Source organism: Triticum aestivum, chromosome 2B, assembly GCF_018294505.1.
Source record: "Triticum aestivum cultivar Chinese Spring chromosome 2B, IWGSC CS RefSeq v2.1, whole genome shotgun sequence".
Lineage (NCBI taxonomy): Eukaryota > Viridiplantae > Streptophyta > Magnoliopsida > Poales > Poaceae > Triticum > Triticum aestivum.
In genome coordinates this window covers 714,749,831-714,821,919 of record NC_057798.1, presented here as the reverse complement: position 1 = coordinate 714,821,919, position 72,089 = coordinate 714,749,831, and the positions used below count along the sequence as shown (strand labels likewise).

Genomic DNA, 72,089 nt, shown 5'->3' with positions numbered 1-72,089 from the left:
CGGATGTAGTATCATACAAAAGTATCATATGCATGATACTAGTATATGATACTCTCCATTACGACCAACCTAAGTACAATAGTGCGCTTTACATGGCATTTTTTGCATATGTGGAGGAAAGAGAGGCAAGGAAAAAGTGGAGAAGTGGGCTCTCATGCAAGAGCCAGCCTCTACTACATGGTGCAGCATTGGGAGAGGCACCTGTATGGAGGTCGTCAGGAATCAGGAGACTCATGCCGGTCATAGTGCCGCAGTTAAAATGATAATGGCAAGTCAAATCACGGGGCCCCACCTGTCCAGCAGTAACTCGATGTCAAATCACATAGCCCTATGTTTGTAGTAGCCTACTCCCTCGTCTTCTCGCGTCTCTGTCGAACCGACTAGGCGGAACTGCCCCGCCTCCTACCGCGCAGGAAAAGCCCGCGCAGTATATTCCCTCCGTCTACGTGACCAAGGTGGAGAGGAAAACAAGAGAACTTAATGTTTAGGGAGTATTTGCTAAGGCTGGTTGTAATGGTACTAGCCTTAGCAATTTTGATGAGGTGTCATAGAATTAAATGAAGAAAGAGAGAGAGTTGAGTACTATGTGTCATACATGGCAATAAATAAAGTACTACATGACACTAATATATGATACATGGCGCAGGAGTACTAAGTAGTATTATTAATACAGTTTTTCTAGAACTCATCTAGATGAGATATAATTTGGTCTCATTCATCTTTTATAGCCATTGGATGTGATGCTATAAGATGTGTGTGTGCTGACGTGGGTTGTATTTGTTCTTGTGCAACGAACTGACCATTGCATGTCATGTTTGATAGTCTCAAGTCATTAAAAGCATACAAGCCCCACATCTCTTATTGGTTGATTCCTCTATTTATGTCAAAAAATAAGAAACAACGCGAGAGTTAATGCACCATGCCTATGTGTTTACTATTTGGTTTTCTTAAGATGACTTAATACTCACCTAGATGGAGGGAGTATTCGATTTGACAGCGGGCGGCGTAGTTCCCGATATGGCTTTAATGCAGACGAGGGAGGGAGTAGCGGTTCCCGATATGTTGAACAACCAATGCATCCTCCTTTAATTAATGCATGAGGGAAGTAATGGGAGGAGGCCCGGGAAAAGAGGCTGCACGATGTGAATGCAACGCAGTTTACCCTCATTGCCCTCATATAAAGGCGCCCCTCCATTCCAATGCATCTACCACATCGTACGCACCTAAGCATTTGCCTAGGCACCTACACTAAGCGCAAAATAGCTCACTCCATACCCATGGCGGCAATGCGCGTGAGCGGCCAGCGGCTGCGCCAGATGGTCCACGATGTTGGCCTGCGGCATGGCGCCGAGGATCGTCTCCAGACGGTGTTGGAGACCGGCTGGTGGATGGCCGCCGTCGATGCCAACTACGACTCTCAGTTGGACCAGATGATCGTTGCCACCAGTAACAAGTTCACCGTCCTCAAGAAGCTCGTGGACGACATCGCCATACTCCTCCAGCCTGCGCGCTCAGGCTCCTCATTGCCTGCCACCCTAATCATCCTGCATGGCTGGAACCTCTTTCAAGCACTGGTGGCCCTGCGACTGCCCGCCAACGCCACGAAGAATTTCCGCCTGGAGGTCGCGCTCGCCGCGAGGCACCTCGCCCTGCAAGAATTTGTTGACCTACACATCCACATGTACGAGCAAATCGTGTACATAGGTATCTAAGGCCAGTGAGGAGGCTACGATGTTGGCCTTCCTCAACCTGGCTGGAAGCCTTGGATGCCTTTGCTGAGAAGCACCTCAACCTCGCCACAGAAGCCGCCGCTCCTTAGCCGCCGGTCGGTGGCCCGGCGCACTGAGTTGAGGAGGAGTAGGTCATGCATTCATGGATCCATCTTTCTTCTTGCCTTCTGTAGCCACCACTGCGATCGCATCATCATGGCCTTAATTCTTATTGTGCTGTTGCATTCTCGTTCTAGTCAATACCGACATGTGCGATCCCTTTGATTAATTATATGCATCACTGTAACTAGTACTCCATCCGTCAATTTATAAGTTGTGCTTAACTTTTCCATCAACTTCGTGCAACGCGCGGGTATCTTGCTAGAAACACTAGAATATGTCTATACAATCCGTATGTGATAGTCCATTTGAAATCTCAAAAAAGACAAATATTTAGGTACGGAGGGAGTAATATATTAGGAGTATATCAAAACAATAGTGGTTTCTTTCAAGTTTGTGAACAAATACTACTATTCTACTACTTTGGATCCGTCGCAACGCACAGGCACATTGCTAGTAAAAGGAAAAGGCCTGCCGCATTCGCGACGCACCCCCACACACCCGGCAATCGGAAGTACTCCACGGCCCGTCCGACATGACACATAGCTTAGGGAAGGCGTGTTTCCTAGCATTTTCACTTTCATGTGGGACCGCCATTGAGCAAACCGACACCCCGCCCGCCGCCGGGTTGGAAAACAGAAACGAGGGGAAGATCTAGCTGTAGCACGGAAGCTAAGAAATTTGGTGTTAGATGAGGCTCGTTCATAGAGTAGGAGCATTCCGTACTAGTACTACTCCTACTAGTACCAAGTTTGTACTCCTAACTATATTACTAGTACTACCACTATACAACTAGTAGGTACGTGCATGGCACAACATCGTTGGAAAAAAACAGGAAGATCTTGTTTTGGGTGATTTTTTTTCAATCAACGTAGTATGAATGATATGATGTGGGGGGCACCCATGAAGCTTATGTGGCTTGGTTTCATGGCTACAAAAGGTTAGATAAAAATAAATAGATAATGTGTTTAGAGTGCACTCCACTAAATAGATATACTTTGGATCCATTGCAACGGACCGGCACATCTATGTCTATACCCCCTATATAGTGTGTGAAAAAACTTTGAAAGTTGGTCGTTGGATGAAGCCAATCCGACGGTACAAAGATGGCAAATCCGAGCACTACTGGCCATTGGATATCATCCATCGTATTCTGCCACACGTATAATCTAGAAGACTCCATGGTTGAACTTAGGGGTTGTTTGGATTGTGACTATCTTTGCCATATATTGCCACATGATTTTTGCCACACTTGCCTTAGTGGAGTTGCTCAAATTGTTAGCCACACTTTGGCTTGCCTATTTGAATTTTGCCACACTTTTTATGTCTATGACATGTGGGGCTCACTGCTCATAAAAAAAATCCTTGCCTTAGGTGTGGCTAGAACCAAATACCTACCTAACTTGGTCAAACTTGCCTAAGGTTAGGTGTGGCAAAGTGTGGCAAGGTGTGGCTAGGAACCAAACAGCCCCTTAATTCATGACTAACTTTGCCACAACTAAGTTTAGGCAAAGTTATTAGTTCTTCAAAATGAGAGCAACAAGTTGGCAAGCCTAAGGGAATCTTGCCATGTTTTTTGTGTGTATGTCATGTGGGGCCTTAGTGTGGCTTGCCTAACGTGTGGCTTGAACCAAACACTCACCTAAGTTAAACAAACTTGCCTAACCTTACATTCCACCAGATTTTGCCACATGTTAGAATCCAGAAAACTCCACATGTAGAAGAATAATGCACAAACCACCAGAATCTCATGCGTGCAATGCACGTGTACCTTACTAGTACTAGTTGGTAGTAGTAAGAAACAAAATCCAGTTTTGGCACAAGCTCGTACCGTGGGAGCACCACAAGGCCTGCCGCAGGAGTTACATTTCCCTCTCGGGGCCCATAGGACCGAACGTCAGTGGCTTAGTGCCCGGCCTATGAGTCAATGACATGCGGACCTTAAATGCGGTTGGCCCAACTATCAGCGAAGGAAAGGCAGGGCAAGGCAGTGATAGCCACGTCAGAGGATCCATGTCCACGTCGGGGGACGTCGTGCCGTGGGTTGGAGCGGCATCGTGGGAATCGCGTGTGGGTGTGGAAGTGGTAGAAACAAGAAACGTGATGGTCGCTTTGGTTCAACTTCCATGGACAAGCTGTCATGTCTGCTGACACATGTGTATCAAAACTAGAGAGTTTATGTTTCAAGCACGTGATCAAGTATTATTCTACTACTTTGGATCCATTGCAACGCACGGGCCAGCACATTGGTAGTAGTAGTGTCCATCTCTATCTCTAGAGGCCTTCCCTCGTTCATCCTTTTCTCTCACAAGGTAAACTACTCATACAAATGCATCTTGATGTTCCGTGGAATGCATGAGGATGTTTCCTTGGGGGTAAGATGAGTTTGATCACGTAATAAATGCATTCTAAAGACTACTTCTGTGTCCATTTCCAAATTCTCCCCCTGCCCACTGTTTCACAGGTTAGGCTCGGTGCGAGTGGAGATTGGCTTGCATATGTATGGGAGGGTACCAACATCAATTTGCACAACATTTACAACGGGACACCGTTCCCGTAGAACCTTTGTCCAGCATTGGGATCAGCCATGCAATGAGCCATCGCATGAATTGGTACGATGGAACCACGGTGAGATTGAATAAGATAGCACGAACCTTGCAAATGGAGGTCAAAGACGGACCATGCTGTCTGCGACCGATTTGTTGCCGTACGAGTAGGAAGACGATGTGCTCCTTCCTAACCGCATCTTTGCGGTGACAAACTAGGGGACTTATTTTGTATGGGACACATCCTACGATATACTCCCTCTCTCCCAGTTTATTTGTTTTGAATCTTTTCATTTTATAAGTTTGAAAATCAAATTTAGAGCTCCCCATCACATGTTGAGATTACAATGTCCATTAAATTGTTGCGTGCATGTATAGTAAAGAAATAAATCTCGAGGTTGGCACGAGTTCGTGCTGCGAGAGCACCACAAGCCCTGGCGCAGGAGTTACATTTCCCTCTCAGGGCCGTCGGGACTGAGCTTCAACGCCTTTGAGTCAATAACATGTGGACCCGATAGGTGACTGGTCCACATGTAATGCTCCCGAAGGCAGAGGGGCAGTGGGGCCAAGAGGGGTGAGCCGCAGGTCGGGGGACGTGTGGTGTCATGGGTTCGAGTGGCATCGTGGGAATCGCGTGTGGCTATGGTAGAAACTTGATGCTTGCCGCATTTTAGGTGGCCCACATGTCATGCACACAAAGGTAGAGGGGCGGTGCGGCTGAGAGGGGTGAGGCGGACGTCGGGGGGCATGGTGCCATCGGTTGGAGAGGCTGTCATGAGAATGAAACGTGATGAAACGTGATGGTCGTCGTAGTTGAACTTCCATGGACAAGCTGTCATGTCTACGGACACATGCACTGCATACCGATCACTGGAAGGAGTAGCAGATAAAGCTATATGTGCGGATAAATAGTTCCTTATAGTCAAGCGGACCCACCCTACTACTCTGTTCCAAAGACATGCACACCATCGAAATAGTCCATCTATATCAATAAACACCGAGAGGTAATTCTTTTTTTACAAGAGAGGAAATAGTTCATCCATCCATAATGCCCTCCTTCTGGTCCAACCTTTTCTTCTTCTTCTTCTTCTTCTTCTTCTTCTTCTTCTTCTTCTTCTTCTTCTTCTTCTTCTTCTTCTTCTTCTTCTTCTTCTTCTTCTTCTTCTTCTTCTTCTTCTTCTTCTTCTTCTTCTTCTTCTTCTTCTTCTTCTTCTTCTTCTTCTTCTTCTTCTTCTTCTTCTTCTTCTTCTTCTTCTTCTCATTCTCCATGGGAGACGGCTTCGCAACAAGCTCTTTAGACCTTGCAGCTATCTCCAAACTCACACGGGCATCGAGGGTAGCATATTTTATCCGCTCGCACGTCAAGGGATAATTCTCCCATCCATACGACCTTAATGCCACCGTCTCGTCACCCTTCTGAAGATTTGTACCGAGCACAAATTTTGCTACATCAAATAGGGATGGTGTCTGTTTATCACGATCTTCTACATGAATTTTTATTCTGGTTCATAGGTCAGCGATGCTTTTCAAATCAAGGTTGTAGGACTCCAGCTTCTATTTGTCCCCTTCGATGGCTACCCCACAGAAGTATACGTCCTCCCGAGACAAGAAATCGTGAAGCTCACCTGGTATGGAGGGCGAGTGTATGATGTGGTACACCAAAACATCATCTTCGAGGCACAGCTGAAGGACGGTGGCGCGCTGGATCTTCCCAGGGGCACGCTCCATGTACTCTGCGTCGAGACCGATGACCCTCGTCTCTACCTTTTCGAGGGAGTTGGATACATTGTTAATCCACTTCCGAACAACCCTTGGGTGGACGGTGACGGTGGCAACTATGCGCATCGATCCTTCGACGAGGATATGTTGGACGCTAAAAACCTGCATCTCGATCTCTTTCACCATTTGGAACCGCTGGAACAGAGGGCTATGGTTTGGAGAATTAGGATTAGATGGCTAGTCTAACTAAAGTAGTAGATGATTATTTAAAAAGGTTAAAACAATGTGAACGCAGTGGGGTTTGGATGCAAATGAAGACGAAGGGGAGGTGAAGAAGCCGAGGAGAATCGGTTCCCGATGGAGAAGTAAATGGGAGAAGTGGCGTGCAGGCAGTTGATTAGACGGCTAGGTAGACTAAACGAAAAGGCTATGCGGGTAGACTGATGAGTCGTACCTGTTCGTGTACGTTCCCATCCTTCCTGATAGGTGGGACCTATGCAAACAGATAAAAAATGTGTCGTAGCTTCTTTTTTTTAGCGCGTGAGTGGGAGACACAACATTCTCTGGTTAAGAATACTCCCTCCGTTTAGGTGAGTATAAGTCACCTTATGAAAATCAGGTTTTCCCAAAACCTTTAGGTGTGGAGCATTAACTTCCTGCTCGATCCCCTCCCAGACTCGTTAGCCAGCGTTCTCTTCCTCTGCTACCGCGTTCTACCTTTCCATTTTTCCTCTTCTCAAATGTGGAATGATCTGCATGCCGTCCTTGATGCACCAGAACGACCACTGCATGCATCGCGGCAGGGCGTTGATTTGGCATGCACGAGAATTTGGTTTTGCTCGCAATATGGATGATACCTGAATGATAAAGTGAATAGGCATGCTAGCACGGGAGACCTATTTCCGCTATACAATACTGGAGTACTCATGTTCCTACTAGTAGTAGTAGTAGTACAACTGTGGTACACTTGATCGTCGAAATACTATTCATCCGGTCCTCACAGTGAAGTGACAACACCCTGCGCCTGACACTAGTCCAGGAGGCATATTCGGGTTACCAAAGTCAGCCTCACCCTGTGCACTGTGCAGTCTGTCACCGCTGTTGTACATCACATTGGCGCCTCACCTCATCTCCCTCTACGCTCCCATGGCACCACTCCATCTCCATGTCCTTCTCCATGTCCTTCTCCGTCTCCATCTCCATCTCATTGTGCCCCCGTGTACCATCGCCTCACTCGCCTCCCCCAGTACCACTATTCCCTCGCTAGCCGCTCCAGGACCTACAGCCTTCTCCCCGGTAAATCAAGCCCCCCAAAACCCCCACCTTTCAAACTCCACCATGGCCGAACGCGAACCACACAGCATCCATATGAGCCGCGATTGGAGCAATCTCCCTAGTGACATCCTCGACCTCTGTTGTTCATGTATTGATATGTTGAGCGCCCTGCGGCTGGCTGCATGCTCGAGGGACATGCACATGGCCATTATCGAAGCAAGGCCTAAGCTTTTCAAGCCACCCTGCTTGCTGCTATCTGGTCTTGCGAGATTGGCTCACCTCGTTACGGAGGCGTACATGATGCCCCTTGACTTCAATCCGATCTCCATTAGCCGAAACTTCTTTGCAGGTATGTAGTGGGTCGCGGTACATCATTTCCCTCAACATCGATCCGATCACCATCGCCCGAAACTTCTTGGCAGGTATGTATTGGGTCGACATGAACTCCCACTGGATGGCTGCCTTCAGAGAAGACGGTAAAAAGTTGGTGCTCATGAACTTCCAGACCTCCCATGAGATTATCCTTCCTCCGTTGGATTATATAGAGTATTACCGTCGCGGTCCAAGTCATCTAGATTACCACGTCAGTTGGACGGACCTTGTTTTGCAGAAGATTGTAATCTGCCAAGTGCCCACATGACATGCGAATTAGCAGACTTCAAGCTAATTGCCTTGTTCGACCGCGGACTCGCCTATCTTTGCGCCGGTGCCTTGTTTAGCTGAAGAGAGCCCAGCTCGCAGTGGATCATCGTCAAAGCTGATACACACTTCTGTGATGCTATTGAACACAATGGCATCATCTATGTGATCGACAAAGCAAATGGCACCACGTATTGCTGGGACGGCGGGTGTAAGTTGTTTCCATCTCATGTTAATGATGACACCATGGCACTGTTTGAACTTTTTGTGATGATTGGCATATCCCTGTTTGAGCAGAATTTGAGTAGAACTATGGCAATATATTAGAGACACCATAAATCAGCTATATTTGGAATGAGTTAATTCATGGGATTGTGACCATGTCATTACAGCCAATTTGTACCCTGAATAATCAAACAGTTAGGAATATATGGATATTAGCCTTATTTTACAGTAATCTATATGCTACTACTAAATATTAGTGTGTATCAATGGCCATGTTAGTTTTCCTCATTTTCATGATGTAGAAACATGCACCACACTGTTGGTTTCATCTAACCATACATTAGGGAAGTAAATGTGCATATGGAGAACTCTATATTTGGAAGTAGTGAAATCCTGCAATGCTTACCATGTGTACATACCTATATTCGCCCTTCAGCAATCAATGGCTAGAATAATATCCTCACAATTTTTTTGCCCTTATAACACGAGTATATAATAATGCATGGTCTGTTAGTTACCTTGAAGAATTTGTTTGTGAGGACAGAACATGATTACATAACATGCATGACATGGTACATGGTAGTTTCCTATGAAGAATCGATTGCGAGATAACATGAGTATAACCATGCATGGCACTTCTATATTTTCGAACCCAGTATAAATTTCCCTATATTTTCCTCCTAGTTCCAACAGGGACATATCAATGATGTTTCTTGCATTATCCTACTCATACTCTGAACAATGCTGATTTATATTAACAATGCCTGTCCTTTTTGATATGATGCAGTGTCCCTACAGTTACTGCCCTTTGTAATCACACCACCTTTGCCAAAAACAGGGAATCACAACTGGTTCCTCGCTTGACCAAACAACGGCAAAAGACTGATGATCATTCGGACACATGAGCCGGAAAATTTATATTGCAAAAACCCCACTGTATACAAGCACCGTGAAATATGTGAGTATCCGGACAGTGGTTGTTACGTCTATGAGTAGGATACCATCTTGTTGGGGCCATCAGGATTTTTTAGTTGGAGGCGGGTAAACAGCCTTGGTTCACACTCTCTGTTTCTCAGACTCAATTATCCGATTAACTAGGAGATCACCGTTGGCAAGGACCTTGATGGCAGAGAGGCTCTGTTTGCTATGGAAAACTGTGTCTACACGGCGAGCCCTAGGAGTTCGGGAGCAAACTCCCCTGATTGTCAACGATACAGCCTGCAGCCAGAAGAAGGTGAGAATGACAAAGGCATCCGGATTAACTTTGATCCTAGGATGTCTCAATTACGACAGGCAGTGATGTGGTTCAAGCATTCAGGTTGATAGGTAATTGGGATGTTGCATCGAAAGGGTGGAGTACTGGTGTCTTCGGATCACTGGTCGCTGAAGCAGGGCTGCAAATTATGATGGTGTTGGATCATCTCTTCGAATGACTTTGTTGTCTTTGCTGCTGGTTCTGGATGGGTAGTTCTTTCTTTTGTTATGCATATTCCTTGTCATTTGGTCATCCTCGTCTATATCACTCTTACTATGTAATAGTTGCTTCTATTTAGAATGTCATTCTTGTCTGGATCACGAGAGTCTGAGCGCTGCAGATGGGTGCGTTTTGGTGATGTAGCAAGACTTCTTATGAACTATCATGTCTTGCTGTTTATGTCAGCAGTAGTCACTAGTCAGTGTTTGAATGTTGTATATACCGTTGTTTCGAACTGTTTATTGTCTCGAACTACTGGTGGGCTAAATGAGGGCATCACCATTCTCCAGTGTTCAGAGTATGTCTCCTTTTTTCAAGTTATATAATTTGAGCTCAGTGTCTTTTCGATGATGTACACTTGTTTGGGCCAGTGAGGTGTCGTTGAATATGGGCCGAGTAGTAACGCAATGCCAAACAGGTCAATTATGACTCTCAGGTCGGGTTCTCAAAAAAAGGCCGGGCTCTCCAAAAAAGAAAGAATAAGGACTCTTAGGCCGACATGTGGGCGCCACCGGTGTTTTTGTGCTCTTGCGCGCCGAGAGCATATTGGCGCGTGCTCGAAATTCATACTACCTTTTCATCCCCAATCTCCCGCCCCTCCCCCACCTCTGGAATCTCGATTCCTACTCCAGTTCCCCCAAATCCCCCTCCTGTACTCCCTGTACTCAAGCGCACTATCATGTCGCCGGTCAACGCGGATCTCCGAGCCGGATATCTTACGGTCCGTCCTGCCTTCGGTCGCTGCGTGCTGTCGCTCAATAGTGGCATGGCGGCGCTTGACGACCAGTTTGCCGGCAAAGTGCTGATGGTAACCATCAACGACGACCGGCCTCCCGTATCGCCGGACGACCTTGTCAAAGCTCTTAGCATTGTGCATGGCATCCAAATAAGTTACTTGCTCGTCGAAGTCTGTCCGCCATCGGCTAATTTCTTCGTCAGGTTCCGGACAACTTTCGGCTGCAGTCGTGTGTTTGAATCTTCTCGGCGTTTGTTCTGCGATGGCGCGCTGGTGAGCTTTGATCGGTGGCACCCAGGATGTGGCTCGGTGCCCTCTGAGCTTGAGTTTTTAACAAAGCTTACCTTCCACGGCATGCCTCGACGTGCTTGGAACAGTGAGTCTATGAACAAGCTTATCAACGACCTTGGAGGTGAGCTCGTAAGTATGTTTGTTCCTCTAGACAGCCGGACTCTGACGGTTATGGCATGGATGAAGAAGTCGTCCACCATACCGAAGGTGATTGGTGTTGAGATACCAGTGGAGGAACCGGGGTTGTACTATTCTTTGCCACCAAGGCCGCCACATACCACGTTAGGGATGTACCTGTATCGAGTGTTCGTGCATGCCGAAGAAGTGGTCAATCCATCAATCGAAGTCCTGCTGCCACCGTCGCTGGTGCCAGGGTCCGTCGACGACGTCCATTATAGGCGTCAACGTCAGACTTTCCCCGTGTTGCTCGGAACGATGGATGGCACAGGGCCTACTCCATCGCGCGGTGGAGGCCACTGCTTCTTTGGGAGAAGAGGCAGGGCTAGCTGCTTGGATGTGCTCTAATTTGAGGTAACAACTGAATCTTGTCAGATACTAGTTAAATCCGAGCTATGGGTGTGAAGCACTGATATGCCAGTACATTTGATTGTGACCTGTTCTAATTTTGTACCTGAACTTTTTTAGAAAGGGTTGTACGTCAACTTAATGTGCTAGCAGAACTTATTGTGTTGTCTGTCTGTTTTCTTTGCACAACATTCAAGATATTTCCCCGTCATTGATAAAGATGATGAACCGTTATGTATGACTTCGTTGGTTTCAACATAGCCCTTCCCATAGCGTGTCGTTGGTTTCAACATAGCCCTTCCCGTAGCGATCCACTACTTCCATCCTGATTGTGCCGCCTGCATGAAATTTTTGTATGCAAGTTTAGTGTGCTATGATGTTCTATACGATTGTGTCAACTATATAAGTTTTTACTGAGCATCAGCAATGCATATGGCTGAAAGATGTATTTACGAGCATCGACCGATGGGTCTCTCTCTCTCTATCTCACACACACACACACACACACACACACACACACACACGCACGCACAAGTCGGACCCGTTGAATTATTTATTTGCTCGTGACAGCTTTTAATTAGGTATCACTGTAATCTAACTTTTTTCTTAAGTTATTAATTGAGCTCAGTGACTTCAAAAAGTTGTACAGAAGCCTTGTTTGGGCCTTTCCGGAGTCGCTGAATGTGGGCTGAGTAACCATGTTAGGTTGTACTGTACTACACAGGCCTTTTTTTCAACATCAGCAATGCAACTGGGCCGACAGTTGTACACAATATCCGGGTCAACTTGTTATTCTCCGCCCCGCTGGGCTGCAAACTTTCCTAGGAGGTATGCATTAGGCTTAACAAGAAAATGGACTTTAAGAAATAATAAATGGGATGTAATTTTAATAACTGGGCAGTAACTATGCACCAAACACGTAATTAGTTTAAAAAATATATTATTTTTGGAATTTGAAAATTTTAATTTCATTACTTATTGCGCGCGCAATATTTCGTTGGATTTTAATGTAATACAACTTTATTTTGAAATTATATTTAACCTGAGTAGAAATTTCGGATAAAAATATTTCGGATCCCATCAAAATGTGGGAATTTTTTTTGAATTCTGTTTTGAGTGGTTGTTTGAAATTATTAATCATTGTCCTAGCTAGAAGTTGGGCTATACTTTTAATAAACTATAAATGGGCTGTAGTAAATTCCATTAGAATTAAAAAATGGGTTGTACATTCTTACAAATCGCAAATGGGCTATATGTTCTCTGCCAAATCCGAGCTGTGGGCCTACTAAGTTGACGGTACCAAGGGCTTTGTCTTTGCTCAAAACAAACCAAGGGCTTTGTCAACTTAGTCAATATAAATGATTCTAGCTGAAGTGATCGTATGATGTCCATCCAACGGCCGTAGTGCTTCTTCAACCTCTGGTCTTCTTGCTCCAGCCGCCCAAACTAGCGTCGGTCGTGCCACATGCTCCTGCCTCCCGTGGCCGGCTGTGCTGCCGCGAAGGCCTCTCCGCCCCCTACTATTCCCACCGCTGGCCAGGCCCTGCGGCGACGCAGCCTCACACCGTAGCCGAACCAGTGAACCCTCATACTACTCTTCGCGCGGGCTTCCACTACCGCGTCTTCCCCGGCTCCCCGTCATCTCCTTCCTAGGCCTTGCCGTCGTCCACCGTCGTGGTGCTCTCGGCGCGGTGTGGTCAACATGGTCAAGGAACGACTTCCATTGGACGTGGACTGTACGTGGAGAGGCTGACAGGTGGGTCCACGGACGCAGCAAGGAAGTGCCTCCTTATTACGCGGAAAATAATGATTCCTCCACATGACAACTGGGACGGGCCACTGTATTTCGTGAAAAAAAGATTCCCCCTCACTGCTGGGACCCACCAGCTACATCTTCACACACAAGGAAGTGCGTCCGAAAAAAACGATTCGCCCTCGTGACTGCTGGGACCCACCAGCTACATCTTCGCACGCAAGGAAGTGCGTCCGAAAAAAACTGATTCACCCCCCTGACTGCTGGGACCCACCAGCCACACCTTCGCACGCAAGGAAGTGCGTTCAGGCAAAAAAACCGATTCGTCCCCCTGACTGCTGGGACCCACCAGCTACATCTTCGCACGCAGGGAAGTGCCTAACAGTCGGGACCCACCTGGTCGAAGCGTACGTAGCGTTGTCATTCTGGTCACGAACGTGTACGTACATACTGGTGGATGTAGAGGCGTGCACGTGTCATAGTAGAGGCGCGCACGTGTCGTAGTAGAGGCGCGCACGTAGCATGTACACATACGTACATCGGCCAGGGTGCAAGAAAGAAAATACGGCCACGTATGTGCACATACGGGCGGGGTCTCGAACGCCTACTCATGCATATATACGCACGGCCAGGGCTCGTGTACGTGGCTGGGTCGGAACGGAGAAACAACGTCGTCGTTGTGTTCATGGGGAGCCAACCGGCTGGGTCGGAACGGAATGCGTGGTCGTGTTCATCAGGAGGGCTTGGACGGAACAGGCGATGGAAACGAGGCCTGGCGTACCGCAGAACGGAGGAAACGGACCTCCTATGGTCGAAACAGGGGTCCTGTTGATCGGGAGGGGTGTGGCGTACCGCAAAACGGAGGAAACGGACCTCCTACGGTCGAAACGGGGGTCCTGTTGATCGGGAGGGGTGTGGCGTACCGCAAAATGCACGAAACAGACTTGTGTTGGAGCGCTACGGTCGAAACGGGGGTCCTGTTCATCGGGAGGGGTGTGGCGTACCGCAAAACGGGACTCCACATGATAGTGTTCATCTCCACCGTCGACCTCCTCCAACCTCCACGGGCTACCGTCAACCTCCTCCATCCTCCACCTGCGACTGTTCATCCACGGGCTCCTGTTCATCCAGACTCCACCGCGCGCTACTCCACCGGCTACTGTTCAACCACCCCTCTCCACGGGCTCCTGTTCAACCACCCCTCCACGGGCTACTGTTCATCTACCCCTCCATCCTCTACTGTTCATCCAGCCCTCCACGGGGTCGTTGAGGGAGTCCTGGATAAGGGGGTATCCGGACAGCCGGACTACATGCTTTGGCCGGACTGTTGGACTATGAAGATACAAGATAGAAGACTTCGTCCCGTGTCCGGATGGGACTCTTCTTGGCGTGGAAGGCAAGCTTGGCGATTCGGATGTAGATCTCCTCCTTTGTAAACCGACTCTGTGTAACCCTAGCCCCCTCCGGTGTCTATATAAACCAGAGGGTTTAGTCCGTAGGAGGACAACGATCATACCATAGGCTAGCTTCTAGGGTTTAGCCTCTCTGATCTTGTGGTAGATCAACTCTTGTAATACTCATATCATCAAGATCAATCAAGCAAGAAGTAGGGTATTACCTCCATCGAGAGGGCCCGAACCTGGGTAAACATCCTGTCCCCAGCCTCCTGTTACCATTAGCCTTAGACGCACAGTTCGGGACCCCCTACTCGAGATCCGCCGGTTTTGACACCGACATTGGTGCTTTCAATGAGAGTTCCTCTGTGTCATCGCTATAAGGCTCGATGGCTTCTCCAACCTTCAACAACGCCGTCCTGGGTGAGACTTTTCTCCCCGGACAGATCTTCGTGTTCGGCGGCTTCGCCCTGCGGGCCAACTGGCTTGGCCATCTGGAGCAGATCGATAGCTACGCCCCTGGCCATCAGGCCAGGTTTGGAAACCTAAACTACACTGCCGACATCCGCGGAGACTTGATCTTTGACGGATTCGGGCCCGTGTCAGGAGCACCGAACAATCACGACATGCATGACCTAGATCTGCAATCGGACAGTATTCGGAACATCGCACCTGCTACAGCTCTGGACTTCGTTCTAGAGCAGGTTGTGCCTTCCGAGGACGGGTGGATGGACCCCGCCCTGAAGGTTGCACACTCATCGGCATTGGAGCCAAACACAGACTCCTCTCCTGAGGAAATCTGTACCTCTGGACCCCCGGACTCATCTCTGGTAGTGTGTTCCATACCGCGTGCACCCATGCCCATCGAATCTAACTGGGCTCCAGTCATGGAGTTCGCCGCCGCGGATATCTTTCAGCACCCACCCTTCGGAGACGTGCTGAATTCATTAAGGTCTCTCTCTTTGTCAGGAGACTCCTGGCCGAATGCTACCTCTTGAGCACTGCGTTGGATTTCCCCGAAGAGGAGAGGATGATGCAGTAAAGTAGCGTAAGTATTTCCCTCAGTTTTTGAGAACCAAGGTATCAATCCAGTAGGAGATCACGCACAAGTCCCTCGTACCTACACAAAACGATAGCAACTTGCAACCAACGCTTAGGGGTTGTCAATCCCTTCACGGTCACTTACGAGAGTGAGATCTGATAGAGATAATATTTTTGGTATTTTTGATAGATAGATGCAAAGTAAAAAAGTAAAAGGAAAAGTAAAAACAAAGCAAGTAAATAAAGTAATGGAGATTGATATGATAAGAATAGACCCGAGGGCCATATGTTTCACTAGTGGCTTCTCTCAAGAGCATAAGTATTCTACGGTGGGTGAACAAATTACTATTGAGCAATTGATAGAAAAGCGAATAATTATGACATTGTCTAGGTATGATCATGTATATAGGCATCACGTCCAAGACAAGTAGATCGAAACGATTCTGCATCTACTACTATTACTCCACTCATCGACCGCTATCCGCCATGCATCTAGAGTATTAAATAAAACAGGGTAACGCTTTAAGCAAGATGACATGATGTAGAGGGATAAATTCATGCAATATGATAAAAACCCCATCTTGTTATCCTCGATGGCAACGATACAATACGTGCCTTGCAACTCTTTTTGTCACTGAGTAAGGACATCGCAAGATTGAAACCAAAGCTAAACAATTCTCTCATTGCAAGAACTACCAATCTAGTTGGCCAAACCAAATGGATAATTCGAAGAGACTTGTAAAGATAACTCAATCATACATAAAAGAATTCAGAGAAGAATCAAATATTGTTCATAGATAAGCTGAATCATAAACCCACAATTCATCGGTCTCAACAAACACACCGCAAAAAAAAAGGTTACCTCGAATTGATCTCCACAAGAGAGGGGGAGAACATTGTATTGAGATCCAAAAAGAGAGAAGAAGCCATCTAGCTAATAACTATGGACCCGAAGGTCTGAAGTAAACTACTCACACTTCATCGAAGAGGCTATGGTGTTGATGTAGAAGCCCTCCGTGATAGATGCCCTCTCCGGCGGAGCTCCGGAACAGGCCCCAAGATGGGATCTCGCGGATACAGAAGGTTGTGGCGGTGGAATTAGGTTTTTGGCTCCGTTTGATATTCTGTTTCTTCGAAATACTAAAATAGGCAAAAACAGCAATTCTGGGCTGGGCCTCCGGTTAATAGGTTAGTCCCAAAAATAATATGAAAGTGGAAAATAAAGCCCAATATAGTCCAAAACAGTAGACAAAGCAGCATGGAGTAATCAAAAATTATAGATACGTTGGAGACGTATCAAGCATCCCCAAGCTTAATTCCTGCTCGTCCTCGAGCAGGTAAATGATAAAAAAGAATTTTTGATGCGGAGTGATACTTTGGCATAATTTCAATGTAAATCTTCTTAATTGTGACATGAATATTCAGATCCAAAAGATTCAAGAAAAAAGTTCATCTTAACATAAAAGTAATAATACTTCAAGCATACTAATCAAAGCAATCATGTCTTCTCAAAATAGCATGGTTAAAGAAAGTTATCCCTAAAAAATCATATAGTCTGGCTATGCTCTATCTTCATCACACAAAGTATTTAATCGTGCACAACCCCAATGACGAGCCAAGAAATTGTTTCATACTTTAGAAATCTCAAACTTTTTTAACTTTTACGCAATACATGAGCGTGAGCCATGGACATAGCACTATAGGTGGAATATAATGGTGGTTGTGGAGAAGACAAAAAGGAGAAGATAGTCTCACATCAACTAGGCATATCAATGGGCTATGGAGATGCCCATCAATAGATATCAATGTGAGTGAGTAGGGATTGCCATGCAACGGATGCACTAGAGCTATAAGTATATGAAAGCTCAACAAAAGAAACTAAGTGGGTGTGCATCCAACTTACTTGCTCACGAAGACCTAGGGCACTTTTGAGGAAGACCATCATTGGAATATACAAGCCAAGTTCTATAATGAAAAATTCCCACTAGTATATGAAAGTAACAACATATGAGACTCTCTATCATGAAGATCAAGGTGCTACTTTGAAGCACAAGTGTGGAAAAAGGATAGTAGCATTGTCTCTTCTCTCTTTTTCTCTCATTTTTTTCTTTTTTTCTTTTGGTGGGCTTCTTTGGCCTCTTTTTTTATTTGGGCTTCTTTGGCCTCTTTTATTTTTCATAAAGTCCGAAGTCTCATCCCAACTTATGGGGGAATCATAGTCTCCATCATTCTTTCCTCACTGGGACAATGCTCTAATAATGATGATCATCACACTCTTATTTTTCTTACAACTCAATAATTACAACTCGATACTTAGAACAAGATATGACCCTATATGAATGCCTCTGGCGGTGTACCGGGATATTCAATGAATCAAGAGCGACATGTATGAAAATTATGAAGATGGCTTTGCCACAAATACAATGTCAACTACATGTTCATGCAAAGAGCAATATGACAAAAGTAATGTGTGTCATATGAACGGAACGGTGGAGAGTTGCATGGCAATATATCTCGGAATGGCTATGGAAATGCCATAATAGGTAGGTATGGTGGCTGTTTTGAGGAAGGTATATGGTGGGTGTATGATACCGGCGAAAAGTGCGCGGTATTAAAGAGGCTAGCAATGGCGGAAAGGTGAGAGTGCGTATAATCCATGGACTCAACATTAATCAAAAGAACTCATGCACTTATTGCAAAAATTTAGAAGTCATCAAAAACCAAAGCATTAAATGCATACTCCTAGAGGGATAGATTGGTAGGAAAAGACCATCGCTCGTCCCCGACTGCCACTCATAAGGAAGACAATCAATAAATAAAATTGTGCTCCGACTTCATCACAAGCAGTTCACCATACGTGCATGCTACGGGAATCACAAACTTCAACGCAAGCATTCTTTAAATTCATAATTACCCCTACTAGCATTGATTTAATATTGTCACCTCCATATCTCAAAACAATTATCAAGCATCAAACTTATCTTAGTATTCAACGCACTCAAAAGAAAGTTTCACAAATCTTGAATACCAAGTATATTAACTTTAAGCAAATTACCATGCTATTAACAACTCTCAAAATAATCTAAGTGAAGCATGAGAGATAAATAGTTTCTTTAAAACAAATCCACCACCGTGCTCTTAAAGATCTAAGTGAAGCACTAGAGCAAAAATTATTACGCTCAAAGATATAAGTGAAGCACTATGAGCAAAACTATCAAGCTCAAAAGATATAAGCGAAGCACATAGAGTATTCTAGCGAATTCCAAATCATGTATGGCTCTCTCAAAAGGTGTGTACAGCAAGGATGATTGTGTCAAACTAACAAGCAAAGACACAAATAATAAAGACGCTCCAAGCAAAACACATATCATGTAGTGAATAAAAATATAGCTCCAAGTAAATTACCGATGGAAGTAGACGAAAGATTGGATGCCTTCCAGGGCATTCCCAAGCTTTGACTTTTTGGTGTCCTTGGATTATCTTGGGCATGCCATGGGCATCCCCAAGCTTAGGCTCTTTCCACTCTTTGTTCCATAATCCATCAAAAGAATTCACCCAAAACTTGAAAACTTCACAACAAAAAACTCAATAGAAATCTCGTGAGCTCCGTTAGTGAAAGAAAACAAAAGACTACTTCAAAGTACTGTAATGAACTCATTCTTTATTTATATTGGTGTTAAACCTAATGTATTCCAACTTCCTTATGGTTTATAAACTAATTTATTAACCATAGATGCATTGAAATAAGCAAACAACACACGAAAAACAGAATCTGTCAAAAACAGAACAGTCTGTAGCAATCTGTAACTAACACAAACTTCTGGAACTCTATTTTTTTTACCAAAATAGGATGTACTGGAAAATTTGTATATTGATCAGAAGCAAAAAGAATCAATGCAAAAGCACGTTCCTGTGATTTATTGAATTTTTTCTCATGAGTGCAAAGTTTCTGTTTTTCAGCAGAATCAAATCAACTATCATCATAGCTTATCCTATAGGTTCTACTTGGCACAAACACTAATTAAAACACAAAACCACATCTAAACAGAAAGTAGAAACAAAATTTAGCACTAAACAGGAACAAAAACAAAGAACACAAAATAAAATTGGGTTGCCTCCCAACAAGCGCTATCGTTTAACGCCCCTAGCTAGGCATAAAAGCGAAGATAGATCTAACGAGTGCCATAATAATAGGATAGATCTTGAAAAATCATCTCATATTCTCTACGTTCAGCGGCAAGCTTCCTTTGAGGCAAGCAAAAGTAATCAAAAGGGCTAAAATTTGTAGGACAAAGGTCCCCAAGATCAATAAAGGGAGGAACAGGATCCTCTTTCGGCCCTTCATAGTGCACAACTATTTCATCACTAAAAGCATTTTTTTGGCAAAATTTTGTGAGCCTATACTCAAGAGAGTATCCTAGATCATCGTTTCGTAGATCAAAGTCATTATTGAGCTCGTTAATGCAATCAATCAAGACTTTGGTAGGAACCTTTTTTTAAGGTTTTCATTGAAAGCGACATAGTCGGAAGATTGAAAACATCTAAATTTTTCTTGATCATAAAGGATTGCTTCTATGGGAGGACGACCGGCGTCCACCCTATAGTGCGCAAAGATTTATTTGGCTTATCTAATGATAAATCTAAACTCATGAGCCAGAAAGATAGTAACAGCGCGCTTAACAGAGGAATGTTCAATATTAGAAAATTCCAAGAAAATTCTTTGTATGCAAGGATGCATGTGCATAAATTGTCTTTCAAGTTCAACTACAAGCATAGCGGTAGCATCCGCAAGATTACTTGTTTTATGAAGGATAGAACCACCCAAGGAAGGTAAAGCACCGGTACAAGTAAAGAAATCTTGAATACCACCTTTGCCAATAATGTTACCACTGCCGATTCAGAACTTTTTAGTATGCAAGATATGGGGTTCATCGGCCGGAGCCTCGGGATTTTCTATGCCATTATTATTGTCCATATCGACGATAATCTCCCCAGTTTCAGACATGGCGGCAAACAAAAAGGTGAGCAAAGAAAAAAAGGCAAAAGAGAAAGAGAGGAGGAGATTGGGAAAGAGAGGGCGAATAAGACGGCAAGGGTGAAGTGGGGGAGAGGAAAACGAGAGGCAAATAATGTAATGCGAGAGATAAGGATTGTGATGGGTACTTGGTATAGTTGACTTTTGCGCGAGCTCCCCGGCAACGGCGCCAGAAATTCTTCTTGCTACCTCTTGAGCACTGCGTTGGATTTCCCCGAAGAGGAGAGGATGATGCAGTAAAGTAGCGTAAGTATTTCCCTCAGTTTTTGAGAACCAAGGTATCAATCCAGTAGGAGATCACGCACAAGTCCCTCATACCTACACAAAACGATAGCAACTCGCAACAAACGCTTAGGGGTTGTCAATCCCTTCACGGTCACTTACGAGAGTGAGATCTGATAGAGATAATATTTTTGGTATTTTTGATAGATAGATGCAAAGTAAAAAGGAAAAGGAAAAGTAAAAACAAAGCAAGTAAATCAAGTAATGGAGATTGATATGATAAGAATAGACCCGGGGGCCATAGGTTTCACTAGTGGCTTCTCTCAAGAGCATAAGTGTTCAACGGTGGGTGAACAAATTACTGTTGAGCAATTGATAGAAAAGCGAATAATTATGAGATTATCTAGGTATGATCATGTATATAGGCATCACGTCCAAGACAAGTAGATCGAAATGATTCTGCATCTACTACTATTACTCCACTCATCGACCGCTATCCAGCATGCATCTAGAGTATTAAGTAAAACAGAGTAATGCTTTAAGCAAGATGACATGATGTAGAGGGATAAATTCATGCAATATGATAAAAAAACCCATCTTGTTATCCTCGATGGCAACAATACAATACATGCCTTGCAACTCTTTCTGTCACTGAGTAAGGACACCGCAAGATTGAGCCCAAAGCTAAACACTTCTCCCATTGCAGGAACTACCAATCTAGTTGGCCAAACCAAACGGATAATTCAAAGAGACTTGTAAAGATAATTCAATCATACATAAAAGAATTCAGAGAAGAATCAAATATTGTTCATAGATAAGCTGGATTATAAACCCACAATTCATCGGTCTCAACAAACACACCGCAAAAAAAAAAAGATTACATCGAATAGATCTCCACAAGAGAGGGGGAGAACATTGTATTGAGATCCAAAAAGAGAGAAGAAGCCATCTAGCTAATAACTATGGACCCGAAGGTCTGAAGTAAACTACTCACACTTCATCAGAGAGGCTATGGTGTTGATGTAGAAGCCTTCCATGGTAGATGCCCTCTCCGGCGGAGCTCCGGAACAGGCCCCAAGATGGGATCTCACGGATACATAAGGTTGCGGCGGTGGAATTAGGTTTTGGCTCCGTTTGATATTCTGTTTATTCGAAATACTCAAATAGGCAAAAAAAAGCAATTCTGGGCTGGGCCTCCGGTTAATAGGTTAGTCCCAAAAATAATATGAAAGTGGAAAATAAAGCCCAATATAGTCCAAAACAATAGACAAAGTAGCATGGAGTAATCAAAAATTATAGATACGTTGGAGACGTATCACCGAACTATGTCCGGTTCGAGTGGGAAGCTGGCGATGAAGAAATTCGTTACCCATCCACCACCCACTTAATAGCCATGGTCGATGACTTGATCGACGTGATTAACTTCGACTCCGAAGACATCGACAGTATAGACGATGATACGGGAGAAGAACAGGAACCACCGCCCACAGGGCGCTGAACTGCCACCTCTTCATATGATATATATATATGGTGGATACTCCCAAAGAAACCAATGGCGATGAGGCCATGGGAGATAACCCCTCAGGGAAGAGAGCAAAACATGGGCGTCATCGGCGCCGCTCCAAGCCTCGCCACAGCAATACCGGCACTGGAGAAGAAAATCCAGATGGTGCCGAAGAGGAATACGATCCTGATCAACCCACCTTCGAGCAAGCCAAACAGGAACACGGGCAGGCTAGCCCAGATGAACAGGCAACGGACGGATACTTGGAGGACGATAACTATATGCCTCCCTCCGAAGACGAGGTGAGCCTGGCTGACGACGAATTCGGCATACCAAAGGATCCCATAGAGCAGGAGCGCTTCAAGCACAGGCTTATAGCCACTGCAAGAAGCCTGAAAAAGAAGCAGCATCAGCTCCAAGCTGACCAAGATCTGCTTGCAGACAGATGGACTGAAGTCCTGGCGGCCGAGGAATACGGACTCGAACCCTCGAGTAGGGGATACCCAAAACACAAACCGCTATAAGAAGAGGCCGAAGAGCCTAAACTTCCAGCATAAGATGATGCTAACCGACCACCACGTGGCTGGGATAAAACGGCATATCAGGACGGACACCAGCCCGCACCCCCACGCCGGTTCACTACGGCCCGGGGCAATACGCAGGACCTGCAAGACATATTGAAAAACAACGCAGGACAACCAAGATCGATCTACGGATCACGAGGGCGCGCCACAGCTCATGCCACCGATCGTCACGCCGGATACAATACTGATAGATCCGGCCGGGCCGGACATTACCGACTAGACCCAATCGGACTACACCGTGACATAGCCCGGCACAGAGGCACCGCACACCCCCTCTGCTTCACTGATGAAGTAATGGAACATGAATTCCCAGAAGGGTTTAAACCCGTCAACATTGAGTCATACGATGGCACAATAGACCCCGCGATGTGGATCGAGGATTTTCTTCTCCACATTCACATGGCCCGCGGTGATGACCTGCATGCCATCAAGTATCTCCCACTGAAGCTTAAAGGGCTAGCCAGACACTGGCTGAATAGCCTGCCAGCAAACTACATTGGCAGTTGGGAAAATCTTGAGGACGCATTCCTCGATAACTTCCAGGGCACCTACATGCGAAAACCGGATGCTGACGACCAAAGTCACATTACCCAACAGCCCGGAGAGTCAGCCAGAAATTCTGGACTCGGTTCCTAACTAAAAAGAACCAAATTGTCGACTGTCCGGATGCCAAGGCGTTGGCGGCCTTTCAGCATAATATCCGTGACGAGATCCGGGATCGTCCAGTCTGGACCGCATACTCGACTGCTCGTGCCAGATTCACGGCACCCCCAATAAACCAGCCAATTGCACTAACAAAGATTGTTGGGTGTTCAAACAGGCCAGCAAGATAAATGCCGAGAACAAGGACAAGGGGCTGCACATCGATGATGATGAGGAGCCCCGGCGTCCGAACACTGGAGGACAGAAGAAATCCCCCCCGCCAGGTAAAAATGGTGAACATGATCTATGCCACTCACATCCCCAAATGGGAGCGAAAGCGTGCACTTAGGGACGTCTATGCGATGGAGCCCGTCGCCCCAAAATTCAACCCATGGTCATCCTGCCCGATCACCTTAGATCGTAGCGACCATCCCACCAGCATCCGACATGGTGGCTCAGCCGCATTAGTCCTTGACCCAATCATCGACGGATTCCACCTCACGTGAGTCCTCATGGACGGTGGCAGTAGCCTGAACCTGCTTTATCAGGACACAGTGCGCAAAATGGGCATCGATCCGTCACGGATCAAACCCACCAAAACCAACTTTAAAGGTGTAATCCCAAGGGTAGAGGCCCGCTGCACGGGCTCAATAACACTGGAAGTGGCCTTCGGATGTCCGGATAACTTCCGAAGCGAGGAGTTAATCTTTGATATCGTCCCTTTCCGTAGTGGCTACCATGCACTACTTGGACGAACCGCGTTCACTCGTTTCAATGCAGTACCACACTATGCATACCTCAAGCTCAAGATGCCAGGACCTCGCGGGGTCATAACAGTCAATGGAAACACAGACCGCTCCCTCCGTACGGAAGAGCATACTACGGCCCTCGCGGCAGAAGTACAAAGCAGCCTCCTCCGACAAACAGCCAATTCGGCAATGACATCCCCGAACACCGTCAAGCGAGTCCGGAGTACCCCGCAACTGGACCGTCAGGCACGCCAGGAGCTCGATTAGCAATCCGGCCTCCACCCCAGCCCCACTGAAGCGGCGTTCGTGTCACGCATACACGACTACGCGTTCAAAATACCATGGGCATAGGTGGAGGCGAGACGACAATGCGGCCAAAGTGCGGGTCAGCCGCCATGAGGCCCGCATACTATTTTTTCTTTTTTCAGGACCCCACTTTCGGGCAGCCCCTTCAGAGAGATCGGATAACCAGACTCATTACAGAGGGAACACCAAGGAGGCAAGAAGCTTTGCACACAGGGGAATACTCAGTTGGTCTTCTTCAATGATCGTTATACCTGCTCTTACATACCCGCATGTAGCCTGCCTTTGGATAGCATATGTCAAATAGTCCTATTTCTTTCCGCTTAATGCATTAATTGTACACCTACGCTTTGCCGTATTGTCCAAATAAATTGGAAGTAGTACATAGCGTCAGCTTCTTATTACTATCTTCATATTTTCCATTGAATATTTATTCAATATTGCATCCGTACATTTTGGTACGCTCAGTTTGCCAGGGGCTTCTTATCGAGCCCCACAAAATGGCAAGAAAAGTCCGAACACTTTCAACAGTGCGGCACCCTGAACTTATATCATTATATACATCAGCTCTGAATCATGTCTTGGGTCAATAGTTGGGTTGGCCCGGCTCCCTTGTTTTGGTACCTTATGTTCCATTATATCGACTAAGGTAGCGCAAGGAGAACTACTGCGATTGTGTCTCGGTTCTTCCGGACGAGCACCTCAGTAAAGAAAGCCGAAAACTGACCGTCATGATGCGGCAAGAGCTGGTCGCTATTCGCGAGGTACTAAAATCCCTAAAGATTTTTTCCGCTTAAGGCGAAGAATCAGCCTTGCCCGATTTAGGCGTGTATAACGCCCCAGTTCGGCTTTCTGAATACTAGGGGCTTCGCCGAAATTTAAAATTATAGACTTCTATGGCCAAGTGAGAGTTATAAAGCCGAATAGTCTGATTGCCTAGTTCGCTGCGCTAAACACCTCCTTAAAGGACCAAGAATTTGGAAAAAGAGTGTTTAGGTTTTCCACGAACACCCCTGTACTAGTTACAAGGGGGCGGAAGCCGACGACTGGCCTACTTTCAGATTTTGATAAATGGCCGCAGAGAAGGTAATATTTTAAATCAAACAAAGCGTTGTATAGCGCAATCAAACTCGTCCTCATATTACACAGACGACATGAGTACATTTACTCGAAAATAATGTTCTTAGGACATTCATTCAGCACAAGCCGAGCGCCTTTGATAACGCCATTATAATACATTTCGGGGTATCGATGCTCCTTGCCCTTCGGGGGTCCATCCTTCACGAGCTTCTCAGCATCCACTTTGGCCCAATGCATTTTCGCGCGGGCAAAGGCCCGTCAGGCACCCTCAATACATACGGACTGCTTGATAACTTCTAGCCGTGGACAGGCATGCACCATCTGCTTCACCAGGCCAAAGTAGCTGCCGGGCAGGGGCTTGCCAGGCCACATCTGGACTATGAGGTCCTTCATGGCCTGTTCGGCCGCATTGTGGAGTTCGACCAGCTGCTTCAGTTGGTCACTCAGAGGCATCGGGTGTTCGGCCCCAGTATATTGGGACCAGAACAGCTTCTCCGTAGAGCTCCCCTCCTCAGCAATATAGAACTCTTGCGGCATCCGAAATGCTGCATGGCAGATCTGCGAATGCCCTTGGAGAGCTCTGGATCCGTGTAAGTAAAAGAAATGACTCCTCCACATGCTTGCTTTGCATAAAGAATTCCTTACCCTCTGCTATTTTCTTGGCCGCCTGGATTTCCTGGAGGGCCTTTTGGGGCTACTGTCTATCGGGTGATATTTCCTCACACTTTTTACCTAAAAGCCTGTTAACAGGCTGGTGCAGGCTTCGGTCAATCCGCTCTTGGCGAACCGAACCTTCTCAATCACTGTACCCATAAGCATACAGTGTTCATCCTCGATGGAAGTGCCTCGAAGCACTTCCAACGAATTATCCGATGCCTCCGGCTGGGCAGAGGTCATTGGCACGGCCGGCTTGCCCTCCTTCGCAAGGGACTGCTTACTGGAATCCGGAACCTTTGCAGGCTCCGGCACAGTAACCGGCTGGGAGTCAGACTTGTTGTGGCTCCCATCAGCATAACCCGCGGGGTTCTCACCCCCCATGTGTTCGGCGCCCGAGATTTTGCCTTGGGGCATCTCCGGAACCATCGCCTCCTCCTCTGGCATCCTCCGGGACAACACCTCGGTGTCATCCACAGGTCGTGGGGAGGTTGCCGCCGGGAGTGAATTCATCTTCGACTCGTTCAGAGACTCCTCCGAGGAGGACTCCTCGAGATCAGACCCGGCCGGACTGCATATATGTTTTCGGCGTCATTACAGACCATGAGGTCAAAGTCGCACGTAACATATTATGGAATGCGGATACTTATGACCTCGCCCGGGGTTTGCCCCTGGGCAGCCACTCCTCGTTGCTGAAAGCGGCGGTAGTGGAGTGATCTGGAAAGGACGCCTTTCCCTTCTTCGGCGACCCGGCCTACCCCGATGGGGAGGCCTTCCTTTTCTTCTCCTCCCTAGCACGGGGAGGGGGCATCTCTTCATGTTTTCCCCCGTCCTCGGGGGGGGGGGGGAATCTTCCTCATCGTCTTCGGATGCCGACTCTATCACGGCCTTGCGCCGTGGACCTTTTCTGGTCCCCGCGGCCACCTTCTTGGACCCTTCGCCCCCCTCAGTTGAGGCGCCTTCTTCTTCCTCTCCTCCCCTTCGTGGGAGGAGTGCGCCTCGTCATCTTCTGGCGAGGCATATGGTGCGGCCTTGCGCCGGAGACCCTTCCGGGTCCCTGCGGCCTTCTTTTCGGCCTTTTTCTCCGGCACCTTGTAAGGCGCCGGAACTAGCATCTCCGCCAAGAGTGTGCCTACTGGGTCCTTAGGCAATGGAGCTGGATAGTCAATCCGCTCCGCCATCTCCACCCAATCCTGTTCGGTCGGCATAGTGACCTGAGAATCCTCCCACGAATGTACTAGGAATGAAACATCTTGTAATAACCAGAGGACTTACCGGACTGGCAAGGCGCCTTGCGCTGAGCCCCCGGTCCTCGGAAAGGGGAGGAGGAACTTTGCCGGTCTTGAACAGCACCTTCGAGATTTCTTTGTGCGTTGTGTCGAAGAGCTCTAGCAGCATCTGGTGTTCGGCCGGGTCGAACTCCCACATATCAAATGCCCGTCTTTGACACGGGAGAATCCGGTGAATGAGCATGACCTGGACCATGTTGACAAGCTTGATCTTCTTGTCCCTCATACTTCTGATGCAGGTCTCGAGTCTGGTCAACTCCGTGGGTTCGCCCCAGGCTAGGCCCTTCTTCTCCCAGGAAGTGAGCCGCATGGGGATTTCAGATCTGAATTTGGGGGCCGCCACCCAGTTGGCGTCGCGTGGCTCGGTGATGTAGAACCACCCTTATTGCCACCCCTTTATGGTCTCCACGAAGGAGCCATCGAGCCATGTAACATTGGGCATTTTGCCCACCATGGCACCTCCGCACTCCGCCTGTTGGCCGCTCACGATCTTCGGCTTCACGCAGAAGATTTTCAACCACATGCCGAAGTGAGGCTTGATGCGGAGGAAGGCCTCGCACACGAGATGAACGCCGAGATGTTGAGGACGAAATTCGGGGACAGATCGTGAAAATCTATCCCGTAGTAGTACATAAGACCGCGGACAAATGGGTGGAGTGGAAATCCTAGTCCGCGGACGAAATGAGGGAGAAATACTACTTTCTCCCGAGACTTCGGAGTGGGGGTAATTTGTCCCTCTGCTAGAAGCCTGTGCGCGATACTCTCGGCTAGGTATCTGGCCTCCCGAAGCTTGGTAATGTTCTCCTCTGTGACAGAGGAGGCCATCCACTTGCCTCCCACTCCGGACATGCTGCGGTCCTACGGAGAAGGTGAGAACTTGGGCGCTGGAGCTCGAGGGTGCGAGAACGGATGAGCAAAGGAGGAAGAAGGCATGGATGAAAACGGGAGATCTCTGTCCCTTTATAAAGACGATGTAGAATGTGCGCCTCCCCGCTTGCCTCTCGAAATCTCTTATCTTCCCAAGCGCCTCGATTGATGGCGCTGGTTGGGTTACCCATACCCGTATTGATGGAGATCCCGCGATAAGGGGACACAATCTCTGCTTTGACAAGACGTGCCAAAGAAACCGCCTCGCAATATGTGCGGAAGCAGGTTGTAAAAAACAGTTCGAACAACAACCGGACCGTGGCGTGATGTCACTTTTCGAAGAGTTGTCAGCAGATTAGGTTCATGGGTTATTATTCTCTCTACGATGGTATATGGAATTTCATCTTGCAGAGCCGGACACGGTCCTTGTGTTCGGAATTTATCTTGGAGTATTCAGAGATGGAACCCGCCTCGCAATGCGAAGACAATCTACGCGCCAGACTCATCGTCATTGAAGCCTGGTTCAGGGGCTACTGAGGGAGTCCTGGATAAGGGGGTATCCGGACAGCCGGACTATATGCTTTGGCCGGACTGTTGGACTATGAAATACAAGATAGAAGACTTCGTCCCGTGTCCGGATGGGACTCTCCTTGGCGTGGAAGGCAAGCTTGGCGATTTGATGTATATCTCCTCCTCTGTAAACCAACTCTGTGTAACCTAAGCCCCCTCCGGTGTCTATATAAACCGGAGGGTTTAGTCCGTAGGACGACAACAATCATACCATAGGCTAGCTTCTAGGGTTTAGCCTCTCTGATCTCGTGGTAGATCAACTCTTGTAATACTCATATCATCAAGATCAATCAAGCAGGAAGTAGGGTATTACCTCCATCGATAGGGCCCGAACCTGGGTAAACATCGTGTCCTCAGCCTCCTGTTACCATTAGCCTTAGACGCACAGTTCGGGACCCCCTACCCGAGATCCGCCGGTTTTGACACCGATAGTCGTCCTATTCATCCAGCCCTCCACGGGGTCCTGTTCATCCAGCCCCAACCGGCTTGATCGATCGGGGTCCTGTTCATCCAGAGGCAACGCCACGGGTCCTGTTCATCCACTCCCCCCGCTCACTGTTCATCCAACCCCCCCCCCTCCCCCCCCCCCCGCAATGCTCACTGTTCATCAAGAGAGGCCGCATCGATCGGATTCAGTTAGCAGCAGTAGCGAAGAAATTGATCGCTCAGGTTCAGTAACGCGTAGCCTGCAGTGCAATCGCTTGGGTTCAGTTAGAGCCCAACGCCTCGCTCGGGTTCAGTTAGAGCCAACGCCTCGCACACACGTGCGTACGTGTGTGAGAGAAACGCGCATCGCTCGGCCCCCGACCACCCACCGTAACCGGGAACTCCTCGAAATTTTCCTCGCCCTCGCATCTACCACGGTTTTTTCCGTCATGGACGGCCCAAAGAATGTCATGCAACTGTGTCTCCAGACCGCCCAGGACGAAAAGCCCATTTTCTGTCATGATTGAAGTAGGAGCCCACCACATCTATGATGATATCGGGTTTTGTCACAATTATCGTCATAGAAGTGTCATATGTATGACAGAAAAAAAATTGTTCGGCCCAAAATGTCACAGATGTGTCTTTTTTTGTAGTGTTATTTTCCAGACTGTTCTCTACTACAAGTTGAACTTGGCTCGCATCCCTCCCAGATATGGCGGGCCATTCTAGACGGGCATGAGGTTATGGCACATGGGCTTATTCGAAGGATATGTGATGGTGAGACGACGAGCATTTGGAGTGATAGTTGGATTCCCAGAGACAATTTCAAGTGCCCGATAACATCGCTTGTTCCAAATGCTCCTGTTAAAGTGGCACCGCTTATTGATAATACAACTGCTAGTTGGAATGAGAATCTGGTCCGGTCCGTTTTCACTCAGGGAGATGCAGAAGCCATCTTGCAGAGCCCGCTATGCACACATCAAGTCGAGGACTTCTGGGCATGGCATGAAGAGACCCGAGGGGGTTTCAGTGTTCGGTCGGCCTACAGAATGATTCTACATTTAAAACATGCCCACGAGGCTAGGTTTGATGAGCACCGCGAGACCTCGTATGATCCCAGTGAAACCAAAAAGTGGTCTATGATATGGCACCTGCAGGTCCCCTCGAAACTGAAGTTTTTTGTTTGGCGACTCGTCCAAAAGTCTATGCCAACTGGCACTGTTTTGAAGCATCGGCATATGGCAACGGAAGACGCTTGTCCGATCTGCGGGGTGGTCGATACCTGGAAACATGCTCTCATCTCTTGCCCGATGGCGGCTAGTGTTTGGGCACTGGCACCGGAAGAACTCGTGGCTCACATGATTGATCTGGGGGAGGATAATCCGACGGAGTGGCTGTTCTCCATGCATGAACTGTTGCCAACGGAATAGTTTGATCAACTGGTGGTCACTTTATGGGCGCTCTGGGGGGTACGGAGGAAGGCTATTCATGGAAACATCTTCCAAGCACCTCATTCAATTCACACATTCATAACAAAATACTTGGCCGAACTGCAAATTGTCAACAGGAGATCACCGGGGGTCAGTATGCCGGCTGGGACGCGATCTCAGACTTGGTTGGCTCCTACGGTTGGCAATGCAAAGATGAACGTGGATGCTGCTGTGTCTAGCAATGGATTCGGGGCTGTAGGTGCAATTTGCAGAGATGATAGTGGCATGTTCTTGGGGGCCTCAACACTCTATTTCAACCACATTGTTGATCCGACGACTTTGGAAGCACTTGCCATCAGAGAAGCCCTGGCTTTAGCGGATGACTTGTATGAGCGACGGATTCAAGTGGCTTCAGACTGTAAGGTGGTGGTACAAGATCTGAAGATGGATAACTCGTCAAGCTACAGTGCCATTGTACATGAGATAATAGAACGCTCGTCGTTATTTGATTTTTGCACTTTTAGTCATGAACCTAGGAGCTCAAATTATAAAGCTCACAACTTAGCGAAGCATGCTTTATCTCTTGGTAGTGGCCGACATGTGTGGTTGGGGCATCCCGGGAATTTACCTTCCGTCCCTGTAAACATTGTGACGATTTAATAAAGCTTCGCGAGGTTGTCTAAAAAAAATAGCGAACCAACCTGTGTTTTGATGGTCAGAGGGACTGTGGTATCCCCAGTCCACCAGGGTTCAAGTCCTAATGCTCGCATTTATTTCTGGATTTATTTCATGATTTCGGCGATGCGCATTCAGTGGGAGAAGACGTTCCCGTTGACGACGAGGTGCCTATTCTGATTTCGTAAATTTCAAGATGATATGTTGGCTCAGTCTTTCGGAGGTGCTCATAGAGTTAGGGTGTGCGTGTGTGCGTTCATAGGGGTGAGTGTATGCGCGTGTATATGAGCGCTTGCGTTTGTACCCAAATCTCTATCTGTGCTATGGTCTGACCTGTTTGGACCGTAGGAGCTTAAGCACACAGAAAGCACAAGAGAATTACCAATTTGTTAGGAAAATCAGTCGAAAACTATTACGACTCGCCCACAAAGCCAATGTTATGGACCAACACACAACCACACACACTGTTGAGAGGAAGACCATCACCAAGCTTGTGTGCAAGCATCGTTGTCGTCACTCCACCACGTACTAACGACTGTGATTCACCGCAAACGACCACGAACGACACCCTCACCGCAATAGATGCATGAAGCTCATGCGGGTCCATGCCAGCCGATTGGCCACACACGTCTGTTTGCAAGAAGTCTCTTTGGACGGTGCATAAAAAATAAACACATGATTGAGGAGATGGATTGTAAGTGAATTAGACTTCTCAAAGAAAAAGGAAGCTGAAGCTCATGTTTAGATTCCTATGAAATGATGTAGGTCATGTATGGGGATTTTATACACCAATCCCATGATCCAAAGTGCCTTGATATGTAGATATATTTCTAGCATTACTAAATATCCAACTAGCACTGCCCCTCATTATTGTCTGGCCAGTGAGCACACGTCAGTGATGAGCATTTGCACTGACCGGCGAGCCGAGATGTGTCAAAGATATTGCATTTGGGGCTTGGCTTGATGCTTATCACAGACGGGTTTGGAAATAACGGGTAGTGATCATGTGTAGGGACAGCCAAAATGGACCGACAATTTTCACTAACGGGCTGTTATATTTGACCCGTTTGGGTTGAGCCTTTAATTCCGACTTTTCAGTTTTGCTGCCAGTCAGTGTTGTTGTTTATGAAGCTTGTTTATAATTCCATTTGTAGCCTTTCTCCATTCCAAATACCCCTGCACCAACGATTCCCTATCCTTTTCATTGTCCCGAACCTCCCCACGGCCAAATGACACACCCTCGCCGTCCCGATGCTGTTGTGGCCTCCTAGCGCTTCCGCTCGCACGTCATTACGAGCGGCCTCTCTCACCGTGCTTCATGTCGACGGTCACACGATGACGCCTCCGTCTAATAATTTTTTCTTCTTGTGGAACGCCAGGTCTCCCGCGCCGGCGTGCATGATCGTAGACCTGGCATGTTGTGCCTTGTTCTATGGTCGTGGCGGCGGCCAAGTTGACGAGCTTCATTTCTGTATGAGTGGCCTTCACGTTGATGTATATTTTAGGGTTTTGGATTAAAACTTTTCTAGAGTTTACTGCTGCCTTTGGATATCTATTAAGGGTTTAATGTTAAGACAAACCATAATAATGGTGTTCCACTAGCCACCACTACGATGATGAAAACTACCGCCTTCACATTTTATAGCTAATGGTTATGGAATTCTGTTATATGTTTTAGATTTTAGTCAAATTATGCTTATGGTGTTGCACTTGATAGTAATCTGATAATGACACTTGGTACCTTCACAATTTTTTATATTGATAATGCTTGTAGAATTCTGTTAATGCTTTAGATTTCAGTAAAATTATTCTAATGGTGTTCAAGAATAAAATTTTTTTCTTTAACTCATATTACCAGCCTTGGCACATCTAAGGCTTTAGATTACATATCCCAATTGATGTAGTAAAGACAAGTCAATTTTTTTTGTACAATGTCATCAAAACATACAAAAAATAATTTAGTTGCATTGCACAAAAAACTCTAAAGAGAAGAGGAAGAATTAGGAGAAATCACTTGCTACTCCAGACAATTATGTTTGCCTTCAGGTCTATTGGTTTGCCTTCATGACTTATGTCTCTTTTGCTTCGTCCTATCAACTTATTATCCAGAGGTAATTATGATCCTATATATGTGGGCGTCGTCGTACTCATGTCCTATTATTATAATTTATAACTTATTAATTTGTTTTGGACAGATTATATTTTAGTGGAACTGCACAAAAAGACCATGTCTCATTTACTCCACCACGCGCCTGCACTATAGGAGAGACTAGATCACCGAAGGCGCGCGTTGCCGCGCCCATCTGTTTTGGCAAAAGGTTGATATGAATTTTCATAACATTAAGGTGACAAAAAGTTAAACATAATTAAACCACGAGCTATTGAAAATGATAAAAACAGTCTAAAAAAGTTGTTTCGCAATAGTTTTCTTGTGTCTTGAAATGGACAGTAGTAAGTATAACCAAAAAGAGGAAAATAGTCTCTCGAAGCTGGACATGCTATATACATCTTAGTTTCATTATACAACATATGTATATCCATTTCTATCTTATGGCTACTTTCAAATGAAAATGTTTTTTTATTTAATAGACTCTTGCTTCAACTTATACTCATCACTGGACTACTATGAGTATATTCGAAAACCCATCTATAAATTAATAGCCTTGATCAAGGAGAAACGACTAACCTTCACTTAATGGAGTAATCGCATTAACTTGAAGGAAACCACAATAGTTATATAACTTCAGGAAATGGTGAAACATCAATGCACAAATTAACTCGGCCAAAGCCGCTGGATGGAAGCTATGGTTTTTGTGAGTGATGCAATACACACTTCATGACATGTCAAATACTCCCTCCGTTCCAGAATATAAGGTGTATTGATTTCCGTGCAAGTTAACCATTTGAATATTTGACAAAGATTATAGAACAAAATAACAACATCTGCAATTCCTAATAGATATAATATGAAATTACTCTTTATGTTGAGATCAAATGATATATAAATTCGTATTGTGAATGTTGATATATTTTTCTAAAAACATGGCCAAACTTGCACTCGTTTGACTTAAAAAAAACAAATACACCTTATATAAAGGAACAGAGGGAGTAATTGTTAAATCTAAGATTCAAACTTGAATTTCTTTGTAAGAAGAAAATAATGCACGTACCCATCTCTGATGAATGATCATCATAATAATTTCCACACTAGAATAAAATCACACACCTTCAAAGAAAAAACACATGACTATTCTTGTATCGGAAATCAAATGTTTATATAAATGTTCACCTTTGGTTGCTGATGTCATCTTGGATTGACTCCCATCTTTTCCTATGTCTAGCAAGTTGCAACAGTCCCTGCAGAAAATGTCTATAGTATATCCAATAAAATCATTTGTAGCCAAAATACAAATAACTTACTAAATAGAGTGCACACCTTACATGTAATTAAAATGCAAGAAGGTGCATAAATAAAGTATCCAATATGCGCAGGAGTTCATGCAATGTTTTCGAGGTAAATATTAACTGAAATGGGAATAAATAGACCTTTTGGCGGATCAAAACCTATATTATCTTCCTTTCGCACCTACTTGGATTGGTATTTAGTTCAACGCCTACAAAGCTACAGGCTACTGTACTTCCGCAAATATTCACAAGCACCTGAAAATTAAGAAAACATGCATGTGATGTGAGCATATACATGTAGTAGCTTCTGAAGAGCACTCTTTTTGTAAGAAATCTTCTGATTAACCTATTGTTTTCTAAATTTCTAATTAGAGGAAGACATGATTTACTTAAGAGCATAATCAAGAGACTATAGTACTGCCCCAGTAAGCAATTTTTGGTTCATTATAGCCTCAACAATTGATCGATAGTTGGACCAAAAGTAGAACTACTAAATCAATAGTGCAGTCTACAGGTAATGTATTTACTTTTACTGCAGTATCCGTGCATCATCTACGTAGGCTGAATGTGTTCTAATACGCATGATAGAAGTAAATCTGAAAGAATACCCAGCCGGTACCATCACCAAAATATAGAAATTTTAATACTTACCAGTAACTGATCATCTTCCATTCCAAGAAGATGAGTCCTCGTGAAGCTTTATACCTAGTTGTAAACCCCTCTTTGACCTGTACAGAAACATAAGAAAAATTAGAGGAAGATGGATGGGGATTGAGATGGAGTTGATCAGCAAAAAAAGACATGTAGAATAAACTCAGGTTCACACCCTCAGTTTTTCCCTTGCCTCCCTTGCCGTTGATCTCCTCTCTACCATCAGCAGTAGCACCGTTGCCTGTGTCTTCGTGATGCTGCAATGAGTCCATTGAGGGGATCGTCCGCGCCGGCATCCGACTCTCTCGCAACAAATCCTCTTCCCTTGAATGATCTTTCTTGTCATCTCCAGGAACACCAATTGAACCTCCTCCATTTCGAGAATTATGTTCTCAGATTTAATCCATTGAAACCTATAATAAGAATAATCAACAATTCACCCTGATCAATGGAAGATCTGTGGTACCTAACGCCTTAACACTGTTGAGTTGTTTTATAGGAATAGCAGGGGGAATAAAGGGGATATCGAACCTTGAAATCGTCGAATCCATGGATGATTCGTTGAAGCCTCACCTTGTCCTCACGCCGCCGGACATCACTACCAGCGGAAAGGTGCTCTGGAAGGCGCCTCCGTGCTAAAATTTGGCTAGGAGATTCCTTCCAGCGCCGCCATGAGCACCCCAGCCCAATCGAACACGGGATGAGCTGGGCACACTGAAACTCACATCGTCGCCATGGTGATGGGGAGGGCAGCGATGCAACGAGCGTGGAGAGAAGGAGGGAGTGCAGATCGGAGAGCACGCAGTCGAGGGTCGGGGAGAGCGGAGCAGACTTTGTGGAGTCACCGTAGCCTCGTGCACGGCTTGCGCACCATCGCCGGTGCCGCCTCCTCCTCGGTCACCAACTCCAAACCCTAGGATGATTACCTGGCGCGCTTCGGCTGGATCCACTGAGAAGGCCGCGCGCCGCTGGATCGCCTTGAGCGCCTCGGCTCGATCCACTGGGAAGACCAGCAAACACTGGATCCCATCGGGGACCGCCTGCGTCGCCGCGTCGCCGGCATCCCTGTATGAGATCGAGCCCCCACCAATCCATTTCCACCTGTTTGAGCAAACAGTTTTTCTTACGGAGATAAAGCGCAGCGTCGGATTGTTTTCTACCTAAATGGGCTTCCTGTAAAAGCCCAATTAACCACAGGCCTCCAAAAAAGTTTCCAGAATAGCGGCCTATTAGGACAGCCAGCTCAGATCGCGATAAACTGCCACTTAGAGGAAGATCTGACGGCCAGGAACTAATCTAATGCAAATCCGACGGCCAGAGACGTTGAAGGGCTGAGAGAGCTCGCTTTAGATGCGGTTATACTGTCCTAAATGGGTGAATTACTTGGGATGACAACATAGTATGAGCGCAAATACAACAAGCTTATATGTGTAGGTTTTACAAGTATGTTCAATACGTTAGCTACGAAGTGTGTTCAATTAATGTGCATGTTGGGTGTGAACTCCAAGTATATGAATCTGAGTTATGAATAGTAAAGTGCTTGTCCAAATATATGATGTGTGCCTGTATATTTTGTGTCTATGCCCTTTTGTCAATTTCAATTCCTTGGCTGGTACCAGAACGAAAAGAAAAGCCTAGAATGTAAATTATTGGAGATGTTATCACTAACCTGCCAGCAATATGTGTTTAGAAATCATCACTGATCGGCCATGTCGCCCACCTACCTTGGGGAAGTCATCATTAGCCCCTAGCCACAGATGGGCCAAAAACGCGTCAGTGATGATAAGATTTGGCCAATCAGTGCTATTCTACTCTGTAGTAGTGTAAGGAAGAAATTCCTTAATCAAAGAAGTCCTCACTTTTTTTATAGATATAATGGCACCATCATGTAGATACAAGTGGACTTAGAACTTTGATTAAGTCCAATTTTAAATGAGATCGGGACTTAAATTATGATGCCCAAGACCTTGTAAAATTGCTTCTATTTTGGAGCCTAGTAAATTCTTGTGGATTCTCCGGGCTGTTTGGACCATTGCCCTCTAACGCCATGTTAGAAAATATCTTCCACCAAATATTTAGCGAGGCCATGATTGGCAAAGCAAGCATTGGGACAAACCAAATGGCCCTTAGAGCCACCTGACACATGTGCCATACCCTTAAATATTTAAATTTATTAGAAGACGTGTGTTATATAGAAGTATATTATGGAAGGATTAGCCTCCCGGCCTTTTGTATCCGCAAGATGTACACAACCAATATTTTATTATAATGTCGTCAAAGACATCGAGGCAAGAATATGCCACATGTTAGCTACCACCGAGAATCTAACAATCAATAGAGCAAGTATAATAAAGAGCCTATAATCCTCTTACATAACACTTTTACTTATGTGGAGGAGATAGACATGACAAATGACGGGAGTCGGCTCTTATGTAAGAGCCAACCTTAACGCGTGCTCCTATGCAAATGTAATACATATGAGGAAAGAGATAGAGAGAAGGTTCTAAAAATTAGTAATAGAAGAGCCAACCGTACTACTCCCTCCATTCCAATGAATAAGGCACACACATACTTTTAAAAATCCAACTTTTACCGTTAATTACATCAATAATATGGATTTTTGTGACTTAAAAATTGTACCATCAAAAGCTTCATTTCAATACGAATTCAACGTATATTTTGTATTACATATAACCCACATTTGGCTGGTCCAATTTATGATCAAAGTTGACTTTGAGATGTGTGCACACCTTATTCATTGGAATGGAGAGAGTATGTGAGTAACTATGAATGATGCATGTCTCTAGATGATATGACAGCTCCATATAGCAATTAGTTGGCTATACTATTAGCCATGGTCTAAAGCGAGATGAAACACTTACAATCAAACAATTACCGACAAACATGTAACAAGCCATGTAGCAGTCGGGACACCAAGACAAGGTCTTCAATAGGGCCGCACCACTCGTAGGAGTACATTATGCAAATCCGATGGTCAAGGCCATAACTCATTTTTTATACTAGAGCTAACCTTTTCTTTTGAAGCTTAATTAATCACATTATTGCAGTAGGCAATAGGTCAAACCAATTATGTGATATAATTTGGTAAGTAGAAAAAAATGAGGGGAGGGGGGGGGGGGTAATTTCATTTTAGGCTCCTCTCTCCCTTACCCATAACCCTCACTAAGCCTTCGATCTCCTGTGCCACCTTCGAGCATAACCTACATGATTGCATTGTTTTGAGTGGTGAGCTGCAAAGTATCCTACTAATATAATGATCCTTTAAATAAGAGCATGTATATTTGCAAATGAGACGTCCAACTTTTCCTCTTCTGTAAATCTTGCCAAAATAACCCATCCAAATAATTTAGTCTTAAAAAATCCTTCCATGAGGACATGCCCCCGTGAACCCTCCTAGACTTGACAACGAAATTCAAAATATTATGTGTACTATTTGAAAGAAAAACCCATGTAGTTGTATAATATATAATGCTCTATGAAGCAACACATTCCAAGTGATAATAAACAAATAAGTAACTTTTTTAGGAATACCAATTACAATGTAGATGCACACATGCACATGCTCACACATCATGTACTGAAGCCGAGTCGAAACTGCAGAGCTACAAGATTGATGAAATCACCATTGACGTCTCACTATTGACTAGAACGTCGCTTCCAACTAAAAGAATAGTTCGCATCGATGAGACACCAAAGCATCAAACCAGGGGTCTGATTCCTTGTGTGTCGAATGCACGAACACTTTAAAAAACACATACGCAAACATATATGAATATAAATCGTCCTAGTTAGTGTGACATCACCCTTACCATGGGCCAAAGATGTCATCATTTGACCTCGTGCGACAATTATTTTGTGACCCCCATGGGTTTTGGGCTGCAGGATCGACACTTAGTTGCAACATAATATACCACAATTCATCTTATATTTGCAACACGTATTTTACACTGAAAAAAAATCAATGCATGGATATGTGTGGGTCATCGATTCTGAAATAATTTAGACTTACAAAATATATGATTTATCAAGAAACGAAACAATGTATAGACATTTCCCAAGATAAAGCAAGTAGACAATCCAATTTGTCTGATTCGCTCTTTTGTGCAACATTGTTTTATGGGCAACAATGATATTTCAGTGCGCCAATGCTTTTAGCCTAAGTGATTAGATTAGGGAGTTACTAGTTGCAACTTCATCTCCCCCTTTTGTTGATCTCTCCCCTTTCTCCATACCAGCCATGGTGTCATACAAAGGCTTATTCATAGTCTCCGGGAGGCAGAGCACCAGTAGCCCACCGATGATGGCCAACACGCCGAACACCACGAATGGCACCCGCTCGCCAAGCAACACCACTATGGGCGCTAGTATGGCCCCCATTTCTGACCCCTATGCCTTGCACCCCAGTGCGACGGTACGCACCACCGTTGGGAACAACTCTGACGCATATACGAGCAATAGGTTGTATGTTCCCGCCATTCCAAAGATCCCGATCACCCCACATGCCATCCTCGCTACCCTACAATGGCATGCAATTGCATGTGGTTAAAGCAAACCCTTGTAACTCAACTTGTGTCTCAAATACATAAAACATGAAGGGTTTCATTACCTCATGGCACCGAAGTCGGGAATAAGACTAGCAGTTGTGCAGAAGACGCCGCTGAGAAGCATCGAGCCAATTGTGAGTGGCTTTCGGCCAAAGTGTTGAAGGAGCACCGCAGTGACTAGGTATGCAGGCATCTCAGCAAGAGAGTTAACAACCACACTGATGTAAAGGTTGATTTTAGGTTGACCACATTGAGGGTCAACCCAAAGTACACCACTGAGCAAAGAAAGGTGATGATAACTAAGAGAACGAGCCTAGCCCGCATTGCCTGCGACCGAAACACATCTAAGACCGACGACGTCTCCACAACCTTCTTGGCGATGTTGTCCTCATCGTCGAGCATGAGCCCCACGCAATGTGGGATGCTCTTGCCATTGGTGGATGCTATGTCTCGTAGGACACGCATCGCATCATCCGTCCGGCAACGCACGAGGTACCAACGCGGGGACTCAGAGACGAATGGCATGGCGATGAGCATGAATGCGAGGGATGGCAGAGAGGTGACAATGTAAAGGATGCGCCAAGAGGACTGGAACAATGTTGTGATGCCAGCAAGGGCCGCAATACCGCCGGAGAAGAAATAGCAAGTGGATGTGCCAACGACGCCTCGATAGGATGGCCCAATAGGTTCCGTGGCAAGGACGAAGGAGCAAAAGCAAATGCTTCCGGCACTAAAGCCCGTGAGTAGGCGGAAGGCCGCATAGACCCAATAGTTGGGGGAGAGCGAGGTGAGAAGGCCGAAGCCTCCACTAAGGAAGCACACTAACTGGAGGGAACCTTTCCGACCTAAAAAAGAATCTGACAGGTGTCCAAAGACACCGGATCCTGCAACCAACCAACCAACGATATGATCAGTCACATGAACCAACAATGTAAAAGCAAACAAATAAGCTAATAAGTTGTGTTTTGGGTTCTAATCTAATGTATCACTTAGTGAAGAGATTCCCTAATTAGCCCAAATCCAAGTGAACAAAAGTTAGAGCCGCATGGTGGAAACCCTGCAGATATCATCACTTATAATTATCCGCGCATTGCAAGGGAGGTATACATATTTTTGTAGGTTAGCCCGTGATTTACCTATAATTTGAATGTTAATGTGATTGCGTGAAAAACTGAATTTTCTTTTGTAAGCATAATCATTTATTAGCTTACAAAAGAAACCATGGTTTTGTTTGGTAACTCAATGAAAGATAGGACAATTGAAGTTGTTTTGAAGCCAAACCAGTAACAAAATTAGATGCAAAAGAAAAATAATCAAAAAAGATGAGGATAACAAAAGGAGACATAGGTACCTAACCCCTCCCACGACCCCCGCGTCGCCTCCCCCGGTGGCGGCGGGGGGAACCCTAGCCGCGCCTCCGCGGCCCCCTCCCACACCTTGCCCCATCTCCTCGCCGCCGCCTGAGGCAGCCGCCGGGCAAGCCCAGGGTGCCAAGGATGGTGGCGGCGGGGCCTCGGCTGCCCTGCCTGCATGGGGAGTCCCCGATATGGAGCGGCGGCTCCTTTCGGGAGGCACGACAGGCTCCGGCAAGCAGCCGTGCGGGTGGTGGATCTGGCATCCTCGTGGCGCAGGCGGCGGGATCCCGATGGTCGTTGACGGCTGGCGGCGGCTTCTGCGGCGGCCGGTGCGCGTGATCTGGCACCTCCCCTCCTCCCCTATTCGGCGTGCGGGCTAGCCTGGTCGCGTCGTGCCTCCCTTGGTCGCCGGTTCTGTACAGGAGGCGCTGCTGGTGGCAGAGATATAGTTCGGGCAAAATCCCTGTCCGGTCATGACCGGCCGCGCCGACGGCGACACCTGAGGGCGTTGTTCACCTCCTTGGAGGCGTCAGTATGGACTGATCTCCTCACTTCCCCTTCCCCTAGGTCTCCCGGGTGAAAGCCCTAACTTTGTTGGGCGGCGGCGGCGCTCATTGGGGTTGGGTGGCGCTTGTGGGTGGTGGGCGACGGCGGTGGTGCGGTCCTATCCTAGCATGGATCTACGTCCGTTTCTTGGAGATGGACTCGCGTTTGTGGAGGTCGACGTTTGGCGTCGTGGTGGCGTCGATGGCAGAGGACCTGCCAAGGCTCGCGTAGGTGGAGGTCGTCGTTTGGTATCGTGGTGGCATCGATGGCGGAGGACCTGCCAAGATTGACACCTCAATCTGCTATGAAGATGGATGAGTGGAAGATGGCGGCGACGACACATGTGAGTGCGTCGGACCGATTTGTGCCCCGGATCTGGCAGATGGCTCAATCGGGGCCTCCGGCTTTATATGTTAGGCTTAGGTGACAGGTCCGGGTATGTGGCCCAGCTTGCAGCCCTTCATCATATAGATAGGAGTAGCGGCAGATTGCCAAGATGGTGGATTTAGGCATACTGTTGTTCTACTTTGTAAGGTCCTCGAAAATAATCAATAAAATGGCCGCATGCATCTTTCAGATGCAGATGTCGAGGGTCATCCTCCTTTTCTAGAAAAAAAGTAAAGAAAGATGAGCAGTCGACAATAGGACTTTATGTCTGTTTTAAGGTAGGAGAGATGAGATATGTCGGATCCTAGACCCTGTTCGAAAACTTTCAATCATGTGCTTATTATACGCCACTGAGCAAATTATGATTAGATAATAATTTTCGTTGTAACCCCAATTAGCAAGTAAGGGCATCTCCAACACCGATTCTCAAACCGCCCGCAATCGTCCGGACATGTTGTGCAATCCAACACAGTCTTGTATTGGTCCGCAGGACAGTCCGGACGCACTTTGTCTCACAAACCGGAGACAAACATGAGGGGTGCTTTATGGGCGTCCGGATAGCACCCAAGCCCGCTTCTAACCACCCTGGCCCACCCAAACCCCTCCTCCTTCGCCCGTGCGTTTCCGCTGGCACCAACTACCCGCATTCATGCCGCTGTAGAGTGGCCGCTCCACATTGAAGCCGGCCCAGAGCGGACGTGACCTCTCACTGCCTTCGCAATTTGCGAGCGTTCAATACTGGAGACGAGTTACTGGGAGGGATGGGATATATATCTACCACGCCTATTCAATGCTTCGTTTGTCCGTATGCCGCCATTAAGCAGGCTCGCCGCCCGAGAAACCCACTCCGGTGCCGCGCATTGACGCACCTGAATGCGTGGCCTCACCGGAATCCATTATTAAAAGGCGGCCACGACCGACTAACTCCACGCCACAATACAAGGCACTCTCCATCCTTCTCCTTTGCACGTATCCGCCATGACTGCAAACGGCAAAGCTCTGTGAGAGACCCTTTCCATGGAGATGAAGCACAGGTGGCCGCCCTTGCGGCCGCCAGGCAGAGCTGTCATGCCAGGCAGATCGGGGCCGGCTTGCCGGCCAGCTCGCCCAAGGTCTCCGATGACGAGGATGACCCCACGATGAAGACAGGCTCAGACGACACCAAACCGTCACCCTCGCCTTTGCACGCCGGCTTCACCATGGAGCAGGCGCAGTCGCACTACAACTCCGCCATGACGGAGGTGCATCCTGCTTCGGCGCCTAGGTCGGCGTTCCAACAGGCATAGGAGGAACATCGGTACAACATGTACCTCCTGAAGCAGCACCAGTTGGCAGAGGGCCAGATCGACGACGACCGCATGAGTGAGGATGCCGTGGCAGCCATGACCGCGACGAACCCCAACTTCGTCGCGGAGCATCGTGCGATCTACGAGGTCATCCGCGCTCAAGGCGCCGCTCGCCAGGAAGCCGCCGCCGCGAAGGCACAGCTCCAGGCAATCGCGGAGGGGAACAATGCCAGCTGTGCCTCCTACATGCCGCCGATGAACTATCCAGCGGCCTGGTGGGATGATGATAGTGTGGGCGCCATCATTTTCATTGTGGACCTCAAATCCACCGGCGACGAACAGGCCGCGGACTCCTCCAAGAATGAGTAGGGCACGTGAGGCGGCAGGGCCTTGTGTCCCATGTGGGTCGGTCTGTCTCCTGTGTTCTACTCTTCCCTCGTCGGAGACCGCACCTTTACTTCACGGGTTTTATCGCCGACACTCATGGAGACGGCGGATGGAGGAGGCGGTCCCAAGAAAGGAACAACAAGGGCTTGGACGCCGGCGGCCACTGTAGGTTTTTTTGTTCTAAATGTTTGAAATGTAATGAAAGCTCGCCGTGTTTGCATGAATGTCGTCCGTTTATGTAAATTATATCCGAACCTGAATGAAATCTGACCGCATTTGCATGATTTTTGTCCGATTAGTTCAGATGATAGTTGAAATGTAAGCGGACTGACCCCCTATCCGCGGACGAATGCGGGTGAAAATTTGTGGGTAGCCCGTTGGAGATGCCCCAACCCTACTGGATGACAGTAAAAGACTACTCCAACGTAGTAATTAGTAATTTGTACGCGTAAGATAGTTTCCGCTGCACATGTATACTTCTCTAGCTGCAGTTTAGTAGAGAAGAGTGCAGTGAGAGTCAAACAAGGGCCGAAGTAAAATACAACTACGAATACCCTGTTGAATTAGTAGTGCATCCGTCCAGGCGATCCAGTGATTCGAGCTGCCAATTACGATCAAGACATGATTGACGAAGACACGTTTCTCCTGTTAATTAAACCAAACAACGGCTGAAAGATAGTTGAGAGTGTTGCATTACTAGCGTAGAAAAAATCCTATAAGCCACTTGATGGCAAATTTCGATCTTTTAGAGTATATGACACCGCTCTCTGGCTAACATCATCTCTGATGTGAGCCAAAAGCGGTTGGAAGGAGGCTTAAGACATACACAATGATGCTATCTGAACACTGTCAGCTAAAATAATTGTTAAATTGGAAGAGTGAGAGAGAAGAGAAAAAAGATTGCCTTCTTGTAGCTAGGAGATCATAGACAAGACAGTTATACCACTGTTACACATATATTTTTAGTTTAAAATTATTCATCCCACAAACTGGAAGATACTTTATTGTGTAGTGTAGTATGTATTTTAGTCTTCTCTAAATGACTTGTACTCCCTCTGTTCAAGATAACCAAAGAAAATGCTTTTTTATATAAGAGCTCATGCCTTTCAATTTTTTTGTTTGCAATAATCATTCCTTTCACTTTCATAGGTACCCGTCTCCTAACTTGGAAAAGCAACAAACTCTATAAGGTGCATTAATTTCTATAGAAAGGCAAACTTCTCAACGTTTGACCAATTTGTATAGCAAAATTTCAATAGCTACAACACCAAACAGTACCATCACTTCATATTTTATTTGTTTAATATTATATATGTTGACATAAATGTATAAACTTGATCAAACATAAAAAAATTCTGTAACTAAAAAAATACACCTTATGTTTAAAAATGAAGGAAGTATGGCATAAGATATAATTGTACATGCTCTAGAATCTGTAAAGAAATATATGATCGTTTAGATGAGTAGTGGTTCTTTGTCTGAAGCGGAAAAGTCTTGTGTAGGACAGGGGCCAGCGAAAATAGAATTAGCAAATCGCATCGGTTCGTTTTCTTATGCCGGAATGCGCCACCACTAGAGACAGTCAAGCTATGCCGGAATGATATAGCAGTGGCGGACGTACCCATCATGCAGCCGGCGAAGTAGATGGCCTGGACGAGGCCGACCTTGTAGCGCTCGCCGCAGACGAGGCCCCACTTGGCCACCGTCGACGAGCCGCTCCCCTGCTCCCACTCCCACCCGGCCGCGGCGCCGGCGCAGCGGTCGCCGCACAGGCCGTCCCCCGCAGGGCACCACATGGCCGGCTCGCGGTCCGCGAAGATCATGACCATGGTGTGCATCGCCTCCAGCATCCAGGGTTCCAGGCCGCCGTCACCAGCACGAAGTGCCGCAGCTGCCACCGCCCGAACTCCCCCGCGTGCAGCGCCAGCGCGTCGTCGATGCTCACGCGGTTGCTGCCGCCGCCGCTGCCGGAGGCGGCGAGGAGCGCCTCGGTGGTGGACATGGCCGCCCGTACGTCGCGCGCGGAGCGAGAGTGGTAGCTATTCAGTTGCCTTTGGCGCTCGTGGTGTCTGCGTGCGTGTACTAGCCGGGGCAATGAGCTTGACCCTGTGCTGCTTGTAGGCTTGTAGCGAGGCACCTGTATTTATCAAACAGAGCCGCTGGACCCGGCCAAGACCCGCAGCAAACCAAAACAAACTAGCACCCCTCAGGAATGACGACATTCTACTCCCTCTAAGGAGGCCCAAGTCTTTTTTAAGATTTCAATACGGACTACATATACGAATGTATACAGAGTTACAGACATACTTTAGAGCGCAGATTCATACATTTTGCTCCGTATGTACTTCTTAGTGGAATCTCTAGAAAGATTTATATTTGGAAACGGAGGAAGTATATTCCTTGCATGGATCCACGGTTCGCCGGTGATTTAAGATTCACGCTATATTTTCTGGTTATGATTTTTTTTTCTCGGGGAATGAAATGTTTTGTCTTGTTTTGAAGTACTATTACATTAGCCTTCGATTCTAAATATAGTATCGAACATTGTATTTTGCTAATCTTCTTCTATACCTAATAATTTTAAAAAGAAGGATTGTTTCTTCACATTTTCTTCATGGTGGGACCCAGGCATTTTTTCGCCCGTCGTGGGACTGTTTTCTTCGTCGGTCCCGACTACCGATCCTCTGGCGTTGAGTGCGTGCAATTCTCCCGATATATATTCTCGCTTGGCTAGCCCGCTTGGGCCTTGGCTCGAGCTTTCGCTAAAGGCAAGTGCAAATGTGTCGGCCCAATTCGCATGTTTCGAACAAAATTGTAGTGGTGGGAATCGACCCCGCACTGGATACTAGGGAGGCTTGCCAGCCGAGCTTATATGGTGCATGAATTTTATAAAAACCTCTATGAATTTTATAAAAACCTCTATACTACGGAGGAGGTAAGCAATATGAACGAGGTGCTTACCAACGTACTCAGCAAGGTTACGCCTGAGATGAACAAGCTGTTGTGTGCTCCATACACATGTGAACAAGTCAAGACCGCTCTTTTACAAATGTTCTCGACCAAATCCCCGGGTCCAGACGGCTTCTCAACGCATTTTTACCAAAGGCATTGGGACATATGTGGGGCCGATGTGAGAAAGGCAATGCTGAGTATTGTGAGAGGAGAAGAAAGCCTAGAATGCATCAACGATACAACGTTGATCTTGATCTCAAAGGTAACGAACCCATCTCTACTAACACAATTTAGACCTATCAATTTATGCAACGTACTATACAAGATGGGTTCATTATCTTTGGGAGGAGCAATATAGGTTGAAACAAATTTTGCCGGACATCACATCGGAGGAGCAATCGGCCTTCATTCCCGGTAGTCTCATCACAGACAATACCATTAGTGCATATAAGTGTCTTCACTTTATGAAACGCAGCAAGGTAAAGGCGAACAACCATTGTGTGCTAAAACTTGATATGATGAAGGCATATGATAAGCTCGAATGGAGTTACCTTGAAGCTATGATGTTGAAGTTGGGCTTTGCTCCATCATGGGTGCACATTGTCATGGGTATGGTCCAATCAGTTTCCTTCTCAGTTCTTTTTAATGGAGAGGGACTTGATCAGTTCGTGCCAAGCAGAAGTATTCGGCAGGGAGATACAATATCCCCATATCTTTTCTTAATTGCAGCAGAGGGCCTTTCATGCCTCTTGAAATCCAGTTCTCCGTCATCACTGGATGGTACTAAGGTGGCTCCTACAACTCCGGCTGTGAACCATCTTGTTTTTTCTGATGACAGCCTGTTGCTTTTTAAGTCACGTAATGATGGGGAAGTTGTGTTGGGGAACATTGCAGAAAACAAAAAATTTCCTACGGTTTCACCAAGATCAATCTATGAGTTCATCTAGCAACGAGAGAGAAGAGTGCATCTACATACCCTTGTAGATCGAGCGGAAGCGTTCAAGAGAACGGGGTTGAGGGAGTCGTACTTGTCGTGATCCAAATCACCGGAGATCCTAGCGCCGAACGGACGACACCTCCGCGTTCAACACACGTACGGTCAGCGTGACATCTCCTCCTTCTTGATCAAGCAAGGGGGAAGGAGAGGTTGATGAAGATCCAGCAGCACGACGGCGTGGTGGTGGATGCAGCAGGGATCCCAGCAGGGCTTCGCCAAGCGTCTGCGGGAGGGAGAGGTGTAGCAAGGGGGAAGGGAGGCGCCAAGTGCAAAGGGTGCGGCTGCCCTCCCTCCCCCCTCTTTATATAGGGACCCCAGGGGGGCGCGCCGGCCCTAGGAGATGGGATCTCCTAGGGGGGCGGCGGCCAAGGGGGTGCCTTGCCCCCCAAGGCAAGTGGAGGCGCCCCCTCCCCTAGGGTTCCCAACCCTAGGCGTGGGGGGGGGGGAAAGGGGGGGGCGCACCAGCCCACCAGGGGCTGGTTCCCCTCCCACTTCAGCCCATGGGGCCCTCCGGGATGGGTGGACCCCCGGGACCCTTCCGGTGGTCCCGGTACAATACCGGTGACCCCCGAATCTTTCCCGATGGCCGAAACTCGACTTCCCATATATAATTCTTTACCTCCGAACCATTCCGGAACTCCTCGTGACGTCCGGGATCTCATCCGGGACTCCGAACAACTTTCATTTTGCTCCATACTAATATCTCTACAACCCTAGCGTCACTGAACCTTAAGTGTGTAGACCCTACGGGTTCGGGAGACACGTAGACATGACCGAGACGGCTCTCCGGTCAATAACCAACAGCGGGATCTGGATACCCATGTTGGTTCCCACATGCTCCTCAATGATCTCATCGGATGAACCACGATGTCGAGGATTCAAGCAACCCCGTATACAATTCCCTTTGTTAATCGGTATGTTACTTGCCCGAGATTCGATCGTCGGTATCCCAATACCTCGTTCAATCTCGTTACCGGCAAGTCACTTTACTCGTACCGTAATGCATGATCCCGTGACCAGACACTTGGTCACTTTGAGCTCATTATGATGATGCATTACTGAGTGGGCCCAGAGATACCTCTCCGTCATACGAAGTGACAAATCCTAGTCTCGATCCGTGTCAACCCAACAGACACTTTCGGAGATACCTGTAGTATACCTTTATAGTCACCCAGTTACGTTGTGACGTTTGGTACACCCAAAGCACTCCTACGGTGTCCCGGAGTTACACGATCTCATGGTCTAAGGAAAAGATACTTGACATTGGAAAAGCTCTAGCAAACAAACTACACGATCTTGTGCTATGCTTAGGATTGGGTCTTGTCCATCACATCATTCTCCTAATGATGTGATCCCGTTATCAATGACATCCAATGTCCATAGTCAGGAAACCATGACTATCTGTTGATCAACGAACTAGTCAACTAGAGGCTCACTAGGGACATATTATGGTCTATGTATTCACACATGTATGACGATTTCTGGATAACACAATTATAGCATGAATAAAAGACAATTATCATGAACAAGGAAATATAATAATAATCCTTTTATTATTGCCTCTAGGGCATATTTCCAACAGTCTCCCACTTGCACTAGAGTTAATAATCTAGTTATATTGTGATGAATCGAACACCCATAGAGTTCTAGTGTTGATCATGTTTTGCTCGCGGAAGAGGTTTAGTCAATGGATCTGCGACATTCAGATCCGTATGTACTTTGCAAATATCTATGTCTCCATCTTGAACATTTTCACGGATGGAGTTGAAACGACGCTTGATGTGCCTGGTCTTCTTGTGAAACCTGGGCTCCTTGGCAAGGGCAATAGCTCCAGTGTTGTCACAGAAGAGAGTGATCGGCCCCGACGCATTGGGTATGACTCCTAGGTCGGTGATGAACTCCTTCATCCATATTGCTTCATGCGCTACCTCCGAGGCTGCCATGTACTCTGCTTCACATGTAGATCCCGCCACGACGCTCTGCTTGCAACTGCACCAGCTTACTGCTCCACGATTCAACATATACACGTATCCGGTTTGTGACTTAGAGTCATCCAGATCTGTGTCGAAGCTAGCGTCGACGTAACCCTTTACGACGAGCTCTTCGTCACCTCCATAGACGAGAAACATGTCCTTTGTCCTTTTCAGGTACTTCAGGATATTCTTGACCGCTGTCCAGTGTTCCTTGCCGGGATTACTTTGGTACCTTCCTACCAAACTTACGGCAAGGTTTACATCAGGTCTGGTACACAACATGGCATACATAATAGATCCTATGGCTGAGGCATAGGGGATGACACTCATCTCTTCTTTATCTTCTGCCGTGGTCGGGCATTGAGCCGAGCTCAATCTCACACCTTGCAATACAGGCAAGAACCCTTTCTTGGACTGATCCATATTGAACTTCTTCAATATCTTATCAAGGTATGTGCTTTGTGAAAGACCTATGAGGCGTCTCGATCTATCCCTATAGATCTTGATGCCTAATATGTAAGCAGCTTCTCCAAGGTCCTTCATTGAAAAACACTTATTCAAGTAGGCCTTAATGCTGTCCAAAAGTTCTATATCATTTCCCATCAGAAGTATGTCATCTACATATAATATGAGAAATGCTACAGAGCTCCCACTCACTTTCTTGTAAACGCAGGATTCTCCATAAGTCTGCATAAACCCAAACGCTTTGATCATCTCATCAAAGCAAATGTTCCAACTCCGAGATGCTTGCACCAGTCCATAAATGGATCGCTGGAGCTTGCATACCTTGTTAGCATTCTTAGGGTCGACAAAACCTTCCGGCTGCATCATATACAGTTCTTCCTTAAGATAGCCGTTAAGGAATGCCGTTTTGACGTCCATCTGCCATATCTCATAATCATAGTATGCGGCAATTGCTAACATGATTCGGACGGACTTCAGCTTCTCTACGGGAGAGAAAGTCTCATCATAGTAAACCCCTTGAACTTGCTGATAACCCTTAGCGACAAGTCAAGCTTTATAGATGGTAACATTACCATCCGCGTCCGTCTTCTTATTAAAGATCCATTTGTTTTCTATCGCTCGCCGATCATCGGGCAAGTCTGTCAAAGTCCATACTTTGTTTTCATACATGGATTCTATCTCGGATTGCATGGCTTCAAGCCATTTGTTGGAATCTGGGCCCGCCATCGCTTCTTCATAGTTCGAAGGTTCACCGTTGCCTAACAACATGATTTCCAGGACAGGGTTGCCATACCACTCTGGCGTGGAACGTGTCCTTGTGGACCTACGAAGTTCAGTAGCAACTTGATCCGAAGTACCTTGATCATCATCATTAATTTCCTCTCCAGTCGGTGTAGGCACCACAGGAACATTTTCCTGAGCTGCACTACTTTCCGGTTCAAGAGGTAGTAGTTCATCGAGTTCTACTTTCCTCCCACTTACTCCTTTCGAGAGAAATTCTTTTTCCAGAAAGGATCCGTTCTTGGCAACAAAGATCTTGCCTTCGGATCTAAGGTAGAAGGTATACCCAATGGTTTCCTTAGGGTATCCTATGAAGACGCATTTTTCCGACTTGGGTTCGAGCTTTTCAGGTTGAAGTTTCTTGACATAAGCATCGCATCCCTAAACTTTTAGAAATGACAGCTTAGGTTTCTTTCCAAACCATAGTTCATACGGTGTCGTCTCAATGGATTTAGACGGAGCCCTATTTAAAGTGAATGTAGCTATCTCTAGAGCGTATCCCCAAAATGATAGTGGTAAATCGGTAAGAGACATCATAGATCGCACCATATCCAATAGAGTGCGATTACGACGTTCGGACACACCGTTACGCTGAGGTGTTCCAGGCGGCGTGAGTTGTGAAACGATTCCACATTTCCTTAAGTGTGTGCCAAATTCGTGACTTAAATATTCTCCTCCACGATCTGATCGTAAGAACTTTATTTTTCGGTCACGTTGATTCTCTACTTCATTCTGAAATTCCTTGAACTTTTCAAAGGTCTCAGACTTGTGTTTCATCAAGTAGACATACCCATATCTACTCAAGTCATCAGTGAGAGTGAGAACATAACGATATCCTCCGCAAGCCTCAATGCTCATTGGACCGCACACATCAGTATGTATGATTTCCAATAAGTTGGTTGCTCGCTCCATTGTTCCGGAGAACGGAGTCTTGGTCATTTTGCCCATGAGGCATGGCTCGCATGTGTCAAATGATTCATAATCGAGAGACTCTAAAAGTCCATCAGCATGGCGCTTCTTCATGCGCTTGACACCAATGTGACCAAGGCGGCAGTGCCACAAGTATGTGGGACTATCGTTATCAACTTTACATCTTTTGGTATTCACACTATGAATATGTGTAACATTACGTTCGAGATTCATTAAGAATAAACCATTGACCATCGGGGCATGACCATAAAATATATCTCTCATATAAATAGAACAACCATTATTCTCGGATTTAAATGAGTAGCCATCTCGTATTAAACGAGATCCAGATACAATGTTCATGCTCAAACTTGGCACTAAATAACAATTATTGATGTTTAAAACTAATCCCGTAGGTAAATGTAGAGGTAGCGTGCTGACGGCGATCACATCGACCTTGGAACCATTCCCGACGCGCATCGTCACCTCGTCCTTCGCCAGTCTCTGCTTATTCCGCAGCTCCTGCTTTGAGTTACAAATATGAGCAACGGCACCGGTATCAAATACCCAGGAGCTACTACGAGCACTGGTAAGGTACACATCAATTACATGTATATCACATATACCTTTAGTGTTACCGGCCTTCTTGTCCGCTAAGTATTTGGGGCAGTTCCGCTTCCAGTGACCCTTCCCTTTGCAATAAAAGCACTCAGTCTCAGGCTTGGGTCCATTCTTTGACTTCTTCCCGGTAACAGGCTTATCGAGCGCGGCAACATCCTTGCGGTCCTTCTTGAAGTTCTTCTTACCCTTGCCTTTCTTGAACTTAGTGGTTTTATTAACCATCAACACTTGATGTTCCTTTTTGATTTCTACCTCTGCTGACTTCAGCATTGAAAATACTTCAGGAATAGTTTTCACCATCCCCTGCATATTGTAGTTCATCACAAAGCTCTTGTAGCTTGGTGGGAGCGACTGAAGGATTCTGTCAATGACCGCCTCGTCCGGGAGGTTAATGTCCAGCTGGGACAGGCGGTTGTGCAACCCAGACATTTTGAGTATGTGCTCACTGACAGAACTATTTTCCTCCATCTTACAACTATAGAACTTGTCGGAGACTTCATATCTCTCGACCCGGGCATGAGCATGGAAAACCATTTTCAGCTCCTCGAACATCTCATATGCTCCGTGTTGCTCAAAACGCTTTTGGAGCCCCGGTTCTAAGCTGTAAAGCATGCCGCACTGAACGAGGGAGTAATCATCAGCACCTGACTGCCAAGCGTTCATAACGTCTTGGTTCTCTGGGATGGGTGCTTCACCTAGCGGTCCTTCTAAGACATATGCTTTCTTGGCAGCTATGAGGATGATCCTCAGGTTCCAGACCCAGTCCGTATAGTTGCCGCCATCATCTTTCAGCTTGGTTTTCTCTAGGAACGCGTTGAAGTTTATGTTGACATGAGCGTTGGTCATTTGATCTACAAGACATTTTTTGCAAAGATTTTAGACTAAGCATCATAATTAAGTTCATCTAATCAAATTATTTAATGAATTCCCACTCAGATTAGACATCCCTCTAGTCATCTATGTGTTACATGATCCGAGTCGACTAGGCCGTGACCGATCATCACATGAGACGGACTAGTCATCATCGGTGAACATCTCCATGTTGATCGTATCTTCCATACAACTCATGTTCGACCTTTCGGTCTCTGTGTTCCGAGGCCATGTCTGTATATGCTAGGCTCATCAAGTTAACCTAAGTGTTTTGCATGTGTAAATCTATCTTACACCCGTTGTATGTGAATGTTAGAATCTATCACACCCGATCATCACGTGGTGCTTCGAAACAACGAACTGTCGCAACGGCGCACACTTAGGGGGAACACTTTCTTGAAATTATTATAAGGGATCATCTTATTTACTACCGTCGTTCTAAGTAAAGAAGATGCAAAAACATGATAAACATCACATGCAATCAAATAGTTGTGACATGATATGGCCAATATCATATAGCTCCTTTGATCTCCATCTTCGGGGCTCCATGATCCTCTTCGTCACCGGCATGACACCATGATCTCCATCATCATGATCTCCATCATCGTGTCTCCATGAAGTTGCTCGCCAACTATTACTTCTACTACTATAGCTAACGGTTTAGCAATAAAGTAAAGTAATTACATGGCGTTAAATCATTGACACGCGGGTCATACAATAATTAAGACACTCCTATGGCTCCTGCCGGTTGTCATACTCATCGACATGCAAGTCGTGATTCCTATTACAAGAACATGATCTCATACCTCACAATATATCATTCATCATTCATCACAACTTTTGGCCATATCGCATCACAAAGCAATTGCTGCAAAAACAAGTTAGACGTCCTCTAATTGTTGTTGCATCTTTTACGTGGCTGCAATAGGGTTCTAGCAAGAACGTTTTCTTACCTACGGAAAAGCCACAACGTGATTTGTCAACTTCTATTTACCCTTCATAAGGACCCTTTTCATCGAATCCGCTCCAACTAAAGTGGGAGAGACAGACACCCGCTAGCCACCTTATGCAACTTTTAGTGCATGTCAGTCGGTGGAACCTGTCTCACGTAAGTGTACGTGTAAGGTCGGTCCGGGCCGCTTCATCCCACAATACCGCTGAAGCAAAATAAGACTAGTAGTGGCAAGAAAGTTGACAACATCTACGCCCACAATAGAACGTGCAAAGAGAACTACACATAGACCTAGCTCATGATGCCACTGTTGGGGAACGTTGCAGAAAACAAAAAATTTCCTACGGTTTCACCAAGATCAATCTATGAGTTCATCTAGCAACGAGAGAGAGGAGTGCATCTACATACCCTTGTAGATCGAGCGAAAGCATTCAAGAGAACGGGGTTCAAGGAGTCGTACTCGTCGTGATCCAAATCACCGGAGATCCTAGCGTCGAACGGACGGCACCTCCGCGTTCAACACACGTACGGTCAGCGTGACATCTCCTCCTTCTTGATCCAGCAAGGGGGAAGGAGAGGTTGATGAAGATCCAGCAGCACGACGGCGTGGTGGTGGATGCAGCAGGGATCCCGGCAGGGCTTCGCCAAGCGTCTGCGAGAGGGAGAGGTGTAGCAAGGGGGAAGGGAGGCGCCAAGTGCAAGGGTGCGGCTGCCTTCCCTCCCCTTCTTTATATAGAGACCCCAACACTACTAGGAAAAGGCCTACTAATGGCGCACCTAATTTGGCCATTAATGGCGCATTAGTGGTGCGCCATTAGTGTCATGCCATTAGTATATTTTACTAATGGCGCACCACTGGTGCGCCATTAGTATCTGGTATACTAATGGCGGATCTCAGATGCGCCATTAGTATGCCTCCCAGGGGGCCATGTAGACCCAGGTGCTTTGGCATACTAATGGCGCACAACAACAAGATGCGCCATTAGTAACTTCGGCATACTAATGGCACACTATTTAATGATGCGCCATTAGTATCCTTTGGCATACTAATGGTGCACTGTGATGTGATGCGTCATTAGTATGAATATTAGTTTTTTTATTTTTTTATTTTCTGTTTTTTGCACAGGTTACAAAATGTATAATTGGACAAAATATAGACAGCACACATCAACAACAGATTCATCAAATACAATAGAAGATTAGTCTCTGAATACAATTCATCATATTAGTCTCCGAATACAATTCATCATATTAGTCTCCGAATTGAAAAGACCGAACAAAGATAGAACATTATATTACAAGTCTCGAGATCGCGAGTAGCGAGTTTGTCTTCACATTACAAGTCGATATCGATCATCTAAACTATCATCACATAGAAGAGAGCTGCGGTCATCACGATGAGCATCATCATGATGAAACTCGTCTTCATCTGGTTCCTCCAATGCTCCCTCCCCTCTCCCGCTAGATAGCGGGCGTATCTAGATTCGGCCTCGGCCCTAGTGGTGTACCCTTTGTAACTGTTACCGCTGAATCGGTGAACCTGTCTCCGACACTCCTCCCAGTCGTCGTAGACTCCGGGAACCTTACCCTTGTACACGACATACGACGGCATCGCTATGCACTAGCCAAACGAAACGTTAGTACCAATTCACAGACAATACATAAGCAATATATAAGTATGCAACAGAACGATCGGAAGAGAAAAGCAAGACATTAATAGCATCGATTACATCTAAGTCGAACGACTCTCGAAACCAAAGAGACATACTACAAGTTCATTAAAGTTTAATTACAACATGAGCCAATCGATGTTTCAGAACTAGACACAGCGTCACTGCTTTCGACTCGACTCAAGGGACCGGAGCGTGGATGAAGCTGCTGTCTATCATGGGAGTCATGAAATAACGGGCGTTGTCAGGCTGCATTTGTAGCATTGTGTCGATGTCACTGTTGGACGGTTGATTTCTGAGGTAGAACTGCCCCGAGGTACGAAGGACATCTTGATGGATGATTTCCGCAAACTCCGACTGGATGCGAAAGAATTCTTGTCTGATGTCCGCGTCCTGGACTGCCGACACGCTCGCGGCCCAATCTTTGAGTTTACTCGGTAGCAGAAGTTGATGATGGTCTCGTACGATCGCCCGCATGTGATGGATGGCGTAGTAGGCACCCTTCTGACCGCCAGGCGGCTGCTTGACGCAGCAGAACATCGTATTGTGGGAGAACATGTGCTTGCCGTACTTACGAATAGGCCTGGTGAAGGTGCCTCCAGATTTGGCGTAGCCGGGGAGAACATCATCAAGAACCTTCTTGACATTTGTGTAGTCTACGTTCGACTGACGGTCCGGGTCGAAATACGTGGCCATTGAATATTTGGGCTTAGAAGGATGAGCGTGCAATGTGTGTCACTGCAGAAAACACGGAATGTTAAAACAAAAACGATCGAAATCTAAGAATTCATATGTTACGGGCCGGTTGAGGGGAGGACTTACTCGGGAAAGTAAGGCACGAGTAAGTTATCCTTATCTTGGATTACCAGAATGACGCCTTCGAGGTAAGAACTCGCAACTTGCCGGTCCCCAACGCTGCCCAAGATCTTGGCACGCATGTAGAAGGGGTCGACTATCACGATGTCCGTGGTCTTGTCGCGAATGATCCGCATCTCCATACTCAGTGAAAATAGCCGAACGAAGGTGTAGTGCAGCGGATGAAGGTTCAACATAGCGTGGATGTCATCAAACCGCAGGACGATCATACGCCCGATGGAGTTATCCACAAAGCCCTTGCCCTCTCGCACCTTGGCCGCGAAAACTGGGTATGCCACATCCTTCTCTCTAAGACGCCGCTTCTCCAAAGAAAGAACACTGCCATGCAGACTCCGCATAGCACCGGTTGCAGCATTGAGTATATTTGTCGGTAGCATCGCCCTACCCGCCACATGCACCCTCCTCGAGATATCCTTAGGTGAAGGTGGCCCGTCCTGAGCACGGATCGTACTCGGTGCCGACTGGCTCGCACCCTTGTTAGTCTTTCCTTTGCGTGCCTTCTTCTTCTCCTGTAATGGGACCGAGTTCTGCTCACAGACCGCCTTCTTGAGTGTGTTGGGGCTGATAATATTTCGCACCTCACCTATCTGAGGCTCGGTGAAGTCGGTAGCTGGAGGCGTCTCCTGAGAGCTGAACGGCAGACGACGCTTGTTGCAACTTGGCTTCTCCGCGGTACCAGCTAGATCGCGCACGTCTTTTGTTGGGTTGGGTTCTTGAGAAGGAGGCCCCATGAAGTCGCCATCGTACCCATGATCGACAAAGTACTGATCGACGTTGCCAAATGTATCGGCGTCGTCGTCATTCTAATCCTGTGCCATATGCATGTTTGGATCCAGTGGCATAGGGATGTCCGGCACCGTTGCAGCGGTCTTGCCATGGGGCCGACTTGGCGCCGACACGACTGGCGGTGTTGTCTTTGGGGTGGTGTCCCCCGCCCCCAAACGAATCTGGCTCTTCGGCCAAAGCAGGGGCCAGCTCAGGCAGGCGCTGAGGGTCATCACGTCATCATCGTCGGCCCCGACGGGTCGAATCGGAGGTAACAACTCGTCGCAGCCTGGCAGCACCCGAACCAGTTGAACCCTAAACAAGTTGGGTGGCATCTGGGTACCGTGGAACAAGGGGTTGCCCGGTTGAACGATTTTGCCCTTGGCGACATCGACTAACTCGTTGTTCACGAAGTGCAGGAGAGTGCACGGAACGTCGGCGGCGCCCTGCGAAAACATGTAGGGCGTCAGGGATGCCCAGTCAAAGGCAAGGAGATGAAGTCCTCGGCCGAGAGAGGCTTAATTAGTTACCGTGACGATGGCGTCGAGCTCGGCTAATGTCGAGGCACCGCCAACGGCGGGCGTGCAGTTGACGGAGGGGCTGCTTGCTGCAGAGGTGCCGGCCGGCGTACACCCGGGTGCATTAAGCTCCCGTGCCGGCGTCAGAGACACCAATGCCGCCTCCGCCGGAGACACCAATGGCCCCGCCATCGCATTCTGCGAGTTGCTGGCCGTGAAGCTAGGAATCGGGGGCGGCCCCTGTTGGCCGCCCGCAATCCACGCACTCAACCCCTCGATCAAGGTAGGCACAATGGCGGTGATCGTCTCTCCGAGTTGTTGTTGCACTTGCTCTTGGACAATCTCCGGAATCCGCGCCACCTGTGCCTTGAGTTCTTGAACCTCGCCTGCCTGGCTTTCTGAGCTAGTCTTTTTCTCCTTTCGCCCACCATTGTTATAGTATGACGACCATTTTGTCGACAAGCCTTTGTCGGCCACACGACCAGCTGACGTCGGCTTACTGAGCTTATCCTTGTTCTTCATTACATTCAACGCCCTATTTAGAGTGGTGTCCCAAGGGTTGCTCTTAGTCGACCCCGCGCTACTGCTTTCAGTCGCCTGTGGAAGGAATGTGAACCATTTAGAAATTGGGCTTCATTAATTAGAATGCAACCATATGGAGCTAATTACGCGGGGGTGTATTCCTTACCAGAACAAGATCAAGCGCCCTGGTCTTCGGATCCGTGGTAAGCTCCTTTGTTTTTGGGTCCTTCTTGTACCGGGCCCTGACAAAGATCCTGGTCTTCTTGTCACCGTATTTATCGAAGAGGGGCGGTAGGCCTTGCTCGGCACGGTCCGCCTCCTCCTTGTCCCATATAGGCTCCTCCACTCTGTAACCGCCGGGACCGAGTGTGTGTTCCCCTAAGTTCAGCTCCCGCATTTCTTTCCCCCACTGACTTGATTGGGAGTTTGCGGTGCTCGAGCAATTGATCTTGAAGTCGTTGTAGTCATCTTCGGTGATCGAAGGATTTTTCTCCTTGATCTTCTCATAACTCTCACCTTTCTCGATCATTCTCTTCACATTGCTTTTCCAAGTAGACAGGGCCTTGCTCATCTTCGTGAGGGCAGCATTGTTCACTTTATTCCCTTTGAGGCTTGTGTTTTCAAATTCAGCGGGGAACTTGTATCGTTCGTGCAGCTTCGTGAAGAGGAGGTTGCGCAAATTCCCTCGGTCAGGATGCCTCAGGTTCGTGCATTTCGCAGCGACCCTCACAGTGACCCCATCCAGCGAGCCTGCCGAGGTGCCTGGTGACGGGCAGACCAACGGGGTTCTCGATTCCTAGATAATTCATGCAGTAGGAGATGCACTCTTCGGTCAGAAAGCCCCTGGCTATACTTCCCTCTGGACGTGACATGTTGCGAACGTATCCTTTGATGACACCATTCATCCTTTCGAACGGCATCATGCTGTGCAGGAACGTCGGCCCGAGTTGGATGATATCCTCCACTATATGGACCAGCAGATGCACCATAACGTCGAAGAATGCGGGCGGGAAGTACATCTCAAGCTCGCATAGTATCACCACGATCTCTTCCTGTAGCCTTCTGAGTTGCCTCATGCCAATCGACTTCCGAGAGATGACGCCGAAAAAGTTGCATAGGCCAAATAGCGTTTCATGGACGTGCGCGTCCATGATCCCACTGATTGCAACTGGAAGTATCTGCGTCATCAGCACGTGACAGTCGTGAGACTTCATCCCACTGAACTTCTGCTTCGCTGGGTCTAGGTATCTGCTTATCTTCCCCGCGTAACCGTAAGGAAGTTTTACTCCTAGGAGGCAGGTGAAAAACTGCTCGATCTCCTCCTGACTTAGAGTGAAGCACGCGGGAGGGTAGTCATTTCCGGTCTTCTTGGCACTTTTGCCTTTGCGACGACTTACTGTGTCCTGCTTCGCCTCATCATCATCATCATCATCATCATCATCATCAGCGTGAAGCTCCTGCCTGATGCCCATTGATTTCAAGTCTGCCCTTGCTTTCGGCCCATCTTTGGTCCTCTCTGGCATGTTGAGCAGGGTACCAAGCAGATTCTCGCACACGTTCTTCGTGATATGCATGACATCAAGGCTGTGAGGCACACGGTGGATCTTCCAGTACGGCAAGTCCTAGAAAACAGACCTCGTTTTCCATACCTTCAGCAGCGGCTCTGGCGCCTTTCGCTTCTTTTCCGGTTTTGGCGCCTTTTGCTTCTTTCCCGGCAGTGGGCAGTCTTTCCAATTTTTCAACAGCTTGTCTATTTCCTCGCCGCTCCTCGTACACAGGCGTTTTCGGGGTTTGGTTTCACCATCAAACAGATCCTTGTGTTTCCTCCACGGGTCATCGTCGCGAAGCCACCTTCGATGTCCCATGAACACGGTTTTCGAAGACCCGAGATCTCTATCTAGCTGGCGATACATTGTGTCATCCATGCACCTTACGCATCCAGAAAATCCGTGGACTACCTGCCCCGCGAGATATCCGTAACCGAGATAGTCGTGCACCGTCGTGAGCAGTGCGGCTCTCATAGGGAAATATTCTTTCTCTGCGGCGTCCCACGTATTGGCTGGCGTTTTCCATAGCATGTCAAGCTCCTCTTTCAGCAGCCCTAGACACAGATTGATGTCGTTCCCTGGTTGTTTCGGTCCTTCAATTAGCATACTCATGTGAATGTACTTCCTCTTCATGCACAACCAGGGGGGAAGGTTGTAGATCCACACAAACACAGGCCAGGTGCTATGTGTGCTTCTCTGGCTGCCAAATGGATTGACTCCATCGGTGCTCGCGCCCAGCACGATGTTCCTTGGATCGTTCCCAAATTCTAGGTCTTCGAAGTTCAACGCTTGCCACTGGCTCGCATCCTTAGGGTGACTCAGCATCTTGTCTTTTTTATCTATCTCCGGATCATTTGCGTCATCTTCTCGCTTCTTCTCCTCCCTATCCGCATGCCAACGTAGGAGCTTTGCTACCTTAGGGTCCGCGAAATACCGCTGCAGACGAGGAGTGATCGGAAAGTACCACACCACTTTTCGAGGAGCTTTCTTCCTCTTCTTGTATCGAGTGACGCCGCACACCGGACATATGGTAGACTCCGCGTGCTCGTCCTGATAAATGATGCAATTGTTCATGCACACATGGTATTTCACGTGCGGTAAATCCAGAGGACACACGATTTTCTTCGCCTTCTCCAAACTGGTCCGGCACTTGTTCCCCTTAGGAAGACGTTCGTGCCAGAATGACATGTTCTCGTCGAAGCATGCGTCGGTCATTTTGTGTTTTACCTTCATCTCCAGAGCCATGAGCGTTACTTTCAGGAGGGTATCCTCGGTCCTGCATCCTTCATACAATGGAGTAACCGCGTCTAACTCAAGTTGATCCATCTTGGCTTTCTCTCGGGCGGCAGCTCTTGCGTTATCCGTCAGCTTGAGAAGCAGCTCTTGAATATGAGGGTCCTGCACCCAGCCCATCGATGGTCCAGCGTCGTCTGCTCCGCCGGCATCATCATCTTCATGATCATGCCCGTCGTCTGCTCCGGCATCTTCCTCATCATCATGTCCTGCATCTTCTACATGATGACTGTGTATAGCATCACCGTCGTGATCATCTCCTGGGGATTCTTCGTCTTCTCGCCCGCCCGAGCCGCGGTGGTTGTCTTGCTGCCCTGCCCGGCCCCCATGGACGACTTCGTAGTCATATTCATCACCTTGCCACCGATAGCCATCCATGAAACCACGCAAGAGCAGGTGGTCCCGCACCTGCTCGGAATCCGGGTCCGCAATAAGGCTCTTCAGCTTGCATCTTCGACACGGACATCTTATCTCTGTCTCATTCTTTTGAAGCATCTCGGCCTTCGCGGACCTCAAAAACCTATTCATGATGCCTTCGGTCATCGTGCGGACCATGGTCGCCTGCGGGGTAGAGCAAAACGATATTTTAGAACCAAGAAAAAATTTGGCATGACTTTCCCTAAAAATAGGACCAAAAAGAATGCTTAATGCCAAAATTCTCGCCGAAACGGAAATGAATCAACATTCCGGCAAAATATTGGCAACTATCGCATTTCAAATGCCGGTACACCTCCAAACACAAACACATATGCAACACCACAAACATATGCAACACCACAAACATACATAGATCTAGCTAGGCCATAAAAAGTGCATGTGCACATTGTTGTAGGGAGAACAACATAAATATAGCTTCCCCCCTTACTTACCTATCAAAACAAGGTAATTTAACCACTTAATTTGAATGAATCTATGGTGGAAATGAGGTGAAAAAGAGGAGGCACCCGAGACAAGGAGGAGGTGGAGAGAATGAAGTGGGAAGAAATTGAGTGTGGGTAGGAGAGGCTGTCCAATATATCTTGTTGCTGCCCACTTACTAATGGCGCACCAACTCTAAATGCGCCATTAGTAATCCAGGTTACTAATGGCGCACCTTCTGGTGGTGCGCCATTAGTAGTTTAAAAAAACATACTAATGGCGCACTGTTCCACAGTGCGCCATTACTAGTTTAAACTAGTAATGGCGCATGGTGGAACAATGCGCCATTAGTAGTTTTGCAAAAAAAGGAATAAAAAATATAATAAAAAACAACATCAGTGGCACACTTTCCGACAGGTGCGCCATTACTAGTTACAACTAGTAATGGCGCACTGAGTCTGGATGCGCCATTAGTATGTTTGGACAGGCGCACTAGTTCAAAAAAAAATTTGATACTAATGGCGCACCTTGGGCCAGGTGGGCCATTAGTAGTTTCAACTCTAATGGCGTATCAGAAGGTGGTGCGCCATTAGTACATACTAATGGCGCACCGCTTGTCTGGTGCGCCATTAGTGTCAATCCCATCTATAGCCCTTTTTCTAGTAGTGCAGGGGGGGGCGGCGGCCAAGGGGGTGCCTTGCCCCCCAAGGCAAGTGGAGGCGCCCCCTCCCCTAGGGTTCCCAACCCTAGGCGCAGGGGGGGGCAAGGGGATGGGGGCGCACCAGCCCACCAGGGGCTGGTTCCCCTCCCACTTCAGCCCATGGGGCCCTCCGGGATGGGTGGCCCCACCCGGTGGACCCCCGGGACCCTTCCGGTGGTCCCGGTACAATACCGGTGACCCCCGAAACTTTCCCGATGGCCGAAACTCGACTTCCCATATATAATTCTTTACCTCCGGACCATTCCGGAACTCCTCGTGACGTCCGAGATCTCATCCAGGACTCCGAACAACTTTCATTTTTCTGCATACTAATATCTCTACAACCCTAGCGTCACCGAACCTTAAGTGTGTAGACCCTACGGGTTCGGGAGACACGTAGACATGACCGAGACGGCTCTCCGGTCAATAACCAACAGCGGGATCTGGATACCCATGTTGGTTCCCACATGCTCCTCGATGATCTCATCGGATGAACCACGAGGATTCAAGCAACCCCGTATACAATTTCCTTTGTTAATCGGTATGTTACTTGCCCGAGATTCGATCGTCGATATCCCAATACCTCGTTCAATCTCGTTACCGGCAAGTCACTTTACTCGTACCGTAATGCATGATCCCGTGACCAGACACTTGGTCACTTTGAGCTCATTATGATGATGCATTACTGAGTGGGCCCAGAGATACCTCTCCGTCATACGGAGTGACAAATCCCAGTCTCGATCCGTGTCAACCCAACAGATACTTTCAGAGATACCCGTAGTATACCTTTATAGTCACCCAGTTACGTTGTGACGTTTGGTACACCCAAAGCACTCCTACGGTGTCCGGGAGTTACACGATCTCATGGTCTAAGGAAAAGATACTTGACATTGGAAAAGCTCTAGCAAACGAACTACACGATCTTGTGCTATGCTTAGGATTGGGTCTTGTTCATCACATCATTCTCCTAATGATGTGATCCCGTTATCAATGACATCCAATGTCCATAGTCAGGAAACCATGACTATAACGAGCTAGTCAACTAGAGGCTCACTAGGGACATATTATGGTCTATGTATTCACACATGTATTACGATTTCCGGATAACACAATTATAGCATGAATAAAAGACAATTATCATGAACAAGAAAATATAATAATAATTCTTTTATTATAGCCTGTAGGGCATATTTCCAACAAGTTGAAGTATCAACCCTACTGGATAGTTATTGTTTGGCTTCGGGACATAGGATAAATCATGAAAAGTCCTCCATTTTTTGATTGTGGCCCATGAGTCCGCATACCTATCAGAAGTAGGGGATTTTTTCATACTTCACTGGGAGCACACGACGTCCTTCACCTATGACATTCAACGGTGTGACTCTGGTAAGAGCTTTTGCCACAAGAACGCGTGCCCGGCCCCTTACATAATCGCCTTCATAGAAAAACCTTGGCGCCAACTGAACCTCTTTGTCACGGCCAATGCGACGAGCTAACTGATCCACTATACCCGCATCACGGTACATATCTAGGATCCCATGAATCTGAGCCAAAACGTACATGCCATAGAACACCACCAAAGTAGGGTCTGTTTTTCCATCATAGTCCTCCGCGAGTAATCCCATACCTCGGAACAACCAGGGGCCGCCATGGACGACCTTCTTCCGGTCATTGAGACAAAACATCTGGAAGACAAAAAGTTTGTCTCCTGCCTCTCTATACTTTGGAACATGAGCCAGCCCCCAGATCGATTTGAGCGTCTCGAACATCGCTGATGAACTAATTAAAGGGACGAGTTGTGTTCAACCTGCCAATCACGAGCCATCTTGCATCTGCCTCACATTTCTTCATTTCCTCCTCCCCCACGATCACATCGTCCAGTTCGTTATCGTCCAAGTGCTACAACATCTCTTCGAGGTTCTTCCGCTCTAGCCCCCCGAAGACGACGATCCTGCCGGCGCCGCCATCTTGGGTACAGATCAGATCCTCCTCTCCATAGCCCGGCCAGCAGCAGTCACGAGAGACTGCACCGGTGGCTAGGTTCCGTGGCCGGTAAACTCGCAGCCGTGATGGAGTTGCCGCCTGAGGAGAGAAACCCTAAACGAGAGGGTACGTTACACATGACTACATGAGGTTTTTTTTTTAGATTCGGCAACCTTTATTAAACAATAATCATATCAGTTACAAGGAAGGGGAGTAAGAAATCAGGAGGTTTATCTCGCCACTCTCCAGAAAAATTTCCTCTGTAACTAGCCCGAGCAAGCCCATGCGCTACCACATTACCTTCCCGAGCACAATGAACAACAGTCGCCCTGCCGAACGCAGTCAATAACTTTCGACAGTCATGAGTAACAACCAAATTGACGGAGGGAGTATTTTTTTCCAACAAACAAATTAACTAGTACAGGAGGTTGTTAACACTATAAAACAAGACCCAAAAGAATGGCATACACAGACACACAAAACTAGAAACATACTACATGTAGAAACATTCAACTGAATTCCTAAAAACTAAGCTAGACATTAGCACAAAGCCAAATAACAATTCGTTCAAGCATGTGCCAATCGCTCTTGTGTGCAACATCCCCGTGCTAACATCTTTAAGTCACGATAATTACAAAAGCTAGTCAAATTTCGGAGTTCCCCGATATAACTTCTTCTTCACTTGTAGGTGCCCTCTCCCCTTTCTCCAGCCCGAACATGGTGTCGTACAAGGGCTTGTTCATAGTCTCTGGGAGGCAGATCACAAGCAGCCCACCAATGATGCCAAACACGCCGAACACCGCGAATGGCACTTGCTCCCCAAGCACCACCACCAAGGGCGCCAGTATGGCGCCCATCTGCGATGCCTGTGCTGTACATCCCATCGCCGCGGTACGTACAGCTGTTGGGAACAACTCTGCAGTGTATACGACCAACAGGCTGTATGTCGCTGCCATTCCAAAGATTCCTACCATCCCGCATGCCATCCTCACCACCCTACAATGACACGCAATTGTGTGCGGTTAAACCAAACCTCACCCTGTCGTGCACATGCAAAATCAAGAAGCGTTCAATTACCTCAAGGCACCGACACCGGCAATAAGACTGGCAGATGTGCAGAAAATGCCGCTGAGAATCATCGAGCCAATAGCGAGTGGTTTCCGGCCAAAACGTTGGAGGAGCACCGTAGTAAGCAGGAACCCGGGCATCTCAGCGAGACAGTTAGCAACCACGCTGATGTAAAGGTTAAGCTTTAGGTTGACCACATTGAGGCTCAGCCCAAAGTACACTGCGGAGCAAAGGAAGCTGATGATCACCGAGAGCACGAGCCTGCCCCGCGTTGCCCGCGATCGAAACACATCCAAGATCGTCGACGACGACTCCTCAACCTTCTTGTTGAGGTCATCTTCATCATCGAGCTTGAGGGTGACACCATCTGGGATGCTTCGGCCATTAGTGGATGCAATGTTTCGTAGAATCCGCATCGCGTCGTCGGTGCGCCGCCGCACAAGGTACCAACGCGGGGACTCGGATACGAACGGCATGACGACGAGCGCGAAGACAAGGGATGGCATGGAAGTGACGACGTAGAGCAAGCGCCAGGATGACTGGCACATCGCGGCTATGCCGGCAAGGGCTGCGATGCCTCCGGAGAAGAAGTAGCAAGTGGACATGCCGGTGACCCCACGATAGGTTGGGCCTATCGGCTCCGTGGCGAGGACGAAGGCACAAAGGCAAACGCTTCCGGCGCTAAATCCTGTGAGAAGGCGCAAGGCCATGTAGACCCAATAATTGGGGGAGAGCGCGGTGAGGAGGCCGAAGATGGCATTGAGAAAGCACACCACGTGTAGTGTCCCCTTCCGACCCATAAAAGAGTCTGACAGATGCCCAAAAACGCCAGCGCCTGCAACACGCAAACAATATAATGAACAACTACATGAAACAAAAATGACAACATAAAAAAAGCTGTTGGATTGAACCAGGTTTTGTGTTGTAATCCAGTTGATAACTTACTTACTCCAGCAATTTCCTCTAACTTAACTTATGTGAATAACATGTGGGCCAACTAACATGTCAGCCACTGCCAAGTCACCTACCGACGGAACTTTCCTGTTTTTTTCCTCTAAAAATGGCGTTCATAGTATAAGCCACTGAGCAGACTATGAGTGGTTGATTTGATTGTGCAGTAATTGCGAACACAACTTGCTAATCTAAAAAAAGGAAACACTGCTGGATGACAGTAAATGCAACATTTTACCTGCTTATACTACTACGTTACGGCTGACAGATTCCGCTGCAGTTGAGTAGAAAAATATGCAGCGAGAGTCCAACAAGGGATGAGGTAAAATACAACAAGAGGTGTACAACGCTTGTGATGTCGTAAGCGGCTAGAGAGCAATCACGGATCGCCATCAGGACGGCTAGATAGGATAGACGAACCATCGAGACGGACGGTGGAGCCGTTCAACCGATGGGAGCAGAGCAGAGGAGTGACGTACTCACCGATCATGCAGCCGGCGAAGAACAAGGCCTGGACGAGGCCGACCTTGTAGCGCTCGCCGCAGACGAGGCCCCACTCGGCCACGGTCGACGAGCCGCTCCCCTGCTCCCACTCCCACCCGGCCGCGGCGCCGGCGCAGCGGTCGCCGCACCGCCCGTCCCCCGCGGGGCACCACATGGCCGGCTCGCGGTCGGCGAAGATCATCACCATGGTGTGCATCGCCTCCAGCGTCCACGCCGCCGTCACCAGCAGGAAGTGCCACAGCTGCCACCTCCCGAACTCCCCCGCGTGCAACGCCAGCGCGTCGTCGATGCTCAAGCGCTCGCCGCCGCCACCGCCGCTGGCGGAGGCGGGGAGGAGCGCCTCGGTGGTCGACATGGCCGCGCGTACGTCGCGGAGCGAGCGTGGTGCTGGCAGTACTCTGGTTTACTTGGCTCGGCGCTCGTCGTTAGCTAGCAGCCACGACGCGTGCTACTTGTAGCCGCGTAGGCGGAGCGAGGCAGCTGCCCTACACAGGAGTCAACTGTGGCGCGGTCTCGGTCATCGCGTGTATCGTGCGATCAAATAAAAGGCCAAATATTCATCCGTATCGGCGACTGAGTTGGTTATGCTAGCTGCACAGATTGACTCGCTGCGAGTACACTCTAAATAAACAAGGTGTAGGCATCACGACACCAGTGGCGTTTTGGCAGGACCCGGACTATGTATGGGGGAACCAAGGCTAGGCAGGAACATCTAACCAATTTTCATTTTATATATGCCACCAGCTAGTGTTTTCTCTGGACAGCCATTGTTCGTGAATGAAGCATTTATACCTAGTAATACTAGATCGAAGAAGCAGTTAACTTCTCCCTCATCCAGATCGGCCATCTGCTGCAACGCGGTCCAGCCTGGTGCCGGTTGCTGCCATGGCAGCCGTCAGATCCACTGTGCGTAGTATTAAGGAAGCATGTCTGCCCGATCCAAGATGCGTCAGCAAAATCGCCAAGCTGAAAGATGGAGGATGAAGGGGATGCAGGAGCGACATAACCGTTTCCCAGGAATGGATTCTTGATGGAGGGGATTGCAGAGGAATCCAAATTATGGTTGTGTTTTTACCTTAATATGTAAAGAATGGAAGCTGGGTAAGCCGTTGGATACTCAATCATAAGAGCAACTCTACCAGAGTTGCCGTATCATCAGTTGTCACAACGCATAGGGAGCCCTCCATATACGTTTGGAGACCGGCAGGCGGCACGCAAACTCAATGTTGTCGTATCCCAGCCTTCCAACCAAATTACAACAGTGTTGGAGGCCAAAAAATCTGGCCATTAACTTGGTTGTTTGTCGGTACCTCTCTAGGGCTATGTTAACCTAAAACAAACCGATGCTCAAATTGATGAGAATGCTCTACGTAATACGAATGTGGGAATCAAAAAGCAACAATATTGCTTATGTATTGGTCAATGGTGACACCGCTAGGAGGATTGTGCTTCGCTTGCTCCAAACAACCCGACTAATGATTGCACATCTCTTGAGTTGTACCTCATCGGTTGTGAGAGATTTGAGGGAAAGATGTGTTCTCCGCGCGAGATGATGTTTGAAACGCTCCTCGATGCACTTCCAATACTTTGCACTCGTTTGATCTTTCCCGGTGACCTCATCGAGAGAGATATCTTCCCATGCCATGACAAGAGCAATATACTCGTTGAGCTTGAACTTTGCTCCCCGAATTGCAACCTTCCTCCATGAGTCAGAGGGTTCAAATTGATCAAATTTCATATACTGGCGGAACGCATGATCAAAAAGCGAGAATGATGCACCCTCGAGATCGACATCATTTGTCCTAGAATCACCCATCATACTATCAAGAAATGGTTCACCATTTAGGCTAATTTCCCCAAATCACAAATCATCGTAAAATCACAACCATTGCACATTTGCCAACAATTTTCCATGATTACCTCACACTCAAAATATAAGGAAAATGATGGCATTTTTTACCCATCGTCTTTTCTGGTCTGACGTAGAAACGGGGAGGATCCCTTGTTTCTCATGCCATAGGGACACACCGAGGAGGGGCTACACCGTGACCCTTCCATGTTTTATTCTTCGTCACGATTGGGGGAGGCCATTGCCTGGACGCGGAGGCATATATGGTCTGCCACCTCTATGCTGGACTCTTTATCAGCAGGGTGGATGATACGTCTCCAACGTATCTATAATTTTTGATTGTTCCATGCTATTATATTACCTGTTTTGGATGCTTATGGGCTTTATTTTACATATTTATATCATTTTTGGGACTAACCTACTAACCGGAGGCCCAGCCCATATTGCTGTTTTTTTGCCTATTTCAGTATTTCGAAGAAAAGGAATATCAAACGGAGTCCAAACGGAATGAAACTTTCGGGAGCGTTATTTTTGGAACAAATATGATCCGGAGAGCCTGGAGTGCAAGTCAAGAAAGCTCCGAGGGCCCCACGAGATAGGAGGCCCCCCCTGTAGGGCGCGCCCCCTGTCTCGTGGGCCCCTCGGGCATCCACCGATGTACTTCTTCCTCCTATATATACCTACGGACCCCGAAAATATCCAGGGGCACCACGAAACACAATTTCCACCACTTTAACCTTCTGTATCCGCGAGATCCCATCTTGGAGCCTTCGCCGACACTCTGTCGGAGGGGGAATCGACCACGGAGGGCCTCTACATCAACATCCTTGCCCCTCCTATGAGTTGTGAGTAGTTTACCACAGACCTACGGGTCCATAGTTATTAGCTAGATGGCTTCTTCTCTCTTTTTGGATCTCAATACAATGATCTCCCCCTCTCTTGTGGAGATCTATTCGATGTAATGTCTTTTTGCGGAGTGTTTGTCAAGATCCGATGAATTGTGAGTTTATGTTCAGATTTATCTATGGTTATTAATTGAATCTTCTCTGAATTCTTTTATGTATGATTGAGTTATCTTTGCAAGTCTCTTCGAATTATCGGTTTGGTTTGGCCTACTAGATTGATCTTTCTTGCCATGGGAGAAGTGCTTAGCTTTGGGTTCAATCTTGCGGTGTTCTTACCTAGTGACAGAAAGGTTTGCAAGATACGTATTGTATTGTTTCCATGGAGGATAACAAGATGGGGTTTATATCATATTGCATGAGTTTATCCCTCTACATCATATCATCTTGCTTAAAGCGTTACTCCGTTCTTATGAACTTAATACTCTAGATGCATGCTGGATAGCGGTCGATGTGTGGAGTAATAGTAGTAGATGCAGGCAGGAGTCGGTCTACTTGTTTTGGATGTGATGCCTATATACATGATCATGCCTAGATAACGTCATAATTATTCGCTTTTCTATCAATTGCTTGACAGTAATTTGTTCACCCACCGTAATACTTATGCTCTCGAGAGAAGCCTCTAGTGAAATCTATGGCCCCCGGGTCTATCTCTTATCATATTTGCTTTCAATCTACTTTTATTTGCATCTTTACTTTTCTTGCATCTATATCATAAAATACCAAAAATATATCTATCTTATCATACTATCTTTATTAGATCTCACTTTCGCAAGTGGCCGTGAAGGGATTGACAACCCCTTTATTGCGTTGGTTGCGAGTTCTCAGTTTGTTTGTGTAGGTGCGTGGGACTTTTGAGGAGCCTCCTACTGGATTGATACCTTGGTTCTCAAAAACTGAGGGAGATACTTACGCTACACTTGCTGCATCACTCTCTCCTCTTCGGGGAAAACCAACGCTAGCTCAAGACGTAGCAAGAAGGATTTCTGGCGCCATTGCCGGGGAGGTCTTCGCTCAAGTCAAGACATACCAAGTACCCATCACAAACTCATCTCCCTCACATTTACATTATTTGCCATTTGCCTCTTGTTTTCCTCTTCCCCACTTCACCCTTGCCGTTTTATTCGCCCTCTCTTTCCCAATCTTCTCCTCTCTTTTCTTTCGCCTTTTTCTCATTTGCCTTTTTGCTTGCTCGTGTGTTAGTTCATTCACCTTGTCACTATGACTAGTCTCTTATCTTCTCCGTTATCTCCCAAGAGTGAAGTTTTAAATTTTAAGCAAAGGAAGATATATCCTTAGTTTAGATATATCATTAATACCACTACCGGAGGGAATTTCTTGGGTAGCCATACTTTTGATTCTTACAATGCCTTAATAGATTTATTTGGCTCACCACCTCCTTTGATTAATGGAACTATGTTAACCTTGGAGCATGTTATGCAAAGACTTGAAATTATTGAGAATAAAGTTGCTACCATTGAATCAATTGAAAATCTTGATAAAAA

At 47.1% G+C, this 72,089-nt stretch overlaps 2 protein-coding genes and 1 pseudogene across 2 annotated transcripts; all 3 read right to left on the bottom strand.

The window, feature by feature from the left end:
* Positions 1 to 33,865: 33,865 nt before the first annotated feature.
* LOC123042247 (uncharacterized) lies at positions 33,866 to 38,176 on the bottom strand. Its single transcript, XM_044464738.1, has 4 exons — positions 36,065 to 38,176; positions 35,709 to 35,946; positions 35,534 to 35,610; positions 33,866 to 35,137 (listed from the first exon to the last, which is right to left on the bottom strand). The coding sequence occupies exons 1-4, from the start codon at positions 36,082 to 36,084 to the stop codon at positions 35,128 to 35,130; spliced, it is 345 nt and encodes a 114-aa protein (XP_044320673.1). The 5' UTR covers positions 36,085 to 38,176; the 3' UTR covers positions 33,866 to 35,127.
* A 1,305-nt stretch (positions 38,177 to 39,481) lies between these two features.
* LOC123046903 (organic cation/carnitine transporter 4-like) lies at positions 39,482 to 46,190 on the bottom strand (annotated as a pseudogene).
* Positions 46,191 to 65,687: 19,497 nt separating this feature from the next.
* Positions 65,688 to 68,450, bottom strand: LOC123046902 (organic cation/carnitine transporter 4). The gene is made up of 3 exons (XM_044470340.1): positions 67,813 to 68,450; positions 66,388 to 67,213; positions 65,688 to 66,306 (listed from the first exon to the last, which is right to left on the bottom strand). The coding sequence occupies exons 1-3, from the start codon at positions 68,186 to 68,188 to the stop codon at positions 65,955 to 65,957; spliced, it is 1,554 nt and encodes a 517-aa protein (XP_044326275.1). The 5' UTR covers positions 68,189 to 68,450; the 3' UTR covers positions 65,688 to 65,954.
* Positions 68,451 to 72,089: the final 3,639 nt, after the last annotated feature.

Bases quoted from the DNA above. Each gene is read 5' to 3' on its own strand.
- LOC123042247 (XM_044464738.1), bottom strand. From the start codon at position 36,084: ATGGATTCGACGATTTCAAG. The intron at 35,947-36,064 runs GTTCGATATCCC...TTCTTATTATAG, and splicing joins ATGGATTCGACGATTTCAAG to GTTTCAATGGATTAAATCTG. The intron at 35,611-35,708 runs GTGTGAACCTGA...GTTTCTGTACAG, and splicing joins AGGCAAGGGAAAAACTGAGG to GTCAAAGAGGGGTTTACAAC.
- LOC123046902 (XM_044470340.1), bottom strand. From the start codon at position 68,188: ATGTCGACCACCGAGGCGCTCCTCCCCGCCTCCGCCAGCGGCGGTGGC. The intron at 67,214-67,812 runs GTGAGTACGTCA...TGCGTGTTGCAG, and splicing joins CTTCGCCGGCTGCATGATCG to GCGCTGGCGTTTTTGGGCAT. The intron at 66,307-66,387 runs GTAATTGAACGC...GTGTCATTGTAG, and splicing joins GCCGGTGTCGGTGCCTTGAG to GGTGGTGAGGATGGCATGCG.